The sequence below is a fragment of the Rhyacophila brunnea genome, unplaced genomic scaffold (genome assembly GCF_057557595.1).
Source record: "Rhyacophila brunnea isolate RB1 unplaced genomic scaffold, BYU_Rbru_1.0 scaffold_11, whole genome shotgun sequence".
Classification (NCBI taxonomy): Eukaryota; Metazoa; Arthropoda; class Insecta; order Trichoptera; family Rhyacophilidae; genus Rhyacophila; species Rhyacophila brunnea.
In genome coordinates, this window is record NW_028232763.1 from 10,306,640 (window position 1) to 10,359,770 (window position 53,131).

A 53,131-nucleotide genomic window follows, 5' to 3' on the forward strand; every position below is an offset into this window, starting at 1 on the left:
ATTGACACAGGTTGATAACGATAATGACGATATAAATGGGTAGGTAAATAAAATTCCAAATTTTGAAAAATATACCAATTGATAATTTGACCAAAAAGAGTTGAATCAAGTTGGGATAACCTTCATCCAACAGTGGATTAATCCGGGTTGATGATGATAATGACGATTTAAGAATTGGTAGATATAATATCAGATTTTGATAAATATAGCGATTCATATGACCAAGAGTATTATGCTCAAATTACATTGGCAGATTGCATCTGGCCCGATCGTCAGCCACGATTGCCAAAATCAATTATCTATGGTTTTCCGGGATCGTGAGCGATCGTGAGCAAATTGGAACAAATTCTATTTCCGTCTGTCACGATTCATTCATTAGCAAGCGAAGATTGCCGACAACGTACGAACATATTCGAACACGCGCCCGCTATGTTTGAAAGCTGAGTTTTGGCGTAAAATTGCGCGGGAAAACTGTTCAGTGTAGCCACGTCCAATCTAACGAAGAAGTAGTTTTCTACCTATATTTTTAAAATTAGCAACACGATGTTTATTTTAAATCAATCAAAAGCAAGGACCAACGCGATCGAATCGTTGCGTGTAATTGCAAATAGTGTAGAGATGTTGGTCACGATGGTCGACGTAGATCGTCGGATCTTATTGGTCTGGATCAGTGCGTCTAGAATCATGCCTCGAAATGTTACGTTTGCTTCAAAAATCGACATTTCGAAGCAAAACGTGACGTTTCGAGGCAAAATGTGACATTTAGAAGCAAAACGTGACACGTATAATGTCACGTTTTGCTTCAAAAAACGACATTTCGAGGCAAAACATGACGTTATACGTTTCACGTTATGCCTCGAAATGTCACGTTTTGCTTCAAAAATCGACATTTCCCGGTAATACATTCACGTCTACAGAGAATGGCGTTGCAAATGCAGCAAAAAGCACACGGTGGTTTTTAAAATCTTGAGCCAAAATCCAATCTCAATTTGCGAAATTAGCACATCTAGCGGCAGCATATTTGATATTATTTTTATTTTCTCACTGCTTCACGGCCCACAAGTTGACACCCAGCGAGCCGCGGGTTGGCCACCCATGATCTATACAATATAGTAAATACGTAGTAGATATAAATATGTCTAACATATATTTTTTTTAATTATATGCTTTTCAAGATTAGGAAGGGTAGCACTGAAGGTTAAGCACTTTGATGAGGGAATAGGGAATTGATATGGCAATGCCTACTGAAAAGAGAACAAACCACATAACTTCGTAATAACAATAACTGACGAAGAAAACAGAAACGGATGTAGAAATTTACTGTAAACTATTATGTCTATTGTCTACATAGGATGATAAACCAAAGGGCGTTTTGGCTAAAATCAGTGTTTATGGGGTTAGATGATTTAGATCGTTTCAATATTACAAAAAATGCATTAATTAAGGTAAGTTATTCTATAACGAAGCTATAATTATTATTTATTAAAAATATATTCTGGAACCAATGTAAATCTGCTTTTCAAAATGCTCTCCTGTAAAGCTGCGAATTATTCGAATAATACAAAAATGCTTTGACTGAGAAGCGGACATTTTAGAAGAAGAAAAAAGTTGTAAGATCATTCCCACCATTTCCGCTTAGCAATTTCGATAACATAATCATTACACAGGCCACATTTTAAATACAATAGTAAGAGGTATTTTCTTCTGTTTCGATTAAGTGCTTATAAAATTATGGCTGTCCGAATGACTCTCCTCGGCAGTTGGTTGCACTCCTATAAATAATGCCATATAGGTACAGTATGTCCTCCTATCGCCCTATCACAGTCCGCTACTGCACATACTATTTATTTTTTAATCTTCAATCATTCGTATAATATCGCCATGTTTAAACTGGGTGATCATCCAGGGGCTCTGGGTTAATTCAGGATGAGGCCACAATACATCGGTACTCGTTGTTTTCAAATCTTGGATATTCCTGTTTCACTACAATTAAATGCACTAATATTTATTAGTTCGGCACCGTAACATATTGTTGTTTTAAAAAAGAAACGAAGATGTACATAATAAAATTAAAAAAATAGGTAGATAATAATAATATGTAGGTACAGCAAATATTAAAAAATACACCAAGTTTTGTTTTGAGTAAGTATATTTATTTCACATAATATTTAAAGTTACAAAAATAAATAATAATAAAACTAAAAATATAATAAATGTATTCATACAAAAAATATAAACTCCAGCATTATGATGAAGACATGGTTGTACTTTTTAGTATTTATTGCGTATCACTCTTATGATGCAAGACCAACCACGCCTAATAGAAGTAATACGGGTAAATAAGGTTAGGGTCACGGCCAATAAGAAAAATGAGTTTTTTCAGATTTTTTAATAATATCCAAGATTATGATGGGACACGACTTTATTTAGTCTTGGATACTGACGGGAAATGGAAGTCTAATTCGATTATTGTTAGATGACACGGTTAGGCGAAGATAATTAATTATATTTTCCGGCGATCCAAAGCCTCCTTGTACCAGACATGGTCTCTTCACTTTCCTAAAATAATTCTCCTGGAAGCTCCGAAGTTTTGTCCAGCCTGTGTGGCGAGTTTGTTTGTGCCCGCCTGAAGACCGACGATGCCTTCTCCAGCTCGGAGCTGATCTTCGGTGAAGTCTCTTCGGTTTTCCTCCGATGGTCGGGGTCCAAGGAAGGGTCCACGCCATTCTGGGTGTTTGTAGGCCTAAAGACATTTAGAAATTAAATTGTTAGACAACAAGTTGTAATCAAAATTTGTTATATTATCGGTATAAATATTTTCAAAATAATTAAACAAGATAAAAAGAACTTTTTATATACAACGTTTTTAAATTTTCTGTTGAATCATATAAACTTGACTTGACTAGCTAAACGATCAACAAAATTTGTACTTTATAGAAATACTGAAAATGAAATGTCATTTCATATTGATTTCCATAGTAACGCACATATATTATATTATTTAATAATTTAGTTGCTAGGACCCCTAGCAACCGATAATGGTATTGAAATAGCTTTTCATACAAAACAGAATTAACTAAAAATTAATTCAATTCTACTTAAAGATGGCTAAAAGTATTTAAAAAATGCATTGGCATCGTGTTCTGATGTATTCTAAAAGTTTCAAATGTCTTGCTAGTCGGGAAGTTAGTTAAAAATCGATATGCAAGATTTGTACCGGACAAATAAGAATACGACCTAAGAAAAACGTTGTAAGTAATAAGTAATAAGTAAAAAACGTTGTAAGTAATAAAATATGTGTATATCTGAGATGTTCCAATTTGTGTTATTATTATAATATTGTTTATCACTTAATTATTTATCACAAAACACAAACAAGCGACGAAATTCCAAAGATTTTTTTATATATAACAAAATGTCTAATGAATAAAAGACTATTGATCTTTTTGATAGAGTAAGATATTCACTTGAATATTTAAAAAAAATTTGGTTTTGCTACTAGGGCTATTAATTTGGACCAGCGGGTCTATTCTATGCACAAGGCGACAATCGACCGCTAAAGTGATAGAATTTATTACATATTTGTATTGAGGTATTATATTGTTACAATAAGTTAACCGTCTAAACAGTCAAAACTGTCTATCTCGCACTAAATTTTATAGTTTAAAATTTCTAGAGATACGACTTTGCTAAATAATATACTTAGTTCAAATCATTTCTTAATGGTATTTACTGCGTGATACATAATAGATAAATACTTACAGTTCTACCAACAGCGAAGATTGTTGATGTGACAAGGGAAATATTTTTCCTGTCCCACAAGTCAGTAGTCTGGAATAAGTCAACGTCGGGAACTCCGTACTTTACACAGGCCTTTTGGAATCTGGAACAAAATAAAAATTCGGAATTTAAAACAGATTTTCACTGATTAGCTTTCATAGCGCCCTGGTGTTTCGACGGGTGTGCGGCGCTGCTAAAGACGTAGGTAACCAACCAAAAAATAAAGGTAAAAAAATACAATTGAAATAATAATTGAATTGTTTATATTATTTAATGGAAAACCTCATTATCAACTTCTGTTTTAATTAATAACTACGTCATAATATTTTTTTTTAGATAATACCAATAATTTATTAATACATTATTTATTAACATATTAGAACATTCAATTTAAAAAAATGATAAATCATTTAAAATGCTTCCCATAAAACATAATATTATTTAAATAAAAGTCATGCCACTTTGTAGCAAGCAACACTGCAATACACAAATGGCCATTTATATATTATTTTAATAACTACGGAAATATGTTAGGTACATACTCGTAGTAATACACAAATTATGAGGGAACGACTCGCGGAAGAAAAGAAAAATCCCAGTCACAGCCGACTTGAAAAGCGAAACTAAAAAATGGCCCGGTTTGGTTTCATCCACCAATCTTTCGATCTGCAGTCACTATTATGTACATTTCGTTGTATGTATTATTTAAATTAATGAGAACGACAATTTTATGAAATAATAAATCACACTACTACTCGAATAGGCCGGCCAACAGCGCAAAATACTCGATGCTCAATGAAAGGTTGAAAAATTCAATAATCGCAGGTTGAAAACAATTCTTTTTTTTTTTTGTTTTATGAAAATCAAGAAAATCATTTATTTGTTCATTTCACGAACTACTTCAAATTACACACTATTTTTTATTAAAAAATGCATTGTTCAGTTCGTTCAAAAGCAACGATACCTACACTTTTTATAACTAACTAATAACTAGGTACTAGTACCTACTCGGTGACAGTCAGTCATTCATCTACATAATAAATAATAATAAGATTATTATAAAAAATGTAGAGATGGCTACAAATTATTACATTTTACACGAAAGAACATAAAATTTATGAGTAGCAGGAAATCAGAAACATGCTGCCATTTTCATAATAAATTTATTTCTAGATTTAGTTGTTCGGGCAAAAATATTTTATTATTATTGTGATCTCAAACCATCGAAGCACGTTTAGTGAATCCTCAGGTGCAAGCGCTGTTTTAGTATTAGGGAAACATGAAACTACCATAAATAAACCGATAACAATATTTTTGCGCGCTCTTTGGTCGAATTTTGTTTGTTGCGAGCGTCGTTGTCGACGAAGAACGACAGGCACTGACAAATTACCAGGAGCTCATATTAATCAACGGGTATCGAAATATTTATTTCTAAACCACTACGACCACTTTTCTAATAATGTTATGCATACCATTATATTTATTTTATTGTTTGTACATTGATATAAAAAACTGCAAATTGTTTATTTTATGACACTGTTTTAAAACCCTGTGTTCTTTGATCAATATAATAATATTATTATGATGGGTGAAACATATATTTTTTTTTATTAATTCTAGTCATACATAATTTTCCCTACAACAATCTCATATTATTATAATATAGTATTATATTATATGCCCGCATTCCCATGTTTTTTTTTTTGTATTAGGGTATCTAAATAATATACAATGGTTTTCTTTTTATAAAGTGGAAATTTAAACAATATAAAACATGTGAAAATCAATGAATCAGCAAACATGTAAGTATGGATGTATTGATTGCGGGAAAAATAGTATATCTCTGTAAAATCGTGACGCGTGGTCTCGTATTGTTGTTTTAATTAAAGCGGTAAAAAATTACGATGTCGGCTTGCCCACATATTATATTATTATTGTACACGATAAACATGTTTACTGGTCTCAACATGCGTTGAGTTTCAACCAAATGTTTGTGTGTGTGCATTTGTGTAAAGTTGACAAATAATTATATAAATTGTTTGCGGAAAGGTGTATGTAAATCTGTAAAATTAGACGTTAGAAAAAACTTTATTTTTTCCCCGTAAACCTAAAAAACAAACAAAAATAATACATAAATTATATAAAATTATGGTTTATTTTAATGTTTTTCGATAATAACATATTATGTTTGGAAATTATTGTCAATAAATTGTATTAAATTGTATTTGTTTTCGGCCACTAGATGGCTCTGAAAATTGAGCCTCCATCAAAATGGTTTGCAAGGGTGACGGGTGGGCAATGACGTTCATCAAAAGTTGCGATTTCATAGATACATCTATTGACCGAATTACGAAACATACACGTTCATAAATATTGTATTTTAGACAATATTATATCGGTCTCCCGGTATATCTCTGGGTAAATCCGCCCCTGCGTCAGCACTCTTTTAATGCCTCAATAATTTAAATAGTTAATCGAAAGTTGAAAAAATATTCGATTAGTAATTAATTAAAATAATATTTACGTATTTTTTAACAACTTATTTTTACTTAACGGAATAGGGGATTAAAATGCCTTGATTTTCTCTTATTAGGCGCGTACTGACTGAGCAAGTAGCCTCGGGCATTTGCTTCGCGAAAATCGCTGCGCGAGGTAGCTCGCAGCAAAATTAACGTCACGCGAGGCAGCCGCGCACAGCACCATTGAGCACCGATAAACCGACAATGATTGGATCGGGTCGCGGCAGTGCTCGGGCGATGCGGCGCGTGCTTTTGCCTCGGACGAGTCGCGTACTGACTGACTGAACATTTTGCCTCGCGAGGCTTTTACGTATTATTATCTATGGCGAAGCAGCCTCGCGCCTACGCGAGGCTGCTCGCTCAGTCAGTACGCACCTATTAACGGACGGTAGGACCCCGCTAGTTGTTAACACAATACTACCAATCAGCTATGGCCGCCTATTACAACGACAAGATGCAATCACAAATCGCAAGATGTAGCAGTCTAAGTGTTTTTTTCTGGGACGGTTCAGAAGTTAAGATGCAGAAGTGTCACACGCCTATCAATTAGCGGCTTCCAATCGGATCTTTTGATCGGGCCGCGGATTGGTATATGCGATGTGAATTTCTTGCAAAATATCATCATATTGTCCTAACTATGTTCCTCTAGACTGGTACTTCCTGGGATTTGTGACAGCGTCTAGCCTTTATGACATCGAAATACTCACTGGCTGAGGTTATCCATCATTTTGTAGTCGCCTCCGCTGACGTTGATCCTGGTGATGATACCTGGCTTGAGCCTATTCATCAGCTTGCACAGGATGATTCCGTCTCGGAGAGCGTCTTCGAAGACCACCGGAGGGAAACGCTCGCCGATGATGGTCTCGATCCATCTCTGGGCCTCTTCCTCCTGCTCTGGCTCCCTCTTTCCGGAGCACTAAAATAGAGAAATAAACAAAGATGTAAATGAAAATCTTTTTACAGGGGAACTAGCGAGTACCCGGCATGCGTTGCAATGTCACTCAAAGAAAGAAAGTGTTTGTGTTTTAATTCTGTTTATTGAAGTGCTTTTGGATACACAATATTTTTTGTTTTTCGTTCGAGTACGCACTGCTCAAGCGCGTTCGTCTAAAACAGATGAACCACGGAAAGTAAGACTGGAAACCGCTTTTTAGATTTTTTTAAAACTTTAAATATTTTTTTTAATTTTTAGATTATTTTTTTCAGAAACCTTCGCGGGTGTGCGCACAACAACTCACCAAAGTTTCATCGCAATCGGATGAATGGTATAGGAACGCATACGGGACAAACAAACAAACAAACATTTATTTTTATATATATAGATTATGACACTTTTATATTATTATGAAAGGGAAGCTGATAGTAGAGTTACTAGGAGTAGCTAATGATTACATTATCTGCAGGTCATTTCGCATTACCTATGCAGTTTTAATAAACTGAACAATGGCGCTCTCGGAAATATGTGTTTTGTAATAGAATTAGGTATTACATAGAATGTAAAAAAATATTTAATAAAACAGCTCGCTCGTTATTTTGATGAACGCTCACATAAAATCGCAGACAACTCTACGTAAGTAAGTAACAAAGCATGGACATCAACAGTAGACCGCAATTGAATTATTTATATGTACAAACAATGTATTCAGTGATACAAATATTGGTAATTGTTTTAATATTATAATATTATAGATGACCAATTCAATAGAATTCGATAGATATCGATATTCGATAGATATATTATAACCCGACGCAGAGACGACCCATGGCATTAATATCAAATTGTCTGAAAAATCCTACTTATCTATTTTATTATTTATTTTTTAAACAGACACATAAGTACCTACACCAAATATCTTGAAATTTACATATAGGAAGACATCATCTACTGATAATTAGTCCATTTCAACAAAAGTTCTCTCAAACAGTGGTAGTTTTAAAAACGTCTGAATAAAGGTCTGGCGCTGATTTTTTTTTTAAATTTTCCTGTGAAATAAACCGCCATTAGAATATGTAAGTATTACAATATAATAACAACTATGCTGTCATGACGGTTATGCTTTGAATATTTTTTATTTAGATGTCGATACTTTCTAATGAAGCGACCGCACCGTCTGCTTCGTAGAAAACCTCCACTGCTCTTAAAAACTGTGATCCAATAGAAATGGCGTATTTCAAAAAAATACTACTTTATTCTTGGGTCAATACTTATTATAAAACAATCATTATTCGTAGGATGTTTTATCACATTTGAATGGTCAAAGATATAGCTTATAATCGGTATTTTTAGAATTATTTTCGAATGTGTTGATCGTGCCCATTTTTTGAATAATAAAATGCCTAATTCTTGTCAAATTTGGGATCAGAGAGATTATAAATACTTATATTTTGTATAGTAAATATTTCACTATGTAATGTTAACAACAATTTTACTAATGGTTTTATAAATGTGTTTAAAAATTAATAAATCTAAAAAAATTTAACACTACTGCACATGGATGTTCTGAAATATGACTATAATCTAAAACATTAGATCGAGAGGTTTAAAAGAATACTATTTTATGTAATAAATATTACAAGTTAAAAAGAACTTTTTATATACCACGTTTTTAAATTTTCTGATGAATCATATAAAGTTGACAATTATATGTATTAATAAAAACTTTTTATTGTACTTGATAGAAATACTGAATAAATATTAAAGAATACAGAATTGTCATTTTGACATTACATATTGATTTCCATAGTAACGCACGTATGTATTAATAACAACCAATAATAGTGAGTAGTAAATATTACTTTTAACGACTTTTTTTCGAAACATACAAAAGAGAATTAACTGAAAATGAATTCAATTCTGCGTAAAGACGGCCAAAAGTATTAAAAGAATGCATTGTCGTCGTATTCCGATATATTCTAAAAGTTTCAAATGTCTAGCTAGTCGGGAAGTTACTTAAAAATCTCGGACAAACAAGAAAAAAATTGTATTGCACAAGAAAAAATCTGTACCGGACAAACAAGAAAACGAGCTAATAAAAACGTGGTAAAATACTTTATGCAGTCGTCAAATTTAATGTATAAAATAAATATAAAGGATAATACGGCTTCAAAATTATATAAATAGATTATCTACAATGTTTAAGGAATGTCCAGGCGTATGCTCTGAAAATATCATAAAATCTCCATTTTGACCTACGTGGCGCATGTGGGCCGTTAAACCCTTTAGTCATTAGTGCACCGTGTATAGTGCACCGAATTATATTAGTTTCAATTTGACATGTGCGAAATTTGGATTTTATACATTTTTGTCTGAATAAAGCAACGTTTTTACGTTATTATAATACTAATTACAGCAAAACAAAAATACTTCCATCATCATAACGATACTCACTTTCATATTATAAATGGATATTTTCACAGAATTTAGACCTGTAATGACCAATGTATCATATTATTATATGAAAGAATTGTTTTTTTTTTTAATTAAAATGATTTTTCGAATGTTTATTACCACGTTTTTCTTAGCTCGTATTCTTGTTTGTCCGGTGGTTGTTTATCCAGTACAAATCTTGCAATCAATTTTTAACTAACTTGCCGACTAGCTAGACATTTTAAACTTTTAGAATACATCAGAACACGATGCCAATGCATTTTTTTTAATACTTTTAGCCATCTTTAAGTAGAATTGAATTCATTTTTAGTTAATTCTGCTTTGTGTGAAAAGTTATTTCGATACCATTATTGGTTGCTAGGGGGTCCTAGGAACTAAATTATTAAATAATATATACGTGCGTCACTATGGAAATCAATATGAAATGACATTTCATTATTCAGTATTTCTATCAAGTACAATTTTTTTGATCGTTTAAGCTAGTCAAGTCAAGTTTATATGACTCAACAGAAAATTTAAAAACGTTGTATATAAAAAGTTTATCTTGTAATTATTTTTAAATTATTTTTCCCATTGCTAAAATACCGATTGGAATGACAAACTATTATTTTATTATTACTAAAAAAAATATACATTCAAGGGGGAGCAGCGATGCAAGAGCTAAATCTTGGTGATTAATTTTCTGTCCCCCTCCCCCAGTACAATATTCTCTTATCTCTTTAGATATTGAAGGACGGTTATACCTACATATAAAAGAATCTCGTAAACTCAAGAAATCTATATTCGGAGTTGGAAATGTATAAATTCCAGTGTTGGATATTAGAGAGATATTCAGGGAAATGCCGAATATGTCTTCTTGGAAAAAGAATTGGATCAAGTTCTGAACGAAGTTTAACGAACCAAGTCTCAAACGAAATCTAAGGCGGGCATTTCCTGCTCTCAGCCGACAAATAAAAATACAAAACAGTTTTGATGATTGTTTTACTATGTTTATATCTACACTTAAACAGCTGAGAACAGCTGTGATCAGTGTGTATGCATAGCGAAATGATTATCGAGTAACCGATTACTAACAAACAACTTCGGACCGTTTATCGGTTTGTATAAAAAGTTCCAGTGTTATCATCAAATTACAATTATTATGCAATATCATCAACCTAATATAATTAGATTTGAAAAATCAAATATCTCTGGCCATCTGCCATGTATGGATGATTAAGCGCGCTTCACGCTTAGTGAACCCAAAGAAAGACGGAAAAGTGCTAGAAAATTACAACACCAATCATCTTGATGATGTTAATATAGTCCTGAAAATGTTGAGTCGATAATTAGGGAATAAGAGATGAAAGCTGAGAAATTTTTACATGAAATTCCAAACCAAGGTTTACCTCAATTGTTTTTCCGTAATGCGACATGGATTTCTATAAACAGCTGGATATTGCAGTGCATTATTGGCTATGCTAAAATCAATTTCTTTCAAACAGAATCTAACCTAGCTGCCTTTCGGAAAAATTCAGAGCAGATATTTGGAATAAAGGTCGGAGCGGGTTGGGAACACGTCACGTGTGTGGATTGACATCATAATATTACCATTTTCTATTGTGTATTATGGAACAGAAACATACTATCATAGTGGAACCATTTAACCTTGAACTTGCGCAGATGCGATTTCTTCTATTGCGTACGAATTACATAGGGCGAATTAATTATTGTTACCGAGATTATTTTCAACTGCTTCTACTTGAAACGTCGCTATTTCTCGCTAGGTGTCGCTATAACTACGACATATTTTTTGTAAAAACTGTCGAACTTCACTCTTATAATATGGAATGTTTATACTTTATAGTAGCAGTAATAAAGTTGATGCCACGTTTCATCACGTAGCGTAGCGTGTTCCCAATATATTCCCGCAATCTTCTTATAGTTTTGGAAAATGAGAGTCTTCTTTTTAAATCAGAGCAATTTGGTCCAATCGGGCATTCTGATCTTGTCACCGTCACCATCTGTTTTATTTGATTTTATAATATTAAGGATACAAATGTTTTTTTTGGCACTTACTTACTTAATTGGCAATTTTATAACTACATCATTTAAAACGTGGCATTTAAAGTCACTATTGAGAAGATTCTGTTGTTATAAAATAAAAATAAAAATAAAATAGTAGATTTTACATTCCATGAAGTGGAATATGTATTTTGAAAAAGTAAATAAATAATTATACACTGCTTTTGTTAACGTCTCCATACACACCTTATCCATCATACGCCGCATTTAACACGCGCGTCGCAAAAAGTTGTGAATGCGTTCCTATTGTTTATGATATTTATTAATATTTTTGATTCTGGTGATCAATGACATTATTAATGGACAACGCACTCAGTACAGTAGCTAGAAAGTAAATATAGCGTAGCGACATTCGCACCTGTATAGGTAGACGTCACGCAATTTCCATTATGCGATATCACGCATCGGGAATTTATGGCAATATCACCTTATAGTAGCAGTAATAAAGTTGATGCCACGTTTCATCACGTAGCGTAGCGTGTTCCCAATATATTCCCGCAATCTTCTTATAGTTTTGGAAAATGAGAGTCTTCTTTTTAAATCAGAGCAATTTGGTCCAATCGGGCATTCTGATCTTGTCACCGTCACCATCTGTTTTATTTGATTTTATAATATTAAGGATACACATGTTTTTTTTGGCACTTACTTACTTAATTGGCAATTTTATAACTACATCATTTAAAACGTGGCATTTAAAGTCACTATTGAGAAGATTCTGTTGTTATAAAATAAAAATAAAAATAAAATAGTAGATTTTACATTCCATGAAGTGGAATATGTATTTTGAAAAAGTAAATAAATAATTATACACTGCTTTTATTTTGTTAACGTCTCCATACACACCTTATCCATCATACGCCGCATTTAACACGCGCGTCGCAAAAAGTTGTGAATGCGTTCCTATTGTTTATGATATTTATTAATATTTTTGATTCTGGTGATCAATGACATTATTAATGGACAACGCACTCAGTACAGTAGCTAGAAAGTAAATATAGCGTAGCGACATTCGCACCTGTATAGGTAGACGTCACGCAATTTCCATTATGCGATATCACGCATCGGGAATTTATGGCAATATCACCTTTATTGTAATGGCGTTAGAACAGTGTTTCTAGTGTCAATGTTAATTGAAAAAAACCCGTTCGAACCGAACCATTCGGCAGACCCGACAAAGAGCATCGGGAATTTATAGCAATATCACCTTTATTGTAATGGCGTTAGAACAGATTATGCCATTCAGCAGACCCGACAAAAAAAGTGAGTGTCATTTTTGTGTCTAGATGCTTCGTCCATATTAATGTGATGAATCTTTAAATATTCGATTATTCGGTTATTACAATGTTGATTATTTTGGCATGCCTATTGGTGTGGGAGTAATGAAACGATGCGAACACGTGCCATTCAAAAAATGACTTACAGATTAATGAATGTAAAAAAATATATGGACAATGGCCGCCGGAATGAAAAATCTCTATGAAAATTGTTTTGGAAGTTTTGTGTGGGATGTAAATTAGCATGTGATTATGAAAACGTAGACTAAATTTTCCTAACATAATTTGAAGCATAGTAAATCAGAAATAACTATCGGGCCAATGTCTCGCATAAATAATATACCTACCTACACTTAGTTGTATAGTAGATAAGTTGGTTTCAATTTATTGATATCGTAAGATAATAATTATGCCATTCAGTTTTAGAACAATTGTGTAATTCCAAATACTATCATTTAATCAGAGGGAACTATGATCGAATACGACTGTACTAAATTACATTGTATACATATTATATTCGTAATGATAGCGTTGAGTTGAAACGGTTAGTTTGAATAATCATAGTCAAATCTTTGCATGAGAGGAGAGAATTCTGAGCTAATTTATTAGTGACATTGGTAATAAAATGGTTTTGTATCATGAGATGGGTCAGACAGCGCTATATCCTTGCTTTGTGTATCTTCATTATTTTATTTGACTTTATAGTGCGGAAAGCAATAGGTACCACGTGGCAGGCCAGATGCAATCCTTATTGTGAACCTGTGTGACTTGGAGTACGCCGATGACGCTGCCTTATTCCATATTTTTATCAGAGAAATTCAAAAGATAATTGAAAAGCTGCATATAAATAATTCTTCTCACGTTGGCCTGAAAACTAACGCGAAGAAAAACAAACGTTTTGTACAATAGTTCCTGCCGTGATCAGCATTGGATAGAACATAGAGAGTGTCGACGGCCATATGCTGAGAATGGCACTTTACTGTGAGAGATTACCATTCAAAGGATAATGGCTGGAGCCAGTGGCGCACCCAGGATTTAATATTGGGGGGGGGGGGGGGGCAAGGAGGAGAATGTAAATTACTCCCATAGGATCTTTTTCTTCTTCACAGCCTAATTTCTCGTTTATCGGTCTTTTGTCTATTGCACTCGGTGTACATACACCATGGTCCCCACATCCTGAAACGGGCCCTCAGGCTACGATATTTGGCGGGCCCCTACCTACCGCTAAGATTAAAGGCAGTGTGAAAAACTACATTAACGTACTTCAAATTGTGTTTCAGTTCAAATTACAGTGAATTATTGGCTATTTTTAATACATCTACTTTAATAATAGAGCTGTCGAGTATCGACACATAATAATCAATAAATATATTGCACAATTATAATATAAGTAATTGAAAATGTTCATGGTCATGAAATATAATAGCGCCGCAGGCGACTTTTTTACTATTAAAGCTAATTTATGATGTGTGTTTATCTCACTTATCTGGTCAACCCAACATGCCGGGCCCCCCACAGCCCGGGCCCCCAGGCTAGAGCTCTGTCAGCCCTCCCCAGCCATGACCTACACCACTCCGGAATTCGGGTGGACACCGAGAATTTTTTGACAGTTCCATTAGGGATTGTGTTTCTAAAAATACCTGACATTAGTGTTTCGAAATTTTTGTGTTAGAAATTAAAATCTAAGAAATTTTTCTAAAAAGGGTGCTGCAGAATTATTACAAATCATTTTTTTGCCGTGTCTTTATTTGTCTAAGCCCAAAGGTATAGTTTAATCGCTTTCAATTTCAATGTTTAAAATCATTCTGACAATTTTCATTTTTGGGGGATGCCAGGGCCCCTTGGCCCCCCCCTGGGTGCGCCACTGGCTGGAGCAACATTCAACTCGATGCGATATGTCTCGGACTTCCAGTTGTACTCGGTCAGAGTTGTGTGCCGTCACTTCAACGCTTTCATTCTGACAGTGCTGTTTTACAGTAACGAATCATGGAACCTACCGAAAAATTAGATCAACCGTATGCTGAACATCCCAATTTCCATGCTGAATATAATAAGAAGGAAGGTTTTTACGCGATTTCATTATCTACATATTATTTTAAATATGGACGCCCCGAGATGGACGAATGCTATCGTGACCATAAATTCACATGATGTTTTTCAATGTGTATTTGGATCCCGAGCATAAACAAGTGGCTATCATCCATTTCTCGTAAAAACAATCTGCTAAGAAACCCTTTCGTGCGATAGCCTACTAGGCCCTAGCTAGATCCATCTCGGATTTTAGTAATTTTTGTTGTTGTACATAACCTAATGAAATGGAAAAGTTAACGAACCGGAGCGCTCGATAATTTTCTGAAGATATTAACATACTCGTAGTTATCAAATTATATATAAATTAATTAGAGTATTATATAAAAATTAGTTTTAGATTTTTGGTATATTATGACCTATCTAGCTCAGATGGTCAAATTATTTTTCCACGAGACGGAGCAATAATTTTAACGATTTTACGAACCGGAACGGCGCTCAGATGCGCTCCGATCCATTCCGAGCCCTGCGACAAAGTAATAAATACATCTCGGAGCATTCATTGTGCACGATGCTTTGTACAAGACCTATACAAATGTGGATACCAACAATATTAAAAAAGTACCTACACAAAGTACGTTCCAAAAATAAAATTAATAATAATATGTATAACAGTAGTTTTAAGAAATTAAATTATATTATGTATTTAATTAGATTATATTGTGAAGTATTTTGTATTTTTATTAGCGTGGCGGTAAAACTGTTAGTAATAAAATTACTTTATACTGACCATATAATTAAATACCATCTAATAAATCTTCGTACAAGTGATATTGAAAAAACCTTGACGAAAATAGCTACATTATATTAAGGATGCAACATTATTTGGCATAAAATCAAAGTTATTTTTAATATAACTAGAAAAATAATTTATCATTTAATTTTGGCATAAGCGCAATCGCAATTATTTCAAATGTCCAAAACATACCTATAAAATATTTTTTATAGCAGTACTTAAATTAATTAAAAAAAAATTACAGACTTCTGTAATCAGGAGTACAGAATGAAAACAAGATATTTAAACAGTAGAAGTTAAAATGAGGTATATTTCGAGTTAATTATTCTACTGAGAGAGGACAATTTTTTAGTTAGCGTAAACTGAGTCTTCAATTTTTGCATAAGCGAAATCACCACTCAAATCTATAGCCCAACTCATCAATCAATGGAGAAGAGTGTAGGTATTATTAGTAATGAATTGTATAATTGTTGTAAATAAAAACTAGAGCAACACTGCGTATATGTCGGCTGAATAAAGGTGGAGGTAGGCTGTTAAGATCAGTCATATTTTATTTGTTTTCATTAAGCTAATAATACAATTTGCAGATGGTACTGGTGAGTTTTTAAAATTCAATTAAACCCTGCCTAAACCCGACCACAATAAAGAAGGTATGCTATGGACGATCCGGCAAAAATAGTGCACACTTTTTCAGTTATAGGTACTTGAATTAAGTTGCATTAAACCAAGCCATAATCGACATAAAATATCTAAAATTAAGTATGTAAAGTTTGATGGCATAATTTTAGATATTTTTTAGATAAACGAATATGGTTTAATTGAATTTTAAAAACTAACAAACACTATCTACACATTGCAGTATTAGTTCAATTAAAACAAATACGTTTGATTGACAAAGTTTAATGTGCACTGTTTATATCGGATCTTAACAGCCTACCTCCATCGTTCACTACTGATAGGTATACGCCGTATTTCGATTGGGAAACTTCGGTGGAGAGTGCACATGCAGCGCATGGGGTACGGTGACCATGCAATTGCAGTTTGACTCTCAGGCTGCTGCTTGCGTTAGCGCAAATGTTAGGTGCATTGATATCTAGGATTGCCGCTTGGCAGCTAACGGCCATTGAGCTAATACTTTACTACTTGGGGACGCCAGGATCCACTGGCAACCACTGAAAGGAAGCTATTGAGAATGATCTTCTATACTATTACATACGTAGCATGTGACGACAATCGTGAACTATGTACATGTGCAGTGATCGTCTAACATATTGGTAAGTGGTACGATTCTGTTGGGTATGCCATGTTTCAAACATGAAAACTCAACAAGTTACTGGGCAGTTTAGGTAACATTAACTGGCAATAATGAAACCGTCAAGACTCTCGGAAGTTTGTAGTATAGGAATGATGATCTAATTATTATAAAATTGTTTTTATTTTACGGTTGTATATTATATAACTATAGTTATTTGTGTAGTGATAATTTATATCTCTAAATATAATTTGATTATTATCTTAAACGAGCGCCAACTGAATGAATTCTGTCATTAACTAGTTATATCTTCCCGTTCTGTGAAAAAATCTGTAACATTTTTAACACGAAAACTGCCAGGATTTGATGATTTGGACCGTTTACTTAATTTTTTTTTAAAGAAATGTCTCGTGAAAAATGTATAAATGTTTGTTTACATTTCTGTTTTCAAAATGGCGTTGACGTAATAATATTCGCACGCGGAGAGGCTGTGAAAGACCGGGCAGGGCGCCAGGATTTTCAGGAGTGTTTGTTGTTACGGTGGGATTTTCCAGGTCGCCGGCTGGCTGGCGGGAAAATGGAGCAGATTTTATAATAATATATCTCTTGAAATTATTTCATCCTGATACAAAATAGTTTTGGGTTACGGAAAGTTATAAATTATCAGGAGATTTGTATGAGACGTAAAACTATTGTAAACATCGCTAGTATTTTTGCCGCCATGATGATAGTTTATTGATATAGTTTGCGAGTTAATAATATCAAGGACAGGTTACAAACACTGACCTACAAATTAATTAAGATAATATATTTCGAAACAATGACCAGCTGTTCTAGATGTTTCGTTAAGAATAAAAAAGAGTTAAATCAATTATTTTTGATTATTAGGGTTTAATTTGAAATACAAATAAAACCTCTAGTTAATAATATATGCTAAATATAATCTACTTTTATGCACAATAATTAAACATAGTTTCGTACTTCTATATAAGTTTCGTAAGTAAGAACTTACTATCAGATATTGAAATGTAAAATCAGTTGTAAGTATTGTAATTGAACATAAATACATTTGTGTTGGAATTGGGATCCAATTGCTTAAGTGAATGGCTGACGACTGTTCCTCATACATGCTATATAACCACACCTCTGTTGAGACCAAAATTCTCGTTTTATGAATAAAATGAAAACTATAGGTTACCGTTTATTTTACTAACATATACATTTTATAAAAAGTAATATTTGGGAGGTATTAATTTTGGTTCTGTATCTGTCTAAGACTACGGTGAAACCAGTCTAGACTATTTTCCCGGGCCGATGTCCTGAATTCTGCGTTGAGTTAGGTAAATCTACCGACGTAAATTTTATGATCTCCTGAGTATCATAAACATTAAAATATGTAAAATTTATGAATAATAATTTTCGTTTATAACCAAAAATTTTAAACTATAACTAGAAAGATTTTAGAAGAACATTAAATTTGATATTGATTCCGAAACATTTTTAAATGATTGAATTTGTAGTTATGCATAATATAATAATATTAACATTATCTATTTTGATTTCTCGGGCGTGGCGATGCGGATGCACAATGTAATAGGGATGCGCATCACCTGGGCGCCAGGATTCATGGGGCGGCAAAAATACAGAATATATATTTTTTATTACCCGATATTTACTATTAAAAATATAATATATTCAATTAAACTAAGTAAAGTGAATCAAATGTCGCAATATATGAAATACCTACATGTGTTACACTTACGGGGCGATATTTATCAATAGGTGGAAACGGTGCCATTTTCCTTCACGCTTATAAACGTAGTTCTAAAAAATGACAAGCTAATATTTGTTATAATATAAATTTGATGAGAATGAAATGATGATTTGAACTATTCTCGATTATTGTAATTTTTATATTTGGAGGGGGGGGGGGGCAACAACTATCCTTGGCGCGGCTCTGGTGCCATTTTGTGAGAGTTTGATATTATGTTTCTCCTACAAATTGTTCCGCGTTGTAGATAATAATAAAAATATATCTTTGATAGGATAGTAACTAAAGAAGAAGGGTTACTATTATACCTGACAACATGCTTATCATATAATATTATTAAATTTAAAATTGAAAGTTAGACTATAAAAGCTTGTTTTTTCCTTTGAAAAATATAATGTTTTTCTGGAACGTAGTTTGACTTTTGTTTTTTTAGTAACCAACCGGATGTTTAGAATATGTTATATTATGAATTATTGTTTTGAAGTAAAATTTTACATAAGCAGTTATGTTATTTTGGACTCTTCGGAAACAATATTGTTTTTGAAATTATTCCAGCGCTCGTAACCTAGCACTTGTTACTAGATGATGTGCCGTTCATTACACTAACGTCAATGTTGTCTGTCGGAACATCCGCGGTATATAAGCCAAGGACTGCGAAAGAGAATCAGGCCGATAAATCGTCGGGACAGTTCTTGGACATTGACAGTTGCGGCAGTTGTGCATTAGAGCCACGTGGGTTTTCCCCGCCCACGTACACGCAGCGGTCATTCAAGCCAAAAGATCAGGAGATACCAAACGAAATAGTAGTTTTCCGCCGAATACAATAACAATTTTCCTTGTTTTTCCAGACCATTTTCAACATTTGATGCTCTTCAAATGACATTTCGTAAAATAGCTTTATATAAAATTAAATAATACGTATTCCACATAAATGTAGTTAAATAATTGTCAGTATGTACCAGTTTTGTTCACTTCAATTAATCATTGTCAACTAATTTCCACATTGGAGTAGGCGAATCAGTTAGCGATGTATTTTGAAGTGAACGAAATCGGTGCTGATAATTATTAAACTTTGTGGAATATGTACTAAATATTCTGCTTTATTTTAATTAATAATAAAATGTCTTTTCACAAAGAATTAGCACCCTTAAAAAGGAATAGTTTCAGTTTTCTTACCATACTTAGGGCCATATGCTTAGTCATACTTAACTACCGCTTAACTTTAAGCAGCCGAGCTAGGACGTTTATTAAGTTGTGACATACAGAGTTTTAGAATTAAAAACCGCAAGTGACAAGTATCAAAACAATCCACAGAATTATAACACAAGTGAATTTACTTTGAATATCAATTGAAATTTAGGATCATTTTATCTTACGTACCTACGCATAAACGAATGAACAAAAAATGCTGGATATATGTTTTAAGATTCTGTGTAAAAAATACTATTTTAACAGATTTCACATACGTTTCTTAAGTCAACCACTATTTAGTACTTTTAGTAGCGTTGTCACTTACGTGAGTTAGTTGCCCCGTATTATCGAATACTAGGTACCTACCTATATAACTAGTTCACAACTTAGGTCGCAAGTAAACTAATTTCGTGAAACTCGGTAGCTAGGTAAAAGTTTTCTTAAAATTGAAATTGCATTATTATAATATATTATATTATATAAAATATTTTGATGCAGACTACAAGGTTTTTTTATACTAACTTCATAAATAAATAGGTATATTAAAATAGAATTAATTTAGATGCGGAATTAATTAGTTAGAGGTGCGTATACTTCTAGAAATATTTTACTTACAAATAAAGTTCATATACCTACCTACATATCTCAATTATTATTTTGAGTAGGTATTAAAATTAGACTTAAGTGCTTTATATATATTTATAAACTACCAACAGATGACAGGCATTTCCTCTGCTATAGATAAATACCACATTAAGCATATTTTGCTCTGCTCCGCCACAGTTTTTCAGAGTTAATTCTCCTCATAAATAATCGAGACGTCGGGATCTCACTTATTTCCATGGCGCCCTCCAATTTGCGATGATATAATACATATAATATTTATGATTTTCTGTCGTATATTCAAAGTTGGCTGTGGTTCAAATTATTGAAATATTAGATGCAATTTAAAAGACTATTGCTAACGAAAGCGTTGATTATTTCACATTCAAACTCAATCAGCACAGTTCGCAGTAAAGAAAACATGAAGAGTAAATATTATTATTATGTTAACAAAAAATTCATGTACATGGATAAATCTTTTTTTTTTTTTAAATGACAACATACAATATACAAATCACGCTGTATTTGTTGATAGACATCCGATGAATGGATACATACCAGCGCAATTACGAGTGAAATCCTGGAAGAGCTTTCTCAGAGAGTCTGCAGTGGAGATAATAGCAATTTTGTACGAGACAAGGAACCACACAGCAGTGCCGAATTTTTCGTTGGAAGGAGATAGGCCAAAGGTAACCGAAAAAAATGGTAGGACACTTAGGTATACGCTGTATTGGTAAAAGTTAATATTATATTTTTGTTACCAATTGGGCACTGACATTCCACTTGAAAATTCAAACGAAATTAGACACGAATAATAATCACAGTTGTTAGACCAAATTTAATAATATTAGAAATATGAAACCGTCATCGATAGATTATTATTATCATATAAGAAATATTATATTATATTTTGTAAAAATATACTGTTTTTTTAAATTTTCGGAATCCTGTCTCAAAAAATGCACACTTCACCCATACAATCTGGAATAGTATTTTTAACGTCATCGGCATATTTGTCGGCATAGATGTCACGGAGACTTGAAGCTTTCGAGATGTGGCTGTATAGACGCATCCTCAAAATTCCTTAGACTGACCGGGTGACAAATGTTGAAGTTCTCAATCGAATGGGGAAGGACCGAGAAGTTCTACGTAGTATCAAAACCAGGAAACTACAATACCTCGGCCACATTATGAGAGGAAAAAAATACAGCATTCCTCAACTTGTCATTCAAGGAAAGATCAATGGGAAGCGTAGCAGAAGACGGCGCCGCATTTCGTGGCTTAAGAACCTCCGTGATTGGTACGAGTACAGAGCCACCGAACTGTTCCGGGTAGCAGACGACAAAGATAAGATCGCCTTGATGGTGGCCGACCTCCGCTAGGGGATGGCACAATAAGAAGAAGAAGAAGGCATATTTGTTTATTTTATTTTTTACAACGTTTTTCTTAGGCCGTATTCTTATTTGTCCAGTGGTTGTTTGTCCGGTACAAATCTTGCAATCGATTTTAACTAACTTCCCGACTAGCTAGACATTTGAAACTTTTAGAATATATCAGAACACGATGCCAATGCATTTTTTAATACTTTTAGCCATATTTAAGTAGAATTGAATTCATTTTTAGTTAATTCTGTTTTGTATGAAAAGTTATTTCGATACCATTATAGGTTGCTAGGGGGTCCTAGCAACTAAATTATTAAATAATATATACGTGCGTTAATATAAAATGACATTTCATTATTCAGTATTTCTATCAATTAATATTTTTTTTGGATCGTTTAAGCTAGTCAAGTCAAGTTTATATGATTCAACAGAAAATTTAAAAACGTTGCATATAAAAAGTTCATTTTAAATAAAAATAAATATTAAAATATTTTATTCAATTTCTTCCAAAGATTTATGACACCCACAACAATAAACAAGTTTATTGTACGAAAATCTTGATCTTGGATCATAATAATAATTGATACTGGTATCACCATGTGGCATCCGAGTGATTGTGACTTAATTAAAAAATATTTTACGTGTTCACCAAATAATATCTAATATTATAATATTTACTGTGGTATTGCTTAAATAGAAAAACCAATATGAATGTTGGAAAATTTTAAGTATCAGTCAAGTAAATTAGCTTGAAGCGCGCGAGCGGTTGAAACTTTATAATGATATATGAAAATTCACCGATTATTTTATCGTAGACGCTGAATAAAATAATTTTACACATTATTATTGTCTCCTGTTAAGTAATTTGGCACAGTAAAGTTGATGAGGTAATGGTAATAACACACTTCTAGTCTATGAATTGCTTGTGTTACATATTTTACTTATATTTGAAATGGCCAGAATCTTATAGTTATTCTATGAAGTTGCTATTATTTGTGGCCATGCATAATAAATTTTAATTAACTAAGTATGCATACTAGTATGAACTTTACACATCAGTCAACGCTGACAGATTTTCACAGTTACCTACTTGTCGTTGGTAATATTTGCCAAAGAATTTGTCGTACAAAGTTATAAAAGCAAATGTCGTAAGATAAGTAAATATAACATTATTATTATAATATGGAGGTGCCAACGTTTCGTTGAAAAACGAAAGATATTTTTGGAGAAATTTTTGGTTAAATTTGAGATTTTTGCTTTGTGAGAGAATCTAATATTCCTTTTACATGATACAATACGTTGTAAAAATTAGAATCGATGACAAATTATCGCTGTCTGTCAATTTAAATACAAGCAAAAAGTCCTGTTTTTGTCTCACAATATTCGTTCCCTTGCCAAGAGATTATGTCAAACTGTCACAAGCTAGACAATAAAACAACGAATTAACTATTTACCACTTTTGAATTACGTTGGGAGTATAATAATATAATATAATATAATGTTTACTGTCATTTCATATTTTTTTTTTCCTTCAAAAAACTTTCCAATAATATAATTTTTTTATCAAGTACTAACTCATGTTTCAGATGAGATGTCAATGATTTACTTTCATACAAATAGTTTTGTATAAATGTGTTTTTATAGATTCATGAAAGGGGACCAATTCAACTATTGTAAAATATATAATATACTAAAAAAATATGTTTAATAGGTATCTTGATAATTAAAAAAAATAACCAAAAAGCAATAATAATAATAATTGCAGTCTTAGGCATATTATGAGAAAAGCCTCTAAGCTACTGACTTTAGCTAGCATTTACTCGGCATGCGATTAGGATATAAGATTTTTCTATTATAAAATATGAATATTCAATGAAAAATTTTACATTCTTAAATCTTGTGTATATTAAATTAATGGTAAACAACGGTAGCCGAGTTGGTAGAGCTACTGTTTGTGATGCCATGAGTCGCGGGTTTAATCTTGCGGCTGGCATAAAAATACATATTGTTTTTTCATTGTGTGTTTATAGAATGCAATTACACGATGGATTGAGAGAATGGTAAGCAATAATTCATCCTAAAAAATCTGTCAACATTGCTTATGGATGCTATTTATATATAGGATGGAATTTACTTTTGGTTAATATTTTTTTATGTTATTAAACGAAGATCATTTCAAAGAACTTTAGTCAACACTACTTAATCATAGACATCTTGTATCGAGTCTTGTATTCAATTAAAAATAATTATTCGCAATTCACTAAATAAAATATAATAAGAAAATAAATAATAATTTGGTAGATAAATATTTATTACCTCACGGTAGAGTAGTGGCAAAGCGCACGTCTTAGAAGCGGTAGATGACAAACTCATAATATTTTTTTTAATTTATGTTAGATTCAGAGCAAGACACTTGTGTGTTGTGTAAATATGACCAACAACTATTATCCTTACAGAAAGAATGTTGAGTGAAAGAATTTACAATCTGTGAATATATAATATGTGACTATAATGCTCAACCAATGAGTACAATTATATTTTTTTGTAATATGTGAATGAAGTAATTATGTAGGTAATTCTGTGAATTTTCCCAGTATTGAATAAAAAAAATAAACAAGAATAGAAAGTTTTATCGATTTGATATTAGTCATTTCACAAAAATTACAAGATAAAAAGAACTTTTTATATACCACGTTTTTAAATTTTCTGTTGAATCATAAATAATCTTGACAATTCTATGTATTAATAAATACTTTTTTTGTACTTGATAGAAATAGGTACTGAATAAATATAGAATACTGAAATGTCATTTTGACATTTCATATTGATTTCCATAGTAACGCACGTATATATTAATAATTTAGTTGCTAGGACCGCCTTAGCAACCAATAATAGTATTTTACTTTTTACGATTTTTTTCCGAAATAACTTTCCATACAAAACAGAATTAACTGAAAAAAATGAATTCAATTCTGCTTAAAGATGATTAAAAGTATTAAAAGAATGCATTGTCATCGTGTTCTGATATATTCTAAAAGTTTCAAATGTCTATCTAGTTGGAAAAATCGATTGCAAGATTTGTATTGGACAAACAAGAATACGAGCTAATAAAAACGTGGTAATAAAAATAACGGAAATTATAAGTAATGTATAAGTTTTATGACATCTGTTGACAGTTAATTTTTTAAATGTGTAGTCTGGTAAAATTTAAAGAAAACATATTAAATAATCGTAACAGCACTCACATCTGTTGATATTATTTTCGATAAAAACAAGCAGTGTCTCAATAAATCTGTCGCACGAAAGCGTCGCTTCCAGCAAGAGAAAATAAATCGAATTTCTTATACACCCTCCAAAATTTCATCGCACATTTCGAGTATTTTTATAGATTTTTGTTGGCCAGCTGCCGGATAGCACTAGTGTTTATTCTGTTTTAGAGTTATTTAAAAATGAGATAATATAGAAGTGCGGTCGAGCTTTTTTTTAATTCACCGCAAACACTAAATTATTCTAAATTACACAATAATATCAAAAGTTTTCAAATAGAAATACATATTATTATTAACTCAATTAAGACCACTAGTATGCAATAACGATGTTTTTTTTTTTTAACTATTTTTTTTATTCAACGAATATTTCACAAGATTTAACCACGTAACATTATTTTTATTGAACATACATAATTTGAAAACACATTATTGAATATATAACCAATAGAAAAAATCTATTTGGAAAAAATAAAAAAACACCTAGCAGGATACAAACGTGTGTCTCTCAGGAATCTCTCGCACGTTCACTGACCACTATGCTATAGGCATCTTATCTAATCGCGACTAATTTTAACTATTGGTTCTTACAATACTCTCTGAAGCGATTTCTAAATTGCGTTACTTATATTGGCAATCAGCTTTTGTAATTTAAATCAAAGTAAGTATAAAATTACCTTACCTAATTACTAACCGACGTCACGGATCACTCCATTTTGTTTGTTGTAACGTACTTGAACTTGCTAATGATTTAATTAACAATTTTTTTATTTTATTCAACGAATAATTCACAAGATTTAAAAATGTAGCATTCTTTTTATTGAACATTCGTAATATTATACAAAACTGACTCTATACTCAAGATTTAAAAGTGTAGGTAGAAATATTTATTCATGATACATAATTAAGAAAAACCTTAGAAACACACATCAGAAAAATCCTTTAAAAATCGTAGATCAGATGGAATTTACACACACGCCTATGATATTCAGATGAACGCTTTAACTAATTAAGGTATGCATATATGTCTTGCTAACAATTAAAATCCCACTTAACCCAGGATGTTTTTCAAATTGCTGACATTGTAGTTAGTTCACATAGAATATCGTAGGTATATTTGTCTTTGTACGTTGAAATTCGAAAGTGAAATAATACCCTAATATACTCAAATAAATAGAGACGTACCGTCTACTTACTGTATTTAACAGCATATATTTTATGATCCGGATGGCCGTTTTGTACACAATAACATAATTTCGGTAAAAACTAGGCATACGATATCTACAAGTACTAGAATTCCATAACAAAAAATAGTTAAATCCTGATAAAATCTAAGAATCTGATTTAGAAATGTTTATCTTAATTTAAATTACAAATGACTGTCAATTGATTGAAAATCCAATCTATAAAATAAAATATTTCAGTTAACGGCAAAATATTTTTTTGTAGTTATACTCATCGATGTTGACTGTTTTTTTTTTCGAGTCAAGTTTCATTTTTCATCATCACTAAGATATATCTTGGATAAAATATTATAAAACAAAGTTAATTTCTGTATTAATAGTGAAGAGACTATCGTAAAACTATTATTATTTAAAAGTAAACTACCATTTTGGTTCCCTTTTTACAAAAAATACCTGATGATATAATGGCTAACAACTATTTTTCGTAACTATTGGGTCCTTACATTAGACCATTAGAGCAAATACACATTGAGAAAACTTTAAGCATTTTTCGCTCAGCCGCGGGATCGAATCCATATTTCCATATTCGCTGCGGACATTTTAATTAATATTTAATTACAACATTTAAATAACATGCTAATTATATCTTGGCAATGCACCAGTTGCGTTGGACGCAGCGAATGCAGTATTTATTTAGTAATATTAGTGACTGTCACCAAATTATATCTCTTGTTCCCTGAGTTTCAAGGCATTTGGGTCTTCGGGACCCTTTGCTTTAAAGACTTGCTTTAAAGACGGTGGCCGATATCGGTCGTCGATTGACAGATAAAATAGGTGAGTGCTATTCAACTGAGTACCTGAGACAGCGAGTAAATATAAAAGTCGTAAGAAGTAACGTAGTTGGTGTTTTGGGTACTCTTGAGGTATCCAGGGGACTCGAGGAGAAATTTTATATACTAGGGGACACCTAGGATATAAATAGTTTTATAAAATATTAGTTTATAAATTTGTCCTTATTACATTTAATTTTATACCCTTTCTCACTGTTTTACTAATAAATCCTTACGAAACTTTACGGAAACCCTTACGGCTCACCAGTAGATACACATAGTAAAGACATGACAATAGATAATATATTTTATAGTATTGAGACTCACACAAAAAGAGCCTGTAGGTACATACAGTATCTTATCAAAAAATATTTTTTATGAATGAATATGTGACTAGCAGTAATATTAGAAAAATTTACTGCATGAATTTGAAAAAAGTATTTGTTATCATATAGGTATTATCATCTTATTATATTTTAGAAATAACGGTTAATAATAATTATTGATGTTCTTGTATTTAGGCTATATACAATAATACGTTCCCACGGACATAATATTGTTAGTGTATAACCCCAAAATATCTACCAAAGTATTGGTATTTTAAAAGCTGCGAAAAATCATTCATAATAATGTGACGTATATATTACTGCGATATTTGAGGTCACGAAAACTTTTTGATAGCTGACATAATAGTGTAAAATACGTTGGGAGCTTTTTACCCCCACCACACTCCTGTTTCCCGCTTCCCACGGGAACACCAAACCAAAAAGCTCGACAGTAGATAATCCATGACAGTTACATTTTAGTTGCGGGACATCCTAGTTCGGTGGTGTGAGCACTTACACATTTTTTCTAGTCAACCAAGGAAAACAAACTAATTACAAAATGCCGGTACGTTCATCTTTATTATTTTGCTTCATGTTGAAAAAATTATTGTAACACAAGGAATTACTCAAAATTTTATGGAGATATAAGTAAACAATCTTTCCATTTATATAATTTGATATATTGTTGACAAATTCATGTTTTTACACTACGTAGAATCGATCTTTGTGCTTTACTAAACTCCTTTTTTTTTTAAATACAATTACTCAGTTAAAATACAATTTGATTTTAAGTCTATAGTAAAAGTAGAATCGAGTAACTACAATTTACCTTAGTTTTGAAATATTACTCAAGCGTGCATTAATTACATTAAAAGAATTAAAATAAAATTGAATTAATGCAACAAATAATAGTTGACATGTCGTCGTATTGTATTGCTGGGAAATAAAAGAGTTGACATTTTGATAAAACTTTAATCACATCTCCACATTTCTTCGAAATATTTTCCATTACCTTTTGAAGATAACAGTTAAAAAAATAATAACTTTGACCGGATTTAGATATTTGTATGATTATTTGTTTAGTGTTTTTAACAATCATCATGAAACATGTTCTTCTGAACAGCTATTTGAAATAATTATAACAGAAATCATTCTGATTTTTAAAAACTGTGAAAGTCTAAATATAAAGATTTTCATTTTTGTATTTTCTATAATAAACATTTTCATTATAGGTACAATGTATCAAAACAACATATAAAACATATCATGTTTTACTAGTTCCACTTATTTTAATATCAAAGGAACGTTAATACATTGACTTATATAAATAAACCTAATAAACCAATCGGTAGAATTTATTATAAATTATAACTTATATTATTATTTTTGTAATAGTAAGTACCTATGTAACCGTTAACGTAATAATTAATCACTGTACCTAATTAGCCTATGGTATTGTACATTTAATTACTACGCTAAAACATAGTACCTATATACAAATTTTCTGTTCGTTACCAAAAAAATGTTAACAAATATTATTTTAATTAGAATAAAGTATAATATTCAGTACTTATGTCACATAATTTATTAATTTTCGGGACCGTTTTCATTGCGTCAATAGAACATAATCAGCTGATGAATTAATTAAAATTATGTGTGATATGTATGTACTACATAATATTGTGTTTTATTTTAATTAATACAATACCATTCGCTAAGAATAGACAGTTAACGTCACTAAAGAGATTATTTTTTTTTATTAAGAAGTAATTATTATTGAAAACAGCGTACCTACATAGTAATTTATATTTTATTGTTCATAAGTCGACTGATAAGTTAAAAATCAGTTCAATATAGGAAAGGTCAATATTTTAAAACGGTTTTTAAGTTATTGTTATTTTAACACAAACACGTTTAAATTCTAATGGATTCAAGCTCTGTACTATTCCATTTAAGTCGTTTTTTGCGACAATCCATATGAATTTCAATTCAAATTCCATCGAACCTTCGGTCGAAAGTATTAATATTACAAACACGTTTGTTTATCTAATTCTGTTTAAAGAAAAAAGCCAAGGTTTCTTGAGAAAATATTGAGTCAGTCATAGATTGGTATTAATGAACACGATCAGCGATCAATATAGAATCCAGACCGCTTTTATAGCTGGCATTAACGTATGGAGGTCTGCAAATCAAAAGGTTTGGGGCCAGCTGTTTACATCGCGTTACATCCATTGACGTAATTTATGTTTACAATGTTTATATTCGGCATCGTTTTGGCAGTGAACATGTATTCGAAAGATATTTCTAGAAGTGAGATAACTTCTTGGTTTTTGTTCATGGAAATTATTGGACAAATTGTTTCATAACAATAGACGAATTTCCGGAAAATTTCACTAGCTATTGGACTGCAGTACGCGTTCAGAGATGAGCTATGATTTTGTGAATGGCAGCTGTCAAACTCAATCTTTAAAACATAAAAAAAACTGCCTTGATAGATATTTTAATCAAACGCTTATTAACCAGATTAAGTGCAAGTTAGAAATACCTACAATATGAAAAGCTTCTGTATTGTTAACATACAATTTTTTCATTGGCTTGTTTCTGAGGCCATGGCAAGTTTTATACTTACCCAATTTCGCGGAATCATCGTTCGGTCTATACGTACATGTACAACGAAATATACGAAACAAAGTCTTATATTCATTAATAGTAACCACAAAAATTAATGTAAATTAAAAATACCTATTTACATAAAATCAAGTCAACAATAATAAAACGTAGGTAATAAAAATATCTTTTTGTCTATTATTGTAATAAGTATCACACCAGTTAAGAACACATTAGTTTAAAAAGTCATGGAAAAAATAGAAAACACTTTCTTCTGAAAGATTACCGTTAAATTGATGAGTTAAATATTAAAATACATATGCATAAATACGCGTTAAACGTTAAGACAGTTTTTTAAATGCCATAGATTATTCTGAATTAGCAAGCGTATACATTTTTTAATATGTTATTTAAAAAAAATAAAAACTATCTAAAAATAATTATTGTCATCAGTAGTGCGAATTATTTTGCAGAGCCCCTGGGCCCCGAATTACCTGCCGGTATGTATAATAAGTAATAATTTATAATAATAATAATATAAAAAGGCATGCTTTTGTATTATGTATATATAAATATTTGTAGATTGTCAAACAATGTATACGCTTGACGTCTATTTGTTTTGATTTTCATATATATCCTTTTTATTTTGAGTTTATTTTTATTGTATATAGCTTTTTTCCAAATTGTTTTTTTTTTGACAGCTGTCTATTTATTTTAGATTGCATTTAAAATACGTTTTAAAGTATTTAAAATACAAACGTCCGCAATAAATCACCGAAAGTTCCCCTCCTACGCATATTTTTACTGCACCGATTTTCCGTTTCAAGCTCATTTTAATTTCCCAGCAACACTACACAATCTGGCGACCTAAATATCATTCGAAATAGAGCTTCAACACTTTAAAATTATTTACATAACACGTAATTATTACCAAACATTATGCCAAGAATCATTCGAATATACTTGAATCAAAGAAAACCCCCTCAACACTCAAAGAAATTTTTTAACACGCTTTAAAAAATAACAGTGTTTAAAAAATACATATATTTTTAAATACGAAAAAATATATTTTATTTTATTTGTATTAGGCTCGCAACAAGGATCAGGAGACTGAAGTTTTGACTTGGATCTATGAAATTCTTGGCCAACCCATTCCTAATGCCCCTTACGAAGATGTCTTACGTGATGGAGTTGTCCTTTGCAACCTTATCAACAAAATTGTCCCAGGATCAGTCAAAAAGATCCAAGAGAAGGGAACAAACTTCCAGTTGATGGAAAACGTTCAACGGTGAATATAATTTTCTTTTTAAAACCTTGTCCGAAATACCACAAAATTCCCAATAAAAAATTCGTCATGTTATTGATAATAAATTCTCATGGTAATTTATATACGTGGTATAGCTGTTATTAATATTCACTATTTGATTATTTTTAAATTTTTATTTTCAGATTCCAAGCCGCTATCAAGAAATACGGAGTACCCGAAGAAGAAATTTTCCAGACCGCTGACTTGTTCGAGCGCAGAAATATCATCCAAGTGACCCTTTGCCTATTCTCCCTGGCTAGGATTGTAAGAAAATATTTCCATACATTTTCACGTCTCATTCTAAACTCCTGATACTTTAAATACATTATTTTTGATTTTCTCTCCTCAGAAATTGACAGAATTACGATAGTATAATAAAAATAAATTATCAACATTAAAATAATACCGCATTAAAAATTTACCAAGTGTTATTGTCGATAAGATGAAAGCCTTAATTTGTTCGCATATTTTTTTGTAAAACTACTTAACATAAATATTCATATATATTAATTGATTGTTTAATGAGTGTAATTAACTAATTTCAACTGTATTTTGTTCGTTAGACCCAAAAGCACCCTGAATACACAGGACCAAGCATGGGACCAAAGATGGCTGACAAGAATGAACGTCAATTCACAGAAGCTCAACTCCGTGCTTCAGAAGGTCAAGTCAACCTCCAGATGGGCTTCAACAAGGGTGCAACCCAGTCCGGTCACGGAGGAATGGGCAACACACGCCACATGTAGATTTCCAACCATACATTTATTATTTACTTATTTGTTAAACTTTTTCTACTTTCTAAGATAAAATTTTCCTATTTATTTATTAATTTAATTGTAATTTTAGCTTAACGTAATAATTTAAATTAATTTAAATAAATGGATATACTTTAATTCACTTCAACAATTCGTTTCATAAAAAATATTTTCAAAATTTATTTTTTATCAAAACATTATCATACAAACTACACTCACTATAATATAATAAATATATATTTGTATATGCACACATGGACACATCTACACGTATCACACACTCACATCACATACACATATAATTACAATACACATACGTATTATAATAATCTAACACGACAAACATCTTTATACTACACATAATTCTTACTACAAAAATATTCACAGATACCTACATCATTATCATACATTCATACATAATTTTACTTATTACAATAATACTACCAAACATACATACAAACACTGCCACACCTTATTTTTTTTGAATACACACAATACCTATATTCACACACGACTGATACGACACTTCTATACACATACAAAGTAATACATTTCTTTGATATATTATCAAAAAAATACTATACCTATACAAATCAATCTATGCTTATTACAGTATTTTTACGGATGCACTTTACTTACATAATATTATCGGTCAAAAATTTGCATTATCACACAAATTATTGTATTTTTTATTATATAAAAGTCGAAAAAAACAATATTACACACACACTTAATAATCACATTCACACATTTTTACACTAACACATACACATGACACTTTTTTACCCAAAATGCTTGGTAACATTCTTATATACATACATATATTTTATGAAAAACATCACTTAGAAAACCTATCATCTATATGAAAATACGTATTATATTACCTATATATTGACAATTACCACTACTTATTATATATGTATTTTATTTACTAAATACAAATAGTTACACTAACTAATACATCAGTTTTTACACAGAATTAGGGAACATTATTATACGAGTAGCCCTAGATATTATACACTTCTATGACACCACTAATAAATAAACTGTGTATATTCAAAATCGATTATACTGGCAATTCAAACTATTTGCTTTCTCAGATATATTATATCTTTATACTTATATATTATACTCTTTCTATATATACATAATATACCAAACACAAATAGTTACACTAATATAATACTTTTTACCGAAAATATGAAAAATTATTACACATATTTTAATAAAAATATGACACAACTACTAAAGTATACTATTATCTATATTAATAATATGACAACAAAACTATATTTTCTCCAGTATATTACACATATTATATATAATATATTATACCTACATAATGTATATATTCCAAACACAAATAGCTATATTAATATGACATCTATTTACCCAACATGGCAGAACATTATTATATACATTTTATTAAAAATTCAAACTATAACACCATTACTAAAGAAACTATATCGATATTGCAAATTCAGTCAATTGACAACTAAAGCTAGTTAATTGCTCAGATATATTATATTCACACGTGTATATTATGCATATATTAAAAAAAAACACAAATAGTTACACTATTATGATCGTTTTATCAAACAATATTATACACGAGTTGGTATACGTGTTATTAAAACTATGACACCACCACTAAAGAAAATATATCTATATTCCGATTTTATTATACATATTGACAACCAAAACTATTAATTTTGTCGGATAACTTACATCTATATAATGTAGGCTATAACAACACGAATAGATACACACACACATATATATTACACTTTTCCCTAAAATTATTAAACATTACTATGTACCTATATTTTTTATTACAAATATGACACCACTATTAAAGAAACTTCTCAATTATACTATCTATCAAATGACAATATAAATTATAGTAGCTGACTCAATTAAAATAATTTTTATATTTCATATTTCATATTTGATCTATTGATAATTATTTTTCTCGAATATATTATATTTTTTATGTATATAACATATATATTTATATATACTTACACATATACACTAAACAAAAATTATTGCCATTAACATAATACGATACTTTTTACCCAAAATGCTTGATAACATTCTTTAAAATATTTTATTATATTTATGATATCATTACTAATAAAACGATTATAATATATATCTATAACCTTTCTAAATTCAGTTCATAGACAAAAAAAATGTTTTCTATGTTATATTACATTAATCTACAACATATTATATAATAGTATTATGTAACAAAAAACATATTTAAATGTGCCAAATAAATTACACACAATAATTCATGACTTAAATAATTACTGTTAATACTTTAACCAAAGATGATTGAATAGATCTCTAGTTTTAAGAAAATGTACAAACCAAACATTTAAAATAAAATATATAAATTTGTATTTATTTCATTTCAAAATTAATTTCCCTTTGAAAATGTTCCTCTCACTCCATTAATGACGCAAATATATTATATACGTATTAGGTATATTTAGACGATTTATGAAATAATTGAAATAAAGTTTTCCAGAACCCGCTCTTTGATTATTTATTAATTAAGTTGAGTACATCAGTTTAAATTGTTAAAGATATAAATTTATTTTTAATAAACGAATGTGGAACGTTTATATTTTTTTTTTACAAAATGGAGACATTAGATTGCTATTACACTTTATATCCATGTAAGATGAATTTTCTTCTATTATATTTTATAATACAATGCAATCATATTGGTTGAGTAGAATATGGTAGAAAGCGCCTTTACGCAACAAGAAAAATTGAAACTTAATATAGGTAAATTATGAATAATGTAGTTTTTGATAAATTTTCAAAAAAAAACCGATATTTTTCAATAGAAGAGTAAGTCTTTTGAGAATGACCTATGCCTATGCAATAAGCCTGAAACGTCGAGGAAGAAGGAGGAATAACACACAGTGATAACCTAAAAACTATAAGAGGTTGAAACTATATTTTTCCCGTTAACTGACACATTAAACTGAAATAGTAGCAAATAACCAGCAAATATTACCAAATTATCTCACTAGTTTGTATTTATCATAAGAAAGAGTTCACAAAACTGTGTTCCTACGTCATTTTTTCTCTTATCGTAAATTTACCATAGACAAAATTTTATAGCTGTTATCACAAGACCCGAAAGACCTCCAAGGTAGAATGCAAGAACTTGCGGATGTCAGTCAAACGGTCGGTCTAAAGATAAATGTCTCAAAGACAAAAGTGATGAGGAACTGTTTTTCGGACCCTGCGATTATCTGTATTTCTGGCACCCAACTCGAGCAAGTCAGCAGCTACATCTATCTCGGACAGCAGGTGTCCATAGACGAAAGCATGCACGATGAAATTGCTCGAAGAACAAAGCTGGGATGGAGTGCTTTCGGATGTCTGAATAGTATCTTCAAGAGTGACCTACCATTATGTCTTAAGCGTAGGGTGTTCAACCAATGTGTGCTACCCGTGCTCACGTATGGCTGCGAGACGTGGACCCTCAACACGAGAGATGTCCAAAAGTTAAGAGTCACACAGCGAGGCATGGAGAGGTGCATGTTGGGCATCACGCAAAAGGACCGTAAGAGAAACGAATGGGTTAGGAAGCAGACAAGAGTACGCGATGTAATAGACGTTGCCAAACAGCTGAAATGGAGATGGGCGGGGCACATTGCTCGCCGAAAGGACGGCCGCTGGACAAATGCCGTCATCCAATGGTACCCAAGGGGTACGAAACGGCCACAGGGTCGCCCTAAAAGCCGCTGGATTGACGAACTGGTAAAGTTCGGCGGAAATACGTGGCAGCGAACGACACAGGACCGAGAGAGTTGGAGAAGGTTTGGGGAGGCCTTCATCCAGCAGTGGATTGACCCCGGCTGATGATGATGATGATCATCAAATGGGTAAAAACAGAAATCTGACAATCGCTAACAACTCAACGGAATTACGTGGTCATGACATTTTAATAAAAACAGAATTTTTATTCATGCACGGGGAGTCTGGACTGTCCCTAAGAATTATTGATAAAATATAAGTATTAATATCTCACAATAAAGAGGAAATGAAATTTGACCACTCCTGTGTAACATTGAGCAAAACAAGTACCTAATACTATGTATGAATTAATTACAATCATAGGGGTCAAATTAATGGATTATTTTTATTAGTTTAGTAACATCAAATCATCATATTCTTAAAAAAATGTATACCCATCAGGCGTCAAGAAAAACACTTTAGCAATGGATATTTATAATTATTTGTTAGCGCTAAAAGATTTTGTGACCAAATCACCCATTTCCTTCGATTCGTATCTTTCCAGTAACCGATTGGTTGTCAAGTTTAAAATATCTTAATATGTGGGAGGATAATTATTTAGTCTAAAGATTCATGATGATTTTGACAAAACAGATTATATTCGTTGACATTTTAAATGATTTAGGAAATGACGTCAATTATTTTTAACGGTCTGGAGGTTTTCTAAAGACATGATTATGTAAATATTTAATTTTTTTAGTGAGAATACAATACAATATCTTGTACGTCAAGAGTGGACAAATAATAAAACAACATAGGTGCTATTGTAATGTTTTAATTATTTCAACCTACGTTAAAAGAATAAAAACATCAATTATTATAGTTGTCGCAGTAACCACCACACTATGCAAATAATTGGTACGAATAATGCAAACTGATTAATTTGTGCGTCTATTATCTACATCAATATAATTTTAATGCAATCTACAGATTATTTATTTTGATTCACGCATTTTTAATTAAAACCAGTGACGACATCAGCTGGTGCTGAATTAAAATATATATATATACTTACAATAATTTAACTAAATTGCAAACCCTTCGATAATAGTTTGCAAAGAGAGACGCAGACTAATACACTGGATATGGGGTCGCTATAGATAGAGAGATAATTAATATAGAGTACCTAAATTAATGTCAGGTATGTTTATTTATTTGAAACTTTGTACTTGCACACTTTTAGATGCTTGGCTGATTTTAGTGCTATCTATTTAAATACCTACTTAATCGGTATAATAAAATCAATGCAATCAGTAAAGACGATAAAAATGCTGCCAGACGCCCTTGAAAGGTATTAAGTCCACTGATACTTGTTTCAAGGTCACTAGTAACATCTTTCTGCAGAATTGCATTTCAATACGAAAGGTCATCGATCTGTACTGTAATATCTAAATCAAAAAAATTGTAATTATATTTAATTAAACAATATTTTTTATATTGTAAATTGAATATTAAAATTGTATGTAAGTAATAAAACCAACTGCGAACAGATAATAATAATATTATATTAGGAAATCATAATAACGGAACGTACTACTAAAAAGTATTAGGCGAACAGAATTATTGTAAGATCAAGAGGTAAATTTAAATATTATGCAGTTCTATAGTGCACAAAAAAAATCACGTAATCTGTGTTCTGTTTTTAAATTATACATTGTTATAAGAAGTATTATAGATGGCACTTGTGGTCGCTAACCACAATTTAAATGGAATTTAAACCATACAATAATAGGTAATACGTATTTGAATAAAGTGATACAATATCAAAATAAATATTTTCATAATTTATCAAGGCTCGTTGGTTTCGAATTTGACGTCCTTCCAGCATGTAATAATAATATATAAAAGATCATAAATAATATATTATTTCTACCTATTTTATCATCATTACTTTGATGCCCAGAGAAGTTAACAAAGGAACTAAATTTAAACCGTTGCTCAATATAATTAATGTCAACGTCGTAACACAGATACCTTATTTTAACATTACACACAACTTTATTATTCTGTACAAATAGTCGTGAAGTATGAGGGTTGTAAGATCAATTGCAGTAATGTGCATGAAATATTAAAGAGAAGATTGCTATATTTGATATTGTAGATATTAAATTTATGAAATACAATATTATTTGTTATTTGCCTCAGTATTTCATGAAACTTCAATGTAAATAGTAATTAATAACTTCGTTAGTAAGTATTTTTTGAGTATCAATTGAATAACTATTGAGAAAAAGGAATTTAAATATTTTATAAGCTTTCAATCCAGTAATAAATAATATATGCCATCATTAAACGGTACACAATAACACAATGAATCCGAAGGAAGGTTAGAATAAAATTGATTGTGGGTTTATGAAATGAGAGAAATGGTGTGAAGGTATACGTGTAGAGGTCTGCATCCAGCAGTCAGTGGCAAAGATTGTTTGAGAGATAGATGTAATGTAAACGATTCGTAAGTAAAAACTTAGTCCGGTCGCACACAGAAAATCGTCTCGACTAGAATATGTTTATAAATCAAAGACAGTGTGCAATGTTGCAATTCTCTTCCGCGCATGATGTCACGCGGCTAGCCGAAACGAATTAAAACGCAGCATCTGTAAGTACATGCACCGATGCGACAATTTGCATTTTTTTACAAGCGGCAAACAGATGGTTTTTCTACTAAAAATGTGGCACATGTGTTTTATAAATGACAACAAAATGAAATTGACAAATTCGACGTGTTGCAGTCGATACGAGTTTCTATGTGCGACTGGGCTAACGCTAAGGCATTATGAATATTGTTTTATGTGAACTGTGACTCAAAAATCCAAGTGTGCTATCCATTGCTCTAAACTAGATGAAATTTGTAATAAAAAACATATGTTTAGAGATTACCCGATATATGCAGTGAAATATTAAGTAAATACAAAATAAATATGTTTAAATTGAGGTATGGGAAAAATTAATCTTTCAGTGAATGGAAATAGCTAACAAATATTATGATATAAGGGCGTAATTTGTAGGTAAGTTAGTATATTATTATGATAAAACATAAAACGTTCACTATCCGGATATATACTTGATCCCAGAATTACAACCGGTACACCAAACCAAAATGTAATATACAGCATACTTGGATAATCGCAAAAATCTGAATAAAAGAAATGTCTTAAAAATGAAATAAAATGGTTATAATATATTTTCTCAGAAGTGTTTTCAAATTTATGTACCTATTTTCAAAGATAATGTATTCAGTAAAAATAAAATCGTAGCTCATGTCTTTGGTTACTTATTAAATATATCAAATTAAAATTGAGCGTGTTCAATTATTGATAGTTTAAAACAATACAAGATCTCTTCTGCAGTCAGTCGAGAAGTATGTCTAGGCACTCGATGTAGAGAGGTCAGATCCTACATATCTATACTGTTTTACGTAGTTGACGCCTGGACGTTAAAAGAACGGGTTATCAGAATATTGGATGCTATCGAGATGTGGCTGTATCGTGAGTGATGAGGATATCCTGGACGATCACATTACCTATGATGAGGTTTTAGTACAAGTCAAGAGGGCATAACTACTACCAGCGCAGAGAGGTTGAAAAATTCAGCGAACCTCTTTAAATGGCTCAATGATCAAAGCGTTGGTGATATGACCAATTTGGTAGCCAACCTTACATGACCAACTAAACGATGAAGAAAACTGTATTTCCTCGACCATGTCCGATCCTAATAAGATCACATGGGCCTCCACAGTAACTTAAGTTCAATTATTTTTCCGTGTTTTGTTTGTAAATACCTACAAAGAGTATACGACTTTAATAGTTTGTTGTTAACTGTAAATTCTTGGTGGTAAGAAATTGTATATATTGAAAAGAAACAATATAATATTTACATAGTTTACTTATTCTAGATAATTTAATATTGATAATGATCGGTTTCGTCCGCTTTCGTGAAGTTATATGAATTTGGTTGACTTATTTGTGAACAGGGAAGTAACTTCCATTTTCCCCTAAAACTGTTTTAAACACATCGTACTAAATCATTGTTTATGCTGTCAAGTTAGTTTAATTGACTATTTCTTTTATTCAACGAATAATTCACAAGATTTAAGAATGTAATATTCTTATTATTGAATATACATAATTCTGAAAACACTCATGAGAAAATATAGCCAATAGAAAAAATCTTTTTCGAAAAAAGTAAGACACCCGGCAGGAATCGAACTCTTGGAATCGAGTCTCTTGGGTTTCGCGCCTTGTGCATTATCACTATGCTACGACTGCCATGCTTAATTTCGACAAATTTTAACTATTAGCCTTATTAATACCTGCTCAAAAGATTTTTTCTATTGGCTATATTTTCTTATGAGTGTTTTCAGAATTATGTATGTTCAATTATTAGTTTACATAACTGTAAGATTATATTGCATTTTGTATCGGTTGAGAATGTTCTATAGGAGTGAAAGAATCCACTCCTGATCCTTATTAATTATAGTAAATAAGTAGCCAATACAATGTGTAATTTGAATCAACCAAAACAAGGGTTAAATTATAAAACATATTTTTTGTCTGATCAAACAAACGATTTTATGACGGAAACGAAAATAATTTAATATTGTCTAGATGTGGGTCGATTATGAATAAATTATTTTACGTTATTTTGTATACCATTATTCACTATAGTTTTAATTTAATTAAATTTGTAACAAATTAATGGAATATTTTTTTAATTTCCTTGAAATTTATGTAGCAAACGGCGTAGACCAAGAGTGAGGTAAATACGAGTAGCTAAACTTCAAGGCTGGACCGAGGTAAGGTGAAATAAGTATTTATATATTATATAATCTCGAGATTATATTATGAAAACTACTGAATTTATTTTGTTGTTTGAAGGATTGAATGAAAGACCAAGGTCTAAGGTGAGTACAAAAAGAAAATTTATTAAAAAAAAAACTAAAGACTAAGCGAGCGACCAAGGCCAATATAGTATATATTAAATAATTATATTAAACGGTTAAAGTGACGTTCTCTCTTTTACCACAACTGTACGAGTGCATTTTTCCGTCATAGGAGAAAGTTGCAGTTGCACGCAATGCACTATTACCTTCTTATAAAAGGAGTTTAGTGAAATACCTATCACCTACATTCGTATGCAACGTTTATATATATGATAGTTATTAAAAAAAGCGGAATACAAGTCATGTGCAAATCTATGTCATTAAAATAATTGCGTACTAACAAATAATTATCATTTAAAATCAATTGGTTTTATATCTCTACCCGAGCGACAGTATAATATCTTAAGACTTAAATAAAATGCAATTTCCGGGTCCTTTTTATATAAAAGCAAGCCTACATTTTGATATGAAAATATATATGTAAATTATCAACGATCATTATTAATAATACTACAAAATAGTAGGTGTACGCCAAAGTTTAATGGCGTCCATAAATTTTAACTGTTTTTATTGTTTCCTATAAAAAATGTTTTGTATATAATAAGGTTAACAAGATACTCGTAATTCGACTAAAATAAATATGACAATGTCTGCGTAAGACAGACATAAACTGCACTTATTTACAATAACCTATGGTAATTCAAAAAAGTAATTTCCCTCTCACACCAAGATAAAAACGGGCTAACAATTTATACATACCTACCTCTACAATGAAACTCTTATTAAAATTACGTACGCATTTAAGAATCCCATTAATTTAAATGCTACTCAACCTTCACACCAAATGTAGATCGCTGAGATAATGTCAAAACTAATTATATTGCCGTTGGCATAATATTATTAATAGGCTCGAAATGTATAACGGAATTGACCTGTCCTTTGCAAATAGAGCGGTAAAGCAAAACAGTTCTAATTGCTAACCCTCTTGCCAAAATCGTATATGAAAAGTTAGTTCTTTTAACTAAACAAGACATCGGGCTAATGGGCTTAACTAATTAAGTTGTTAATGATAGATTGATCATAACATTATTAATAAATCAAATGTTCACAGTTTTGGCAATTAAAATAGTTATTATTTATGAAAGCACATACATCTACAAGACAGTACCTATCACAATTAAATTTAATAAGAAAAAGCAAATTATTTTTTTTCTGCCAACATGTTTGTATAAACAAAAATTAATATAACTACTGCAATGTCGTAATGAATGAGTTTTTAATGGATCTTTTTAAACAATCTATCAATAACTTACAATTTGTATTTATATCAGATCATCTTTATATTCAAACTAAACTAGTCTAAACAGTTTTAATGACATTTATGATTAGATTTGTATGTAATGCACATATTTTCGATTTGTGTTTATACTAGATATACAAGAAATTTAAGGTTCAAATTTGGTTGTATATGTAGTTTAATTTTATCGTCCTATAATTTGTTAATATTTTTCATATATCACACTTAATGGAATGGAATGCAAATAAATTGTCGCACTCTCAGGGATATTCATTACACTACTTCAATCGGTACCTACTTATTATTTCTGACGTTTTGGAAATTTGTCTCTAGTTAAATAAACATAATATGTATCTTCTTCTTCTTAATCGTGCACTCATGGCTGAGGATCGTGACCACATTTAAATTTCGCCATCCTTTGAGCGACTAAGACTTTCCATCCTTCTCGATCTTCCGCTTCTCTCAGGGCAGAATGGATGGTGCATGATGGATGGGTGAATATGTATATTTATATATGTAATTCTTTTACATTAAAAATGTAGCCGAATATTTATTACCACGTCTTTACAAAAGTTATATACTGAAATACAATTAATTTCTCCAACATTTTCGTGTTTGTGGATATTATATTGTACATTTCGATATGTGTACGTCTGTATAGATATTATGTAACTAATCATCTACCTATTAAATATTAAGCTTACATACTTATTAAACAAACATGAGTATATCTACACACTTTTCTACGTAATGGGACGAGTCTTTTTTATTTTACACATTCCTTATTTTTACAATTATTATTGAGAAAGATTTTCATTGATTCAACGGTGTTTACATGTGTCTCAATAACGAGTTCCCTGTTCAGATTTCAGTTACCGTTTTGATAAATTATTTTCAAGCCTATAAAATAAAATAGATACTATCAATTTCTCCTTGATCGATTATTATTTGAGTTCATGCGAGTGTGATTAGTGCAAACTTGCAGATTCACTTTTACTTGGTGCAATTCCGCTGGTGGATAAATTACAAAATGATGTAATAAAGAAAAATTTTATACACGACAACGTCCCACTTCTGAGGTTTGTCTTCGTGAGCTGGTTTGAAACCGGTGCTTAGTAAAGTGTGGTCATCCATTTGAAGAAGTCGAGTGGATAGGGGAGCTTACAATTCGCCATTTCAAAGACTCGAACGAAGTTCTTTGAGGCGTGTAAACAAATCAAGCTGTGACGACAACATTTACTTGCTACATGTTAATATATGGTTGATTAATTATGCGCACGTACATATTTTATATCTAGGGGTGAAATACGTAATATTAAAATGTTTTGTAAGATAGGACTTTACACTCTTCTCTGCTTATTTTTTAGTGAAGTTAATGGGAAATACTACAAAGAAAAACGTAAGTGATTTTCATTTAACAGACCGATAATATATTAACACGAACCCCTTATTTGTTGTCATCCACTTAATTAATTTTCTTGCTTTTCGTGATCTCTGATCTAATTAATAGTTTTTAACTTAGTTTTTCTATGTGACCAATACCTATGAATACATTTTTTTTAAAATAGATTAAAATCGAATATTAAAAACATAATTAATCGTCAATAAGATTAATGTCGTCTTCTGACAGTAGGCATTTATGGTCTGTTTATTCAGACAGAGACATTGATTCCCAACTTTCCTCTCATTTTTGGGATGTCTGCCAATAGGACGACGGTGTGACAGTGGGCGTGCACCATACTAATATGATTAATAATACTTACTAATATGTAAAAAAAATTCACAATCTACAAAATATATGCCAAAATAGATATCCAAGAACTTATAATTCATTAAATCTTAATTGGGTATTGACAATAATTGTATGTATGTGTTTATAATAGTGTATAAATGTATTTACAAGTACTGCTTAAAACCATGAAAAATAGTAATATGTATACATATTATAATATCATGGAGATGAGGTGTGTGTACATTAGTTAAGTACGCCGAAAATTCTATACGAAGCAATAAGTAATTACTTTATCGATAGGTACTTAAAAAACAAAAGTTATTATTAATGTATAAAATTAAAAATGAAAAACATTAACAGTGTGTAGTAATTGAGTTCATCCATAAAATTTTACTGAGTGCTATATTTATTATTTACCGAAGATTATAAATCTCATATCAATAGCAAAATTAAAGTGTTAATGTTTCAATTATTTTCAGCAAATTTTATTAAAACCTGCTTCAAAAGGGATCCTAAATTTGACGACTGTTCCAGAGTTGCAGTACAAGGAATTTTCGACAAATTAAAGGATGGTAATAAATCCTTCCGTATTCTTAACAAATTCGTTATTTAATTAATATAAATAATAATAAAAACATTCTTCATAGTCGTCTTTACATTATTACTGCCGTATTAGCGAAATAACAATCAGCTTGTGATTCTAGTATACGACGTATTTTGTAATAGAAATTCCATGCCAATGAAAATAATACATCATGTTCTCCTAATACCCTACACATAGTAATATTGCCTGTAAGGCCTATTTTTGAAACGCATACAGAAAAGTTAACAATCTCATTCATGTCTCATTATTTTTCTTAAATTATTATTTTCTATTCTACACAAACTTGTGTCAAACATTTTAAAATTTTATATATTGTGACAGATTTTTTTACTTTTATTTTTTATACAGTTTATATAGTAAAATTACTATCGTTACTGTATATTGTTATTTCACTACTGAGAAATGGTGTGAGGATGCGATAGTAAATTATATTTTATATTGAACTTCTTTCGTTTTGCAGGATTGCCAGATATCGGGATATTGCCATTGGATCCTTTGAAAATTCCAAAAATCAGGATTCTCCAGGGAGACGGACCCGTCAACGTCAACGCGGCACTGGACGATGTTACTGTGACAGGATTCGGAAAAACAGAAGTTTTAGTGAGCCAGTAAGTTGACAAAGGAAAAGTGTTACAGACATCACATCGATATGCATGTATCAGGCTGGCATAATATGAAAGAGTAACCGTAACGCTGAAAATATTTTATCGCTAATATTATATTTTATGGCGCGCAATTTATGGTTTGTTTCCAGGCTGGATAGCAAAACGTACGACTTCTTCACGAGAATACGTGTTCCCCATTTACGGATAGAAGGAACATACAATCTTAGAGGGAAAATTTTACTCGTGCCATTAATTGGGCGAGGAAAATGTTGGTTTGAGCCAAGTAAGTTGTAACCATCAAAAAACATATTTATGATTTTCAATACGTCATCAAGTATTTGACAGTCTAGAGCTAGACGTAATATTTCCATGTATAAAATAAAATTATTATATTTCATACGTGGTTTTTCTGTTGTGTTCTTAGCTTCGCTACTTATGTTCCTCTAATACTATGGACGCCAAGTGCATATTCCAGTGCGATACATGGCATGCGTTAGGAATGTCAAACTCGCTTGCTATCTTATCTTTTTTTTTAATAACACGCGAGTTATAGATAACCCCGTTGAATTTCTGCTATCCTATTTCGATTACTAGCTAAAATATACATTTATTTAGCTGACTGACATGTGAAAAATTATATATTTATTTATTTAATTTATCAATTACACTCACTCACTGTTTGTTTGTCCAAATAACAAGAATTTTTTAAATAACAATCTCATTATTTGATTTCGATAAATTAATTGAAATGTTTTTTTTAATAATACACATATATTATATATTTATTTATTATTATATATTTTCATTCGATCTCAAGAAAATAATAAAATAACATTAATTATTAATTTATTCGATATTATAAAAATATATTCGTATTATTGAGGAAGGTTCTGTCTATAATAATAGTAGATACATTAAAAATATATTGATATTTTCAGGAATATAACATGAGAATATAATATAAATGGATATAACTATTTTTAAAAAAAAAACATATGTAGGTATAATATAATGTTTTTGAATGTTGCATTTCAGCTAACATGGACATCGATATAGTAAGCGACGTCGCTGCATATAAAAGAGATGAGTTTGTATTTTTCAATGTGACTGCCGTCCACGTCAAATTCAATATTGAAGGACTAACGCTTAGAATGCACAATCTGTTTGACGGAATCAAAGCTTTGGGTAAAAATATATTTGTCTTTTAATCCAATGTTTAATTCGTGATATTTTCTGATCAAAATCACTCGGGAATCATTTGAATAATATCATCGAGATAATATGATCAATATAATTAAAAGGTCATATTGCATGCTAACATATGGATGCCATGGTAATTTTGTAACCATTGCAATTACGGGGATACTCGCATATTAAAACACAGGTATAATTACAATGTTTTTCTTAGCATTCTTATTTTTACGGTGGTTCTTTGTCCGGTACAAATTTTGCAATCGATTTTAACTAACTTCCCGACTAGCTAGACATTTGAAACTTTTAGAATATATCAGAACACGATGCCAATGCATTTTTAATACTTTTAGGCTTTAGCCATCTAAGAATTGAATTCATTTTCAGTTAATTCTGTTTTGTATGAAAAGTTATTTCGACACCATTATTGGTTGTCTGGGGTCCTAGCAACTAAGTTATTAATATATACTTGCGTTACTATAGAAATCAATATGACATGTCAAAATGACATTTCAGTATTATTTCTATCAAGTACTTTTTTTTTGATCATTGAAGCTAGTCAAGTCAAGTTTATATGATTCGACAGAAAATTTAATTAAAAACGTTGTACATAAAAAGTTCTTTTTAGCTTGTAATTATTTTGTATATAAAGTGGCGAGCTCATGCGAGATAAGTGAAACTTATTGTTTTGCTAAATTTTTATAATATTCAATATTCTTGTCATCTCCTGTGCATGGAATTCTTGTTAAAATTATAATCCATCCCATATTCACTTCCATTAAAATTTTCCATATACTTATCATTTACAATTTAGACAGTCGTAGGGCATATTTGTATACGTAGGTAAATGACGAAAAAGCCAATGTAGGTAGTTAATTGATATTTTATGGTTATTGGTTTGTCTTTGATGCTTCGTGATGCACGTCCAAAATGTCAGTACGAACCGGCTTGTTTTATTATTATTGACATTTACTGTCAGCTAAATCAAAAATCAATTCACCTTGTATAGTTAGTAGCAGTGTGTACTAACTGTTCTTCAAAATTTTAACATTTGCAATTTTTGTTTTTCGAATCGATTGTGTTTTTTTTTCGTTACGCATCAGTCGGACTCGCTCTACCAGCAAAATTGGTGCATCGTGTATAAAAAAATTCATACAAAAATATAGTTATATGGAATAATACTATAATATATAAAATTTGTGGGAAATTCATATTATGCAGATGGCTCCGAACGTAGCTCTCCGCGGGTTCTAACGATACTCGGTTCTCAAATCCAGTTGGGTGGGTGATATTTTGTGCCTGGATCTAGAACACGAATATCCATTTAAATTGACCTCTCTTCCCACCCGCATGCCTTATCCCTAAATAAACGAACGATACATCTGATTTAATATGCATATATATGAAGACGCATTACCTATAAGTTTATATATATGATTTTTGTGGAGTGAAAATTCTGTAAAATAAAAATATGCATCCTATCGTTAATGTTTACTCTGTTTCCAATTTGTTGCAAGGGGTTTTTCTTGAATCGCTATCACAGTAAGTTGTAATGATTTGTACTAATTCAAAATACAAAATACGTCTTTTATTCAACACATTAATGTAGTTAATGTTATTATTGTTGTGACAGAGGAGGATTTACCGGTACTTACTCTGGCTGGGCGTAGGTAGGGCGCCACGCCGGCAAGGGCCCTCAAGTAAAATATAAATAAAGAAAAAAGCCTTCCTTATTAAATTTCATTTAAAAAGTGCTGATTTAATGGAACTGTTTATTTCCAAGAATTAATGCAATAAGAAATTAATTGCAATCAAAAATGGTTATTATCTTCTCTCAAACTATTTATTGTCAAATAATGAAAGATGTTTTCGAGTGTTGAGAAAGGTGCCTGCTTCAAAAGCCTGACGTCCTACAAAACGTAAAATTCAATGAAGACTTAACCATTTTTAAAACGACACATTTATTGTAGAAAAAAGATTGATAAAAGTCTCCATATTATAATGTAGGACATTGACCTTGAATAATTGGAGTATTCTCCAATTGACAGTAATTACTAATCGGTTAGGTCGATAATGGAATTATTATTCATGTCATATTACGTGTAAAATTTATGAGTCCAAAAAATGAGAGATCAAAAATTTGCTAAATTTTAAATTCGCCCAATTGGTGCTACGAGTCTCTCGAATGTTCAAATCATTCACTGATTATTGAATATTTTATATTGTAGATAAGTTTACAATAAAATACCGATTGAAATAATTATCCATTTAAATTTAAATGCTATGTAGTAAATAATTATGCTGAATAGAAATTTTTATGGTGAAGATGATTGACATTTCATTATTTATTCCTCGAACAATTAATGAAATATATTGATGCTTTCAAGAAAACTATTTTCAATCGATCATTAACTACTTTCCAGTAAATTTCCGAAGAATAAACAGCATATTATGTTAATAATATTACACAGCATTATATTACTTTTTAGTGTTATTTTTTTTTTGTATACCAATTGACGTCTTTCTGTGGTGGGGAAGCGTAGGTGTTATGTATTTTTCTTGGCGATTTTCCAAAATACGTTCGGCTTCACTTCTAAAAATATTTCGTTTATTTCCGACTACTCTAGAAGTTTGTCAGAGGGCGTCTTGGGAGTAAATATTAATAATGTGAACTTGATAATTTTGTTTTCTGAAATCAAAGATATTTATTTAGCTATGTGCTGCCATCTTCTACTAATAATCAGACTAAATCGCGCTAAAATAGTTTATATCGTGATCGCTAGGTTTTTCACTAAATGTAGTTTGAAGTTATATGAAATATTTTTATACCTCCTACATTTTATGCCTTCCTAATAGCATAGCGTTAGAGTAACGTCACATTTTCCTTTCGTTATGAGCGCGATGGAAAGAATATCTATCGGACGTAGCATTATCGTTTGTTTGGATTATTTATAGTAAAAAGGGGTAACATTGAATCGAAAGATATATTGACAGTATCTCACCATTTTGTATTTTTAAGTATTCGTATGAGTCACCAAAAGAATAACATCTTATGATAACATAATAAATAACATTACGCTAGATATTTTTTAAATTTATTTATTGTATGAATAAAAATGTTTTATTTGCACGATGTCAACACTGGCGTTGGATTTTTATAAGGCTACAGAATCTATGTAGGTAACTATTTAAATTCAAATAAATCTACACGATAGATTTGTTCTTTATTCATTTTTTTTATGTTTATGCATTTATATTATTTGTTTATGTTTATGCATTTTTTTATTGTTTTTCTCGACAGAGGACAGCACGAACGCATACTTGAACGCCAACTGGCGGCCAGTCGCTGAGTCACTTCGGCCAATTTTGGCGCGAACTATCGAAGACATCATGTTAGGAATACTTCAAACACTTTTCCACAATGTACCTGCCAATCATTTAATTGCAGACGTAAAAATTCATAACGACTAACATTCCACTAAAACGTTAATATTTAAACAATATGTTTTATTATAATCACTGAAAAATAAGTATTATTAAAAAAAATCAACGTTTAGTTTTAATATCCCTGTATTTTAATGTATTTTTATAAATAAGAATAATAAATATCTTCCAAAAATATGAGGGGTATCCACAATTTTATTTATAATACCTAATACCATTCCATGTGTCACTATGCAAATGAGTCATCAAGACAGTAAAATGAGGGTCTACAACATAACAAGAATTCTAATTTAAGAACGATTTATGGTTATTTTCCCCCTTTTCATTTCAAAAATAGAACTAAGAATCACTTCGGTATTTAAATCGTAAAATATTCATCACTTTTTCCTTTTAGTAGCACGTTATTTTAGGCTAAATTGGTGGCCATATTAATTATCTAAACACATGTTGTAAAGAGGATATTAATTACATACCTGCCACAAAGGACGACCTGGCATGTTGAGTATTAACTTTGACACTTAACACGTCTCGTGAAGAAACTGTTTGAACTTGTTAGTTGACCAAACTGTAATGAAATAGCTGATTTTAGGTCAAACCATGTGTTTTATACTCTATGAAAAGCGAGTTGTATAGCTGTGCTCTGCCTTCTCATACATATGCGCACTGTGGTCATTTATTTTTATATATGCTCATTCTTATGTTTACGGCGTCCATAGGTGATCAAGGAAAAGTGTTGTAGCGGAGAATATATACTATATATATATAATAATTTTCCTGACAATTTTTAACGCAAATCCGTTAATATTAAGTACTTTACGCTCATCCATTAGTTGTACCAACTCAAATTAATAATTAAAAATTCTTTTTTGTTTTAATTATAAAAAATAGGTTACCGATAGTTAATAATATTTTAAATAAATAAAAAAGCTATCATTATAATATCAATAATTAGATACTTTATTATGAACAACCTTGCTTTTCTTTCAACAACCTTCTTAGCATATTAAACACAGTTTGTAGACAGTCATCAAGTGATGGCCCATTGATACTTAGTAGAGTTCCTAGGCATCCAAACACACAGTAACTACAATGTAGGTAGGTATAAACTGTATACGTTCCGGACATACTCGATGTGCTTATATCATAGTATATACCTACGTGTGAATTAAATCCATCCCCGATGAGTATATTATGTTGCTGATACCTGATTCCTGTTTTATTCCTGTGAGACTTCGATGGACTCCGATGCCTCCTTAGTGAAAGCTATTTCGTGTAAAATATACTGTACAGTGGTTTTGTTTCTGTAGATATTTTTTCACTCCTTCGCGGATGCAGCAATTTTGTATTAGCTTTTGTTACTTATTATAATTTTAAATTTTACTTTTTCGTGCTTCTCTCACGCATTGGTACTCTTAACTTAAAGTCATGTAAATTCAGTCACATCACATTCGAGTGCATGGCGACCTCAGTGTATAGTAACCGCTTCTGCGACATTCCCTGTGATAAAAAATGATGCTTGACATCAAACGAGGGTCTCGTGATACGTTCGATTAAGACCGGATGTGGTACGGGACTGATATGGTTTGGTGGGGTCATTAACTTCAATGTAGATATTTACATGTTGTCATACGAGTAAACGGAATAAAAAGGGTAATGTCTGTGACCTCTATATTTGAAGGTGGTATGAAAATACATCAAGATTGGAAAAGAAAACTAATCTCCCCTCTTGGGTGGGTGCAGTTAAGTAGTTAAGTACCAGAGAAAAATAATCTTGATAAAAAAAGATAAAAAAATCTATAAATGATATAGAAATGATTAAAATTTGACAGTAAAGAAATAACAAAGGTTAGATTTATAGTTAAGATGTTTATAGATTATATATAATATATGCAATCCTACATATCATTTCCCAGTTTTTTGTGAATATGTTAACAACACTACACAAACTGTGTACCTATATGAAATTCATAATGCCTAAAGTTTTAGTGAAAAATAATAAGTATGCAGATGGGATTTATGGCGTTATCAAGTACTAAATTTGCATCTTGTGCATCTCTCTATATAATGAAATTTCATATCAACTACATGAGATAAAGGCCAAGCGCCTAGAGATAAACGAACCCAATGACATTATTAATGGACAACGCACTCAATGCAGTAGCTAGCAAGTAAATTTGCGCATAGCGACATTCGCACATGTATAGGTAGACGTTACGCAAATTCCATTATGCGATATCACGCATCGGGAATTTATAGCAATATCACCTTTATTGTAATGGCGTTAAAACAGATTATGCCATTCGGCAGACCCGACAAAAAAGTGAGTGTCATTTTTTTTTCTAGATGCTTCGTCCATATTAATGTCATTGAACGAACCCAACAACACAATTATTTTAAAAATTAATAAAATCGACCAAGGAACCTTAGTTGATTTTAAATTTCATTTCCAATGGATTAAGTTTTGTAATTTTTGAATCGTTATTTATTTTATGTGTACCTATACATTTCATTAAAAAATCGTGAAAACATTATTACTAAGAAAAGAATTTACCCAAAAATTTGAAGTATTGGAAATGTTGTGAAATAAAATACCCACTCAACAAACATTATAAGTTTTTCAAGACTAGTAAGTATCAAAATTCGACAGGTAATTTAGTGGAAATCCTATGAACTATGCCAAGCACATAATCACACACATCAAGAAGATGTACCTAATATAAAAGCCAGTCACAATAGACCAAGGTAACTATTGCAATTAACATATTCTTTAATAAGTCTTTGAGTTTATCTCATATTTCTCCACATTACACATTTAAAACTTCTTACAACCTCACCAAGAAGGGAACCCACTTATTTTTGTGTTCCGTTATGTCAACAACAAAAATCAGCATGATCACTCATCCAACGTATTTGAGTATTCTAGAGATGCTCTTTTAGGAAATTTCTGAGAAAATTATATCGTTTTTGAGAAGAAAAAAAAATAGTATTTGTTAATTAACACAACTTATTCTTGGCAGTCAACAAAAATGTTCCGAAAAACTTAGTACTGCAGTAATTTGCTTTTTGTTATTCAATGATAAATGCTCTGGTTGAAAGGTATTTTGTTATTAAATAACGGATAATGAAATAAAAACTAATAAATCAAATTGGCTATTCATAATTTATTTATTATATTTAACACAAAAATATTATAAATAAATTATGAAGTGTACCGTCTGCAGAGGTGCATAATAAA

General features: G+C 31.1%; 3 protein-coding genes across 4 annotated transcripts; 2 read left to right on the plus strand and 1 right to left on the minus strand.

Moving 5' to 3' along the window:
- Positions 1-2,380: 2,380 nt before the first annotated feature.
- Positions 2,381-50,552, minus strand: LOC147078351 (muscle-specific protein 20-like). The gene is made up of 4 exons (XM_085960552.1): positions 50,370-50,552; positions 7,007-7,215; positions 3,763-3,883; positions 2,381-2,743 (listed from the first exon to the last, which is right to left on the minus strand). The coding sequence occupies exons 1-4, from the start codon at positions 50,391-50,393 to the stop codon at positions 2,552-2,554; spliced, it is 546 nt and encodes a 181-aa protein (XP_085816678.1). The 5' UTR covers positions 50,394-50,552; the 3' UTR covers positions 2,381-2,551.
- On the plus strand, positions 28,122-32,473 carry LOC147078352 (myophilin). Of its 2 annotated transcripts, XM_085958788.1 has the most exons (5): positions 28,122-28,219; positions 30,735-30,761; positions 31,350-31,549; positions 31,711-31,831; positions 32,131-32,473. In XM_085958788.1, exons 1-5 carry the CDS (start codon positions 28,214-28,216, stop codon positions 32,311-32,313), a joined length of 537 nt encoding a protein of 178 aa, XP_085814914.1. In that variant the 5' UTR covers positions 28,122-28,213; the 3' UTR covers positions 32,314-32,473. The 2 variants fall into 2 exon arrangements, with proteins under 2 accessions (XP_085814914.1, XP_085814921.1); XM_085958795.1 differs by lacking the exon at positions 30,735-30,761.
- On the plus strand, positions 43,478-50,066 carry LOC147078353 (protein takeout-like). The gene is made up of 6 exons (XM_085960551.1): positions 43,478-43,719; positions 44,532-44,624; positions 45,117-45,264; positions 45,411-45,544; positions 46,297-46,446; positions 49,754-50,066. The coding sequence occupies exons 1-6, from the start codon at positions 43,641-43,643 to the stop codon at positions 49,921-49,923; spliced, it is 774 nt and encodes a 257-aa protein (XP_085816677.1). The 5' UTR covers positions 43,478-43,640; the 3' UTR covers positions 49,924-50,066.
- Positions 50,553-53,131: the final 2,579 nt, after the last annotated feature.

Coding starts and splice junctions, on each gene's coding strand:
- LOC147078353 (XM_085960551.1), top strand. CDS start 43,641: ATGTTTTGTAAGATAGGACTTTACACTCTTCTCTGCTTATTTTTTAGT. Junction 45,265..45,410: donor ACAGAAGTTTTAGTGAGCCA/GTAAGTTGACAA, acceptor GTTTGTTTCCAG/GCTGGATAGCAAAACGTACG. Junction 45,545..46,296: donor AAAATGTTGGTTTGAGCCAA/GTAAGTTGTAAC, acceptor GTTGCATTTCAG/CTAACATGGACATCGATATA.
- LOC147078351 (XM_085960552.1), bottom strand. CDS start 50,393: ATGCCAGGTCGTCCTTTGTGGCAG. Junction 3,884..7,006: donor ATGATGGATAACCTCAGCCA/GTGAGTATTTCG, acceptor ATTTTGTTCCAG/ATTCCAAAAGGCCTGTGTAA. Junction 2,744..3,762: donor TCTTCGCTGTTGGTAGAACT/GTAAGTATTTAT, acceptor AAATGTCTTTAG/GCCTACAAACACCCAGAATG.
- LOC147078352 (XM_085958788.1), top strand. Junction 30,762..31,349: donor GGGCCCCGAATTACCTGCCG/GTATGTATAATA, acceptor TATTTGTATTAG/GCTCGCAACAAGGATCAGGA. Junction 31,550..31,710: donor TTGATGGAAAACGTTCAACG/GTGAATATAATT, acceptor TTTTATTTTCAG/ATTCCAAGCCGCTATCAAGA.